General features: G+C 37.8%; 1 pseudogene; it reads left to right on the top strand.

Moving 5' to 3' along the window:
• Window positions 1-39,270: 39,270 nt before the first annotated feature.
• On the top strand, window positions 39,271-67,029 carry LOC149265876 (magnesium-chelatase subunit ChlH, chloroplastic-like; annotated as a pseudogene).
• The last annotated feature ends 5,060 nt before the right edge of the window (window positions 67,030-72,089 follow it).

Raw genomic sequence — 72,089 nt, 5'->3', positions numbered from 1 at the left:
TTGAGGAAGTCGTGTAGAGCCCTATGATGTAGGTGGGGGATGCAACGGAAATTCCAAAATCACCCCAGATGTTGAGGCCCAAAAAGGATCCACAGGCAACAGGACTTGTCCACATGTCTCCACGAAATCACAGTTTCGTAAACTTTCTATGGAAGACAAGGGCAAGACTATTAATCTTGAGACAGATGATGAGGAGGAGGACCTCCAGGATTTCGTAGAAGAGATCGAGGCAGTTGAAGAAATGGAGGAAGACACTCAGATGGTGCACACTGCAACAAAACTGCCCAAGTATGTCCCTTCGCGGAAAGGGAAAGAAAAAGTACCCAAGGATTTGGATGTCATTAAGAGCTCACTCCAAACCCCGCTCCTCCCACAGATGGAATTTTGTTTGAAGATTCGGTTCTCGGCCGCATACCCACGATGAAATTTGAAGATTGGGACCTCATGGACAGTGAAAAATTCCCACAATTGGAGACTAGAAAACTCATGAAATAGAGCAATGAGGGGTCTGTTACAATGCTAGAACCGCAGAAATGGCTACGCGGTGTGGAGAAGGTCGGGCTACACCGCCTACTATGGATTCCACATTTTCACCGCTCACTGCTTACGATCTTTGTCATCAGGCAACTGTTGTGCCTGGTTCATGATGCACATCTATGGCTAGAGGAGCCTATTCCCATCACAACAGAGCTTATTTACAGGATTTCTCAGCTTCCCTGTGAGGGGAGGGACCCCACAGAAATAGCTAGAAAAGCAGAGATTTGGCGCTCGCAGAGGCCATGAAAAACAAATACAAGTTGGAAAATAAGTAGAGAGGCTATGTAATCAGTAGCATTCCAGACAAAGGGGTTCCTATAGCTACCCAGCTGCTAGCCAGGAAGGTGATGAGAAAATATCAAGGCGATGAGATACCAGCAACGGTCGTCGCGCTGGCTGAACAATGCGTGGAGGGGGTCCAATTCAACTGGGTTCAATTCCTATTTGACGAATTTCTAACCAACTGCAAGGAAGTTCAGGAGTAGGACAAGACCTTCCACTATGCGTGGTTGCTCTTGTCCGTCTTATTGGTGACCCGAGAACTACCTAAGGATAGTCAGTTCCCTCCTCTTGAATAGGACCTGCCAGAGGCAGCAAAGTACGCGTCGCTCTGGGCTACGAAGGATGCCATGAGGATCCACAAGACTAAGATCTTCTGGGTGCTCATGGAAGTGAGCATCCAGATGTGGATTAATAGAAGGCCGCATCTATCCCCCATAGTGTACGACAGTCTACAAAGCTTTGTAGACTTCAAAGTGGATATGCACAATGTGTATATTAAGGCGCGTAAGGATCTGGCACAGAACTAGACCAAACTGCCATTCATCGCAATTGATGATGCCATTTTCGTTGTGCTCAACTCATGGCCATGCGAGTGGCACACCCTGGATCTAGCAGCGCACGATAAGATAGTAGTACAAAAATAGAAGGAGGTCACCAAGCTGCTAGCTCAGCAGAAGCGCAATGAGCAGTTGGCCGAGGAGGTAAGGGCTTTCCGTGAGGCAACGAAGGCCACCGCAGCACAGACCAAGGATGCCAAACAAGCCGTAAAAGCACAGGCAATAGGGGCCACCACTTGACAACGTGGGAAGGAGGCCTTGACTTGACCACAGAACAGGGATCAGAGGACATAGCAGAAGGCGCGGACCCAAGCACGACATCTACATAACTGAAACAGCCACGCGGTACGGAACGAACAGGCCCATGGAAGAAGACCAAGGCTTCCAAATTGGATGGTGAACCCATTACACTGACAAAGGGTGACCTATACGACATCAACGACATAGTTCACCAGGTCACCAGGGAAGCACTCTAGGAAGCAATGACGAATCAGCAGAATGTGTTGGGGGCCCTCACGGTGCAGCTGCATGAACTTCAGGTGTGGCCCCCATAAGAAGGAATGGTAGCCACATATGGTGCCGCACATACATCAGCAACAGACCAGTTGCTACGGGCAAAAATGGATAACACTGTCATGCTGCTAAAAGAAGCACTAACAGTGGACAACACGGAGGAAAGAGCTATGGTGGGCGGGATCAAGGGACTTGGCCTAAACTTGGCTGCCCTTCCGAAGGATACATTATACCAGTTACAGGACGACACCATGGCAGAACTCCGCACTAGGGAAGGACACGTGGTGCAAATGCTCAGCAAACAATGAATCAACATGAAGTGGCTTAGTCTACAATGCGATGAAGCGCTGGCGTAGAATCAGTAACTAGAGCAGATAGTAGAGGAAGCATGTCATGCACTCTGGAGCTAGAAATTGCGACAGGCCTACTAGTAGGAGTGCGAATTCACAGATTGGCTAGTGGATTCTGTAAGGCAAAGGAAGAAGCAACAAGGATACAACTGGACCTCAACCTTCAGATTTCCAAACTGTAATTAAAAGCGCAATCATCCACACCCCTGGAAGTTATGGAACAGCACACTCGCTGATCCAGATTTAAACAGGAACGCAACAAATTACAGAGTTAACCATATACACAAAGATGCAGCAGAAATAATACTTCATTTCATTAATGGAAAATACTGAAATATGCTTACAACCAGAAATGGAAATAAACCAGCTAGGGCAATGGTAGCTTATCTCTGAGAAGAGATGTGATGGCTACATGCCTCTGAACTGTCTTACAATGAGGCTCGAAGGCCTATTTATGTTTGAGAAACAGTGGAAAAACCATTAACATTCCAAAACCTAACCCTAGAAGATGAAACGCCAAACTATGGGCCCCGTTTGGGGTAAGTTGGTACATCAACTTCCCGGGGTCGTAACTTTGGCATACGATCTCCGTTTGACGCATACAATAGCTCATTAGAAAGATCTATCCGAACTATCATTGTTAGACCCATGTTGCCCCCGGATTCCCCAAAAAACGTCGTTTAGGGCCTCAAAATGGCTCCGGAAGTTCAGGACCCGAAAAACTGCTAAAAATAGTAAGTTGTGCTATAATTAAGGAAACTGAAAATGCTGAGAAGAACAATGGTGGGGGTCCAGGTGGACTTGGCAGGTGGCCACCAATATTCACCTGGATCATTCCTCCCCCCTTAGGAAGCAATGGTCGCCATTGCGTTGAGCTCCTCCATGAGATGAGGAAACTTTTGCTGAACTTGTTCCCTGGTGAGCCACTTGCCTTGCTGAAGGAGTTGGCCTGCTTTGACAACTCGATACAGTTGGATATTCTGTTGGCGAGTGTTCTTGATCTGTGTGTCCATGATCCGATCAGTTGCAGCTTGCTCCATGCAATCTGGATTTAATTCTGTGGGTTTGAGCTGTTCTGCAATGTCGGATGTGTCTAGCAATGGTGGAAAGTATGGCCGAAGGCGGTCCACATTGAACACTGGGTGTAGGCCAAGGAATGGGGGAATTCTGAGTTCAAATGCATTGTCTCCCATAGCCTTAGTAATGGTGTAAGGACCATATCGGAGTGGTCTCAATTTCCGATAGGCTTCAGTAAGGCGTTCCTTTTGCAAATGCAACCAGACTTTGTCGCCCACCTGAAACTTGTGTGGCACCCGATGTTGATCATGTCGCTGCTTGTACTTGGCATTTGATTTCTCAAGAATGTCATGGACCTGCTGGTGAATGTGTTGGATGCGCTCAATGAAGCTGGTGGCCTTATCTGTTTCGGACTGGACATGAGCTGAATTTATGTGAGTAGCTGCAAGTGGCATGCCCACATCAATGGGGCATAGTGGCTGGAATCCCAAACCCACTTGAAAAGGGCTATGGCCAGTGGAGCTGTGAAGAGCTCGGTTGTAGCTATGCTGAACATAGGGGAGGCTCTCGTCCCATGTGCGTGGATGCTTTGAGTTATAAATGCGCAGAATGTGCACAATCATCCTATTGACAACCTCTGTCTGGCCATCAGTTTGAGGATGGAAGGCTGTGGACTTCGTGAGTTTGGTGTCCAGCATTGACCAGAGACTGGACCAAAATGTGCTGAGAAACCGACTGTCCCGATCTGAGATGATAGACTGTGGGATCCCAAAGTGCACCCACACTCGTTCAAAGAAGAGTTTAGCAGTGGCTTCTGCTGTGATATTCTTCTTGCAGGCCACCATAATGGCCATCTTCGAGAACCTGTCGACGACCACAAAAACATAGTCATTTCCATGCTTAGTGGAAGGAAGGCCTGACATGTAATCCATGGAGATGGATTCCCAAGGTCGACTAGGGGTAGGCAACGGGGTATAGAGGCCGTACTTCTTAATGGTCGGTTTGGCAATGGCACAGGCAGTACATGATCTGATGTACTTCCCAACATCCTGTCGAAGATTCGGCCAATAGAAATAATTTTGCAGAACTGCCACTGTTTTCTCGACCCCGAAATGCCCCACAGCCCGACTGTAGTGGGATTCCCAAATCATCTTGGCACGCTCGCTTGAAGGAACACAAAGGTGACCGAGGTGGCATAATAGGGCATCCTAGAGGTGAAAATCTGGAACATGCTGACCCTCCAAGAGTGTCTGGTATGTGTGGCCGAATTCTGGGTCGCTTTTGTAGAGAAGTGGCCAATCAGAAGTCTCGTGCCCACAAGAGTTGAGCACGGTGGTTAACGCCATGATCGGTGGTCGACTGAGGCAATCTGCAACATTATTGGTGCTGCCCTTCTTATACTTGATATTCAAGTGGAACTGTTGCAGGTATGTAGACCACTTCTGATGGCGATCATTCTACAATTTCCCTTGGGTCTGTATGAACTGCAGGGGTTGGTGGTCTGTGTGGATGACCGTTTCCTTCCCCAAAATGTAATGCTTCCATTGTCGGCAGGCCTGTACAATGGAATACATCTCTTTATCATAAGTGGGGTACTTCCGGACTGTGTCTGAAAGTGTTTCACTGTGATATGCCACTGGATGTCCATGCTGAGTAAGGACTGCCCCAATAGCATAGTCAGAGGCATCTGTCTCGACCTCAAATGGTTGTTGTAAATCTGGTAACACGAGCACTGGTGCCGTGCAGAGGCGATCCTTCAACTCCATGAATGCCTTCTGTTGAGATTCAGACCAAAAGAATTTTTCTTTCGCCCCACCCTTGGTGACTTGACTCAAGGGCCAAGAAATATGAGAAAACCCCAACACAAATCTGCGGTAGAAGTTGGCAAGGCCTAGAAAGCTGCGGAGCTCTGTTAGAGTGGTTGGAGAGGGCCAATCCCAAATGACTTGGATCTTGGCTGGATCGACATGCACCCCCTGTTCATCAATGATGTATCCCAGATACTGAACCTGGGTCATGCCAAAAGTGCATTTCTCCAAATTGGCACATAGCTTGTGTTGCCGCAGTGTTTGGAGAACCTGTCGGATGTGGTGGAGGTGCTCTTCCCAACTCTGGCTGAAGATCAGAATGTCATCCAAGTATACTACTACAAAGGAGTTGGTGAATGGCCACAAGATGTCATCCATTAGCCTCATGAAGGTTGCAGGAGCATTCGTCAATCCGAAAGGCATAACCAACCATTCGAAGAGGCCCTCCCTGGATTTGAAGGCAGTCTTCCACACATCAGAGGGTTCGATTGGTACCTGGTGATATCCTAACTTCAGATCGATCTTGTTGAAATATTTCGCCCCCTTTAGTTGGTCTAGGAGGTCATCAATCCGCGGGATCGGGTACCTATTACGGACAGTGATCTTGTTCAGCGCCCGATAGTCAATACAGAGTCTCCACGTCCCATCATTCTTCTGTACCAACACGATCGGGCTCCCACAGGGTGATGAACTCGGACGGATGTGACCTTTCTGCAGGAGCTCTTGAATCTACCTCTTGATTTCATCGTTCTCCAGAACGGAGCACCGATAAATTGGTCCATTGGGTAGCGGCGCACCTGGGGTCAGATAGATGGAGTGCTTGACTTGAAAGTGCAGAGGAACCCCTGCCGGGGAGGTGAAGATGTCCTCGTACTCCTCCACAACCTTGTCCATCTGTAGTTGTCGTACAGAGGGACCCCGTCTGGAGGCCGCGGCCACTGTCTTCTTCTTTCCTTGAGGGCGTATCAGTATGCTGCGCCGAGCGAGGAGATGTTTAGGAATTGTATTTCTTCCTGGATGTACTTGTGCAGGCAGCCACGGTATTTGAGTATCAAATGTTGCTCCGAATCCTTGATACCCAACTTTGTGCGAAGGGTATGGAAACGATTGGTGAACTCCGGCACGTCTTGGTCCCTTCCCTGCCGCAGCGTGGTCCACTTTATGTATTCATCCTCATAGCTTCCAACAGGGTAGTATTGCTCCTTGATGGCATCCCGGAACGAATCCCAGGTGGGTGCGGCTGAAAATAGTGAGCCAGTACTTTCATCCTTCTGCTCGCAGTAGGTTTCCCACCAGTCCTTGACGTGGGGGGCTGCTTTGAGAAGAGAAAAAACAATCTTTTCCCGACTCGAAAATTCATGAACAGAAAAATAACCCTCTAGCAGATTTAACCATTTATCTACGGCATCTGCGTCTATCTGACCCTCGAATATGGGGATTTCAAAATTAACTTGTACCTTAAAGGGTGTGGTGTTTCCAGAGTAGCTGCTGGAAGCCGATGCGTTGCTTCTGGGTAGCCGCTGAAGGATCTGGGCAAGCTATCCATCATCGCGTTCCGTTGTCGCTCGAGGGCTTCTTCGAGCAGGATTTTGATGGGAACTCCTGCCCCCTCGTCTTTCTTCTCATCCGCCATGGGAGGCCGTTGGGATTTGCGAGGCTAGTCTTGCAAAGGTTCCACCAGTTCAAGCCCTAACTCCTTATATCCCGACCTTGTTGGGGACATGCAAAGAAAAACAGAGAAAGAGCAGACCGCTCTGATACCACTGATCCAGATTTAAACAGGAACACAAAAAATTACAGAGATAACCATATACACAAAGATGCAGCGGAAATAATACTTCATTTCATTAATGGAAAATACTGAAATATGCTTACAACCAGAAATGGAAATAAACCAGCTAGGGCGATGGTAACTTATCTCTGAGAAGAGATGTGATGGCTACATGCCTCTGAACTGTCTTACAATGAGGCTCGAAGGCCTATTTATGTTTGAGAAACAGTGGAAAAACCATTAACATTCCAAAACCTAACCCTAGAAGATGAAACGCCAAACTATGGGCCCCGTTTGGGGTAAGTTGGTACATCAACTTCCCGGGGTCGTAACTTTGGCATACAATCTCCGTTTGATGCATACAATAGCTCGTTAGAAAGATCTATCTGAGCACTATCATTGTTGGAACGGGCAACATCGGTCCATGGATGTTTCCCCCAGATTCCCCTAAAAACATCGTTTAGGGCCTCAAAACGGCTCCGGAAGTTCAGGACCCGAAAAATTGCTAAAAATAGTAAGTTGTGCTATAATTAAGGAAACTGAAAATGCTGAGAAGAACAATGGTGGGGGTCCAGGTGGACTTGGCAGGTGGCCACCAATATCCACCTGGATCACTCGCACTATCCAAAAGGGGCTGGAGGAAATAGGACAGGCAGTGCAGGACTGTACTATGATGTTGGAAGAATCACTCACAGTCCTCACTTCCTTACAGGAGGACCCCACCATACAGCGCCTAGAAATAGAGGCGCGGGAGTTCCAAGTACAGTATGATAGTCTTCACGGAATGGTGCAGACAGTTGTCCTGACCCAGTGGTTGGCGAAGCTACAACAAGTGAATTCGTTGAAGGAACAGGTGGATGTTGCACGACAGAAAGAGGCAGTACTTAAAGCATGCATCGAGCCGTGGATTGATGAGGCCTTCCTCATCATTGCTGATATCGAGGGGAAGCTCACACAAATGAAGGTGATGCATGCCTTAAGACAGGGATTTCACCCTGATAGTGAACATTCAACGGAAAGAGTAGAGCAGATCTAGCAAATAGCAGAATAGTGTGTGGCAAACCTTCGCGTAGCACAGGCACAATTGTAGGGGCTCTGTGCCAAGATTGTCGCACTAGCAGAGTGGCTCGGGACAAGTCATGATGATTGCGTTAGGGGACTATTGGGCATGGGATCCCCTGCAATAGGTTTTGGGGCTTAAAGCCCAAGTTTTGGTCAAAGATGGTGTAGAACTCCATGATGTACAAGTGCGGAGCATGAATTGTATAATCAAGTCATAGGGTTGTTCTCCCTAGGAATTGTAAGTTAATGTAAAGATGTGTCGGCCTACCCATGGTCCGCGGACCATGGGATTGTATAAATAGAGTGAGGCTCTAAGTGTAAAGATATTTTTTTAGCAAAGAAGATAAGAGATAGAATAGCGAAGGCATGGTTAGAGCCTAGAGAGGAATCTGAAGTGTACTGGATCGTAGTGGTAGGAAGAGGCTCTACAGCTGAGTGCGCAGAGGCCTAGTAGAGTCTGCAACTGAGTGTGTGGACCCCTGCAGCTGAGTGCATAGGGCAGAGTCGGGTCTGTACTTGGGATTGAAAGATAATAAAGAGAAGTTTATTTTTTGCATCTGTTTTGGAATCTTTATGTTGATGTTATATATTAATTTTACTCTGTTTATTTACTGAACACACTTGATGAATACTCGTATGAATTCTTATATGTGAATTTAATCTAAGTAATCAGCTAACAGAGACTAATTAAGGAAGACTTGGGTAAATAACATGAGCCGTGCTGTGGCTAGAACTGCGCAAAGATAGTATCACAGGGTGCGGGGTACCCGCAGGTGTGGATAGCACAGTAAGTGCGAAAGTTGGACCACGTACCAATCACCACATATCAGACATCCCCATGGTTCAAAAACCTGGTTCTAGCACCCTCCCATACTACTTCGGGTGAGACCTTAGTCTGTGCTCTGTGGACTATTGCAGAAAGGGCCAGTAATACCAGGATTTGCTTGGCTAAATCACTTTCGAACCTGGGTCAGGCCCCACTAAGCCAACAACTGATGTATGATGAGACTTTTCCTTGATGACTTCTACCTCTGATCTTCCAATGAGGTCACCAAGAGCTATACCTTTCAAATTTGACTAGGATAGATTTTGTTCTAGCAGTTCTTCATGTTTTCCTATGGTGGTGTCACAAGTTCTTAATTCTTCTACTTCCTTTTTCTTCATTCTTTCTTCTTCCTCCATTTCTTCAGTGAAATGGACTTCTTCTCTCTTTTTCTTGTTGTTTTCCTTCTTAAAATAAGAATAATGTTCAAATTACATAATCTTTTATTTCCATAGCATTGAATCTTAGCTATGCTCTTCTTCCCTTTTCTGAGTACCATAATTTTCCAAACCTCATTTCCTTCCAGCAAACATTTGAGTCCTCAACACTTTTTCCCTCAGCTTGTTTTCCTCTATATTATATAGAAATCAAAATTTGAATGAGGTAACTTTCTTATCCCATGGATATATGTTACCTTGATTATCAATTAGTGCATTATGATTATCTTCTTTCCTAGATATTGTATATGAGATCTTATGAAGATACCATTCATCCTTTGATATCTATACTTTTGAGTAGATTAGATCTAATTCATGTGACGTTATTTATTGTACCTTCAAAGAATGAGTTTATCATATGCATCCCTTTCATGTCTTCAATATTTCTATATGAGTGGATCTTTTATGAGTATCCCTTTCCATGAATCAGAGGATAACTTTTGATATGTTCAATGACTTGAACTTCTTAGAGGATTATGTCTATCCTCCTTTATTTAAGGAATTCTCATGTCCCATCTAATTTATAGATCTTGCAAACATGAAGTCATTTTACTAAATAAATTAAAGAATGAAATATACTTACTTGGAAAGTGAAGATGAACTCTTCTAGTTGATCACTTTGATGATGGTTAAAGAAGATGTATTAGAGCTTCCTCTTGGATGATCTTATTTCAAATGAAAAGGTGTTTCTTCAATAAAAAATGTTGCTCCTTTTGATGAGGCTTATTTGTTGCTTCCTCAGATTATCTTCTTTTAGGGAAAGGATATGATCCTTGCTTGTTTTTATAACCTTGAAGATGATGACAATGCCTTCTCACCTTCAACATGATTCACCTTCTTTTGTAGTGTATATCAGAACTACTTCTAGGGTTTCAAATTTTTCCAAGATGATGTGATCTTTGTTTTTAAGGTCCTTCGAGCTACCTTTCTTTGTAGACAACTTGATGAGAGCCTTGGTCACCTTTTAATGATGACTACAGAAACACAATCTCTTTTCGATGTATATTGCTTCTTTGATCTAGGGTTTGATTCTTCAATGCAGATCTTGATCATTTTATTTGATAACATTTAGCTTGCTTTGATGCCCTTCTTGAAACTTGATTCTTTAATGTCTCTTTGCTGCCCTTCCTTTGACTTCAACACCTTAGCTTTGATACCATGTTGAAGAATTTATGGAAATTAGGTTGATAAGATTCTTCTGACGATGATAACTATTTGTGAGGTACTTTTAACCTTCTCTTATTAGCACAATCTTCTCTTCTTATTATTAGTGTGATTTTTCTTACTTCATGAAATAGTTACAAAAAAGAAAGAGATAAGAACACAAGATGTTGGTTCTCTGCGAGAGCCAAAACATCTCACACTTTGAGAGGAAACCCAAACAAATTTTTCTTATAGAGATTCGAATTGTTGAAGACCAGGACCAAGACCCTTGACCTAATAGCCACTCCAAGACTAAGACACACGTCATCCTTGATGGTCAATCTTATTCTTCTTTAATCCTCTTCCTCCTTGACCTTCTAATCAACGAGACATTGTCATCATCAAAATATTTATCATTGTCTTCACATCGTGATATCCTTTTGTGAGACCTCCTCATTGTCATGAGACCTTACTTCTGTGATGGCACTGAGTTCTTCATTAGATAGGACCGAAACTCAATCTTCAAATTATCAGTCAATAGTTTCCTCAAACTGTAATATGTTTATACTTTTCCAAACTATGTAGCACAAAGATTCAAATTTCCTTGATGCCTTTGAACTGTAGTATCTCCATTGGATTGTAATTCCTTGTTAGGATATTGAAACCTTTCTTCATGTTTCTGTGATTAGACCTAATTATTTCCTCACGGTTCCTTATGCATTTTGACATGACTCCTTTACTGTGAATCTGTCCTAAATTTAGAGAGACCATACTCATACTTTTGTGGAGATCCAAACTTAATGATTGCAATTATTCATCCACAAATTTAGAGAGATCTACAGACTGTTGACTAGGATTTCCTATTCATATCTCAGAGTAAGATCAAAATTCTTCACTGATATGTGAAAATCTCAGAGACTGTACCCACCCAAAATTAAAAAGGATCTGAATTCCTGGATTGTGGAAAAACATCTGAAACTACTTCACTGTGACATCTAAAATCCTTTCTGTGTCTACCCTTTGAAACTTCAGAAGGATCTGAGTTCTTCACTTCGTTTTCCATTTGAAACACTGAACTTCTCACAGTAGTTGTAATGCGAAAATCTCAGAGATAGATACGATTTTATGTTTCTCTATACAAAGAGTCCAACTGGGTATTTATAGTATTTCGACCATCTATTAACCCGACCTTAACATTTGAATAGATTTTCCATTTGAAGTGAGCCGACGTGAGTTTATTTAATTCATTTTGCAGGTCGACATCAAGAGGACCGTGCTTGTCTTTTTGGAGGGATTTTCTAAACACTAGGTTGACTCATATACTTTTTATATACGCTCAATAAGAGCTCTTCATACATGACATTGACTCTTTGACTCAATAATAAATCATAAGTGATGCAGGAGCATCAAGGGCATTTTTTTTTATTTTGTAAATATGTTAAAAGGGGGTGTGATAATTTGTAATATTTTATTAATTAATAGGAGAAGGTGAGGATTTTTGTAAATATCTTTTTATTTAATAAAAGGATATGAGGGAATTTAATTAGTTGAAGGATTTTAGGGATAAAGACCTATCCTTTAGGGATGTTGAGAGATTTAGGGGTTTGTTGAGGAATTGAAGGGATTGAGCATTTAATTAAATGATTTTTTTTAAATTGTATAAATAGGAGGGGTTTTGGAGAGAAAAAGATATTGAGATTGGGAGAGGGTGTGAGATTGAGAGTAGGTTTGAACAGCAAGGCATTGTAAAGGGCCACATAATTGAAATATCTGGCCAGCAGAAGTTTGTAAGTCATTGTTTTTGTTTCAGTTTATATACATTGGTTGAGTGAGAAATTGTTTATTTGTTTCCTGAAATTCATGGCATTGTTGAATTAATGAAGAAATGATTGATGGACTTGAAATCACATTTATTTGTGTGAAAACTGTTATGCAAACCATTAAGGGTAAAATGACATTGAAATCTCTGTTTGCAAATTAATAGGGCGTCGTTCTAAGTGAAAATTTTAGTTGGAAGTCGATTTTAATGGGTGTTTAAGGGCGCAGACTTGAAATGAAACAGTGGCAGCAATTGCAACATTTATGAAATTCGATTTCACATCTTTTGTACTGCTATAATGAGTAATAGTAGATATGTTTTGAAGAATGCACAATGCCAGATCTAAATCAGGAGTAGACTTTCATATCTGTTGTGAATTGTGTAAGCGCTACAAGCAGGATCGATTTCACTTATTAATGATGTAAATCAGGTTGACAACTGAATGGTATGAACAGCGTAATGATTTAACATGCTATGTGGGGTTAATTGCCAGCAATGGAGGAAAAGTGAGCGCCCAGCTGCTTCATCATGAAGTAGAAGTTCTATTTAGTTTTAATGACAAATGTCCAAAATTTGTGATTGTATTCGGTCATAATTGTATGAATAGACTCAACTGTAATTGTGTTAAACATAAGGGAAAGAAATCGATTTAAGTCAAACTGTATAATCGATGTTTTTAAACTGATGGAACGCTGGTCAATGGAACGCTGTGAAGACTGATCATTACCTAAGCTGAGCTTGAATTAAAATCCAGTTAATTTATGAAGTCACAGGACGCGCAGATTGATTGAATGACAGTTAAATAATGATGTTATTTAAGTGATTGGAAGGTGTGCAGGTGCGCTGAACAGAAGTTGAGGAAACGTTGAGTTTGGAAGAATCGACTTCAGATTTTGTATTGAGCCGAATGTGAATGCAATTCATGTTGAAAAGAGTAATGAAGACACATTCCATAATCTGGTCAGAACCATGTTGCGATGGTCGATTGGGAAGGTATATTAATTATTTGAGCAGATTGTTGAAATTTCATCATGGTTGGACGCTAATTGTGAGCGTAGCATTTGCTGTAAGCCTGGCATTTGAATTGGAAACGTTGATAAACCAGTAATCAACCAGTATTGTGTGTTGAGCAAAGGATGGATGGCATTGTAATTTTGATTGATTAAATAATGCCGATCTTGTTTAAAAAGATAAAGGCGCACACGAACAATGAACCCCAAGTTGATTCTTGGCATTTGGGTGATTGGTGATGTTTGAAATTATTAGTTAGACGGGAGGTAATGAATTCTGGAACGTTGATATTTTGACATAAATTTCAAACAAATCTCATTGATATGTGATTCATAAAATCGATATGTGTGCACGTTGAGTAATAGCACATTCTTTTAATTCAGTCACATATAAACGAGAAGTTACAAGTTTTGTTTATGGAAGCATGCAAATGTTTGGTTGGATTGGAAGTATTTGCCAATGATGTAGAGTAGAAAACTTCCCACATACAATAGTTGATTTGGGTTCATAATCATAAAATCACAAGATTGAGTTATAGACAAGTGTTGGGATTTTAAACCTAGTTTTAAAATTTATGGTGGATAGTCAAAAGTCCTTCGTAAAAGTTCTAATGCAGTTTGGGTTTAAATGCATGAAAGAAGAATGGTTGAGTCATGGGAATAAACTTATGTTGAAGGCTTCCGCATTATAATGGTATTGTATGAGTTTGCCAACTATTGAAGTTTTTGATTTGAGGAAAAAGCTGAGATGAACGTTGATATACACAGATGTTAATGATCCTGGGTATTGCAGGCCTAGCCCTGCGTCATTTTGGTATCAGAGCTTGGCTCTGTTGAAATGAAGAATGTTTGCTTTTCTGAATGAGGACAAGAAGGTTTGTTGAACTGAAATGTATTTTTGAATGTATGATGAATGATGAAGATCAGATTTTAAATGCAGCATATACAATTGCAAGTGAACAGAATGCAGGCAAAGGAGATCAGATTCTAATCTGACAGTCAAGCAACCAGAATGCAGCTGAATGAAGGAAGAATCGTGCAGGTATTGGTTTGTTTAATTTTGAATTGGGTTTTACTGACAAGAAACAGATTGAGGATTGATGGTTGCAGCAAAGAAGAAACTCAGCAAAGAAGGAATTATTGCTGACAGCTGAAGTTTGCCGGATAAAGCCAGAAGATTGGAAGAGAGGATCAGATTTTAAAATCTGATTGACAGTGGTTGAATATCGAGAATTTGTGCAGAGGAAGCATAAAGATTTGCTGAACAGATTTGCAGGAGTGATGAGATTCTGAAGGTAAATGAAGTGCAGGTAAATGGAAGGACAAGATCAGACGAGATCTTGGAGGTAAGATGATATGGTTTTATTTGGATTTGAAGAATAGAATATTGTAGTCTTTGCATTGAAATATTATTGCAACTCCCAAAAGGAAATTGCTAACAGATAAAGGAAGCTGGTGAAAGTTTCTAGGTAAAAACATAGAGGTGGCAGAACCTTGAGGAAATCCAATAGAGACTGGATAAGGAAGACAGTTGTGAACAAGCATATGAGTTGAAGCCAGAAAGAGCAAAGAGAAGTGCTCAAAGGAGGTTCCAGAGATAGAACCAATTGCTTGCCAAAAGACTGAGTGAGGAGAGCTTGGTGAGGTAAGTGGCGGCAGGACAGGACTTGCTGCTGAAGAGGCTTTAGTGCAACTCATAGAAAAGTGAGTAAGGAACTCATAGAGATGGAAAGGATGATGACTAGTGACAGTCGTAACAAAGGTTCTGAAATAAATCACAGCAGAGGACAAAAGGAGAAGGGTGCCAAGGCAGTTGGCATACAGAGACAGTTAAGCAAAGAGGAATATGAAAGGGAGAAGGCTGAGATAGCAGTTCAGCTTGAGGTGTTAATGGAGATGTTGCAAAGAAATGAGGAAGACCAGAAGCATGGTTATGTCATGAGAAAGAAGCTGAAATGGCAGAGGCTACAAGAGAAGTGGAATCATCAGGTAAATATGCAGTTGATAAAGGAACTAAGGGAACTTGAACAGGTTATTGATGCCAGACAGAGAATAGAGAAGCTCGAAACAGTTGAACTACAGCAAAAGGAAGATGCTGAAGAAGATGTTGAAGTTTCGATATGTTACCCAGAGAGTGGACCATTACTTTTTGAAAGTGATGAAGAGCTAGAGGAGTTGAATAATATGAATGATTCAAAGCAGCCCGAAGACTTGATGACTGAAGGATCAAATAAGACTGTAAGGTCTTGTGATTTTAAAACTAATGATTTGTGTGTGATTACAGGTTTGGAAGAAGAGGAAGAACATCTACTGAAGGATGTTAAGGAAGATTTAGGAGAAGAAAGGGCATGTGAGGAAATGGAAGATCGTGTAAAATTTCCAAAGTCCACTCCAAGTAAAATCATTGAGTTATATAGAGAATTGGACTTTCAAAGGAGGAAATTGGAAGAACAGAGGATGAATGTCCAGGATAGATTGCTGAAGAAGGATGACAAAGCAGTTGTCATAAAAGAAATTGCAGATGATGAGCAAAGGAATGTTGCAGAGGGACAGGAAGTTAGGGAGGCCACAACATTCATAGTGACAGCTAGAGCAACATGTGATGCAACATTTATAGTAGCAGCAACAGAAAAGGTGATCAAAACAAGTGAAGAGCAATCAAGGGATGGAAACAATCAACAAATAGAGGATATACTGGACAAAGAAATTGAGTTGATAAGGAGGTTAATGATAAAAACATCCCAGAGAAAGACAGCCGAAAGAAAGAAAAGGAACGACAACAAGAGAATGACAGTGAAATATTGCAAGAGCAGAGCAAGTGGAGCATTACAACACAAAATATGGAAACCTGGAAGACAACAGCAGATAACAACAGCAGTGAAGCAATTGACAAGCAAGGAAAGATTACAAAACAAAATTTGGGATCCAGGAGGAAATATCCAGACTTATGACCAGGTGGTCATGAATTTTCTTACATGGGGAGTCTGATGCAGGAGCATCAAGGGCGTTTTTTTTATTTTGTAAATATGTTAAAAGGGGGTGTGATAATTTGTAATATTTTATTAATTAATAGGAGAAGGTGAGGATTTTTGTAAATATCTTTTTATTTAATAAAAGGATATGAGGGAATTTAATTAGTTGAAGGATTTTAGGGATAAAGACCTATCCTTTAGGGATGTTGAGAGATTTAGGGGTTTGTTGAGGAATTGAAGGGATTGAGCATTTAATTAAATGATTTTTTTAAATTGTATAAATAGGAGGGGTTTTGGAGAGAAAAAGATATTGAGATTGGGAGAGGGTGTGAGATTGAGAGTAGGTTTGAACAGCAAGGCATTGTAAAGGGCCACATAATTGAAATATCTAGCCAGCAGAAGTTTGTAAGTCATTGTTTTTGTTTCAGTTTATATACATTGGTTGAGTGAGAAATTGTTTATTTGTTTCCTGAAATTCATGGCATTGTTGAATTAATGAAGAAATGATTGATGGACTTGAAATCACATTTATTTGTGTGAAAACTGTTATGCAAACCATTAAGGGTAAAATGACATTGAAATCTCTGTTTGCAAATTAATAGGGCACCGTTCTAAGTGAAAATTTTAGTTGGAAGTCAATTTTAATGGGTGTTTAAGGGCACAGACTTGAAATGAAACAGTGGCAGCAATTGCAACATTTATGAAATTCGATTTCACATCTTTTGTACTGCTATAATGAGTAATAGTAGATATGTTTTGAAGAATGCACAATGCCAGATCTAAATCAGGAGTAGACTTTCATATCTGTTGTGAATTGTGTAAGCGCTACAAGCAGGATCGATTTCACTTATTAATGATGTAAATCAAGTTGACAACTGAATGGTATGAACAGCGTAATGATTTAACATGCTATGTGGGGTTAATTACCAGTAATGGAGGAAAAGTGAGCGCCCAGCTGCTTCATCATGAAGTAGAAGTTCTATTTAGTTTTAATGACAAATGTCCAAAATTTGTGATTGTATTCGGTCATATTTGTATGAATAGACTCAACTGTAATTGTGTTAAACATAAGGGAAAGAAATCGATTTAAGTCAAACTGTATAATCGATGTTTTTAAACTGATGGAACGCTGGTCAATGGAATGCTGTGAAGACTGATCATTACCTAAGCTGAGCTTGAATTAAAATCCAGTTAATTTATGAAGTCACAGGACGCACAGATTGATTGAATGACAGTTAAATAATGATGTTATTTAAGTGATTGGAAGGTGTGCAGGTGCGCTGAACAGAAGTTGAGGAAACGTTGAGTTTGGAAGAATCGACTTCAGATTTTGTATTGAGCCGAATGTGAATGCAATTCGTGTTGAAAAGAGTAATGAAGACACATTCCATAATCTGGTCAGAACCATGTTGCGATGGTCGATTGGGAAGGTATATTAATTATTTGAGCAGATTGTTGGAATTTCATCATGGTTGGACGCTAATTGTGAGCGTAGCATTTGCTGTAAGCCTGGCATTTGAATTGGAAACGTTGATAAACCAGTAATCAACCAGTATTGTGTGTTGAGCAAAGGATGGATGGCATTGTAATTTTGATTGATTAAATAATGCCCATCTTGTTTAAAAAGATAAAGGCGCACAGGAACAATGAACCCCAAGTCGATTCTTGGCATTTGGGCGATTGGTGATGTTTGAAATTATTAGTTAGACGGGAGGTAATGAATTCTGGAACGCTGATATTCTGACATTAATTTCAAACAAATCTCATTGATATGTGATTCATAAAATCGATATGTGTGCACGTTGAGTAATAGCACATTCTTTTAATTCAGTCACATATAAACGAGAAGTTACAGGTTTTGTTTATGGAAGCATGCAAATGTTTGGTTGGATTGGAAGTATTTTCCAATGATGTAGAGTAGAAAACTTCCCACATACAATAGTTGATTTGGGTTCATAATCATAAAATCACAAGATTGAGTTATAGACAAGTGTTGGGATTTTAAACCTAGTTTTAAAATTTATGGTGGATAGTCAAAAGTCCTTCGTAAAAGTTCTAATGCAGTTTGGGTTTAAATGCATGAAAGAAGAATGGTTGAGTCATGGGAATAAACTTAGGTTGAAGGCTTCCGCATTATAATGGTATTGTATGAGTTTGCCAACTATTGAATTTTTTGATTTGAGGAAAAAGCTGAGATGAACGTTGATATACACAGATGTTAATGATCCTGGGTATTGCAGGCCTAGCCCTGCATCAATAAGGTTCTCAATGGGAGCCGCTAACAAATAAAATAACTTGCTCATGAAACCCATGAAGCAAGGTTTACAATAATAATTTTATTTCCTTCATTACATAATTTTCAATAGTCACAATTACATGTCATTATGAAGAGTGAACCTAGTTACATTTTACAACATTCCCTTCTGAAACAACTCTTAAAAACTTCACATTGGGAGGGAGGATTTATTGACGGCCCGACTTCTATTGTCTCGACTGTATTGGTAGGAGAGGGGAGCTTGTTTGATCCTCTTGGAAAGGAGGCCATAAAAGGTGAACAAGGGGGAGTAATTTCAGTTTCCATGTTGTCAACGGCCTCTATCTCTACCGCTTCAGTTCCTTCCCCATCTCCAAAATCGTCTAGTTGATCTTGCATTTCTTCATCCCCTTACTCCTCCTCTTCCTCTGACATATGTTCCATTTCCTCTTCCTCAAGAAATTCGTCCTCTAGCCTTGTGGACATCATAGCTACAAATTCTTCCTCCCATAATTATGTGAGTTGTTTCCAAGTTACATGTGTCTATAGCAAGGCATGTATTACCAACAATGTAACTAGTCCATGATTTTTAAGGATGGAAAGCGCCTAGCATGACTAGCATGCAGATTGGGCCATCAGTTGTAAATTTCTCAAAAGGAAGAAGGGAATGTTTACAACATGCAAATGATGGAATCGAAGACTAGCTATGAGCTTAAAATGATACTTAAGAATAACATAAAACTAATCCTCAAAATTGATATACCATATTAAGAAATATGCGACATCTGACCAGGGTCATGGTAACAATTTTCTATCATACCCCTTTCCTTTCTGCATCACGTTTTATCCCACTTCTAAGAACAGCTCAGGAAACTCTGGCAAGGTTGTTCTTCTAATAAACCACTTTTTTCCCTCTTGTGATAACCCACCAACCATTGCAATGACTTCTTCAATCACTAGAATTTCCAACCCGTGAATCAGTTGGCTCTGTATCCACTCTGTATTCTCAGGTTCATGTCTGATAGCCTGAACACCCATTATACTTATCAGTTACCCTGTAGTAGCATTTGGATTAACAACGAGTTGTTGAGGGAAAAATTAGCTGAGAATCTATGTGGTAGTGGAAATGGTGATAAGGGATGTAATTATGGGATAAGGTGATAATAAAGAAGCAGTAATCATGGTAATATCCATGGTAATAATTACAATACATTTGGAATAACCACAATTTAATGTTAACATGTGTGTATGTACATGCTTTATTCTCCAATGAATGTTGGTATGTGTGAAGGATACAGATGGAGATATGATGCAAGTGTATAATAATGTGGTGTTAATGGTATTATTGAATGGTAAGGATGCAATATTAATGGTATGATTAAATGGTTAGATGGTATTAATGATGTATAATAGTGACAATAGTACCAATATTAATTAAATGTGATACAATCGCCACCTCACCCCCCCGCCCCCACCCCAACTAAGCTATCGCTGCCCTCGACCCGCATTAGTCATGTCATCTTTGAAAATTTCAATTAAATCTACTGATTCATTTAGGGACATAGCTGACGACTTACCTTAGTGGAGTATCAGTGTCGCCATAGTATCAACACTAGTGGAGTATCATCATAAGCAGAGCATCAATACTAGTGGAGTATCAACATCGAGAGAGTATCAACACCTGTGGAGTATCAACATTGGAAGAATATCAGCACTAGTGGAGTATCAACATTGTTAGAGTATTAGCACCAGTGGAGTATCAGCATTGATAGAGTATCAGCACCAATGGAGTATCAACATTGACAGAGTAAGAGCACCAATGGAGTATCGGCCATGATACAATGAGGACAAACTGAGATGTTGCAATAGGGGTAAGAGTAGGGAAAGGAAAAAGGGTGTTGTAATTGGAGTGGAAATAGGGAATCGGGAAAATGAGCATTGCAACTGGAGTAATAGCAGGGAAAGGGAAAAATGGTGTTGCAACTAGAGTAGTAGCAGGGAAAGGAGAAAGAGCGTTGCAACTGAAGTAGCAACAAGACTTAAATTTATTTTATTTTATTTTATTTTATTATATATATATATTTATGAAAAGGTGTAGAGGAATATTTTCTTGCATGACCGATTCAAAACTAGAATTATCATAAAATTGTCTAATGAAGGAGACCCTAGAGATTGGATGATGATACAGCCTGAGGCGATGTCCATCTACAAGTAAAGGAGTACATGCATCCTCTATTATTATGAGTTTAATAGTTCCATTGTCAAACACTGTGTCGACCTCATATGGACCCATCCATCTTGAGCAAAGCTTTCCTTTAAAATCCTTGAATCGGGAATCATAGAGTAACACCCAATCACCTTTTTGGAACACCTTCTTCTTAATAAATTTATCATGTGACTTAGTTCGTTGTTGTTGGATGGTAGTAGTGTTCTGTATGGTTGCTAAACGAATTTCATCTAATTCATTAAGCTGATTTAGTCGGTGTTTTTAAGCTATAGTAAGATCGAGGCCTAATTCAATAGTTTTCCTATGCGTTTTAATTTCAAATTCAACTAGGAACATAGGGGACTTCCCATACACAAGTTCATATGATGAAAACCCCATTGTATTATGCCATGTAGTTCTATATTCCCAAAGTGCTTTAGGAATCCTTTTAGCACAATTTCTGCAATGGTTAGCCATAGTCTTTGTATGAATATTTTCCAATACTTTATTTATACTCTCTACCTAACCATTTTCCTGAGGGTGATATGGGGATGTCAACCATTATTTGATTCCAAATTTCTTCATGAGCGCTGTTGTTGATATGATGTAAACTATGTCCCTCCATCTCAAACTATTTCCCTTGGAATCCCATATTGAGCAAAGATTTCTTCAAACAAGAAGTTTGAGATAGTTTGTTCAGTGGCTTTTGGAATGGCCTTGGCTTCAACCCATTTCGTCACATAGTTTGTATAAAAAATGATGTGAACTTTTTGATGAGACGAAGGATTAAATGGTCTGACAAAGTCAATGGCCCATTTTTGAAAGGGTTCAAGGATTGGTTAGGTCTCTAGTGTAATTTCATCTAATCGAACAAGCTAACCCATTTGTTGGCAATTGTCACACCCCTGAACGTATTTTCTAGCATCCTAAAATATAGAGGGCCAATAATATCCCATATGTGACACCTTATGGCCAGTTCATTTATCGCCAAAGTTTCACCTAAATGGTTCATCATGAGAAGCCTTTAGGACATCATACATCTCATCCTCACCTACGCAATTTCGAATTTTCTAATTTGGTCTAGTGTCTAGAAGAGGTACCCTTCTACCCATGTATAACTGGCACTCTATTGAATAATTATTTGTTGTTCTCTGTGTGACAAATGATGAGGTACCTTACCTGTAGTAAGATAGTTAGAAACATCTACATACCAAGGATTGTGAGTAGAAATTGAAAAAAGATGTTAATTAGGAAAATTATCTTCTACAGGTGTATTTTCATTATTAGTACTCAACCTATATAAGAAATCTGCTACAACATTATCCTTTCCCAATTTGTCCACAATAGTGATATCAAATTCTCGTAATAATAACAACCATATTGTGATTCATCTAGGAGTTATAGGTTTATTCATTAGATACCTAATGGTTCAATGATCTGTATGAACAAAGGTGGGGTAACCTGTAATATAATGATGAAATTTGTTAGGAGCATAAATGAGAGCCAAAAATTCCTTCTCAGTTACCGTATAATTATGCTCAATGGGTGTTAAATTCTTGTTGACATAGTAGATTGCATACAATTTCTTGTCTTCATGTTCTCCACAATATTCCCCAACTATAGTTTTGGAAGTGTCCATAGAGATAAGGAATGGAAGTCTCCAATCAGGGCCATGCAATACTAGAGCGTCACAGACTAATTTCTTGATCCCTGAAAAAGTCGATTCACAAGCATCAGACCACACAAATTCCTCATCTTTAGACAGTAATTGGAAAGTGTAAATGATATTTTAGAAAATATTCTATAAAGTGTCGATAATACCTAGCATAATCAATAAAGATTTGTAGCATTGTCTATGTCTTCTGTGTGGGAAAGTTTAGGATCACCTCGACCTTAGCAGGATCAACCCGTATTCCTACAGTTAAAAGTAAATGTCCCAGGACAATCCCTTCTTCCATAATCATATGAAATTTCACTGTGCTAAGAGAAATGTGAGTCTATTTACATCATTTAAGTACATTTTATAAATTTTCCAAACCCTCTTCAAAAGAATCACCATAAGGGGTAGAATCATCCATGTAAATTTCAACGCTATCATTGATCAAGTCAGAGTAGATTTCCAATATTGCCAGCTGAAAAGTGGAAGGTGCATTACAAATCCCAAATGGTAGGACCTGATATGAAAAAGTTCCTAGGGGAAAGTAAAAGGGGTATTGTCCTGATCTTCAGGAGCTATCTAGATCTGGTTGTACCAACTGAATCCATCCAGGAAAGAAAAGAACTTATTTTCAACTAGTGTATCGAGAACCTGGTTGATGAAGGGTAAGGGAAAGTGGTCTTTTTGGTTAGATTTATTTGATTCCATGTAATCAACACAGATCATCCACCTTCCACTTTTGTTTGCAACTATGACTAATGGGGATACTCATTGGCTATGAGGGATTGGATAAATAAACTGAACATCCAATAGCTTATGCAATTATTCCTTCACAATGTCTTTCAGAGAAGGGTTCATTCTTTTTTTGGGGTTGGAAAATAGGAAGACATTCTTCTCTTATATATATACGGTGAGTACATAAATCAGGATGGATTCCCTTCACATTTGTGTATTCCAAAGAAAAGGCCTCCTTTTCCCTCCGAATAATCTTTAACAGTTGTTCAGTTTGGGAGGGTAACATGTTGGGGCTAATGTTTAAGGTCTTCCATGGATTAATCTCTACTGGAATACTGCTATGAGCTATTATGACATGAATGTTTTAAGTTTCAATTTCTGGTTCAATAGGTTCTTGTGTAGTACAACTCATAACATACTCTAATAGTCATTGGGTCGGGCAAGAAACGAAGGGATTACTGGTAAATGTGCTAATATTATTGTCTTTGTTTCTTCCTTGAAACAAAGAGATTTCCCAATGGCAATATTTTTTCTAACATCTTCATGTTCTAGTTCAGATTCATCCCAAAAGGGTGACTCTTGTTCCAAGATAAACCCAAGTTTAACTGATGAGCTTGGTTCTGCAGGAGGATAAAGAACAAGATTCTTCGTAATTTCCCCATTTGATATTACCATGTTCCCAGATCGACACCCAATGTAGGCATTGTTGTAGTGATCCATGGTCTTCCTAAAATCAAGGGATGTCCTACTACTCTTGATTGAGTGTTTAGTACTAAAATATCAATAGGATATTCCCAATAATCCAAGGAAATGATTACATCTTCCAATTTTCCTACAGGTCTCACAGTGGATTGACCTGCAAGTTCTAGAACTGTTGGGGTTGGTTGAATGTCCAATAAACCAAGAGTAAGCACAGTTTCTCAGGTTATAATGTTAATTGTTGCCCCAAGGTCAATAATAACATTTGGAATGTCAACATTAATGATCTGAACTATGAGGATCAGATTTCCTGGGTCATCATATTTAATAGGCATAATTTTCCCCAACGTCACCATGACAAGAATAGTGGGTGGATCTTTAGGCTTTGTCTTGGGTTCCTTTAAGCACAACTCCTTGATTTTTTTGGCATAAATTGACACGTCTCTCATGGCTTAGAGAAATGGGATTTCAACAAATAAATTATGTAGTTCCCCTAAAAGATCGAATTTCGATTGAGGGATATGTTTATTCAAGGACAACCTCTCAAGATAAGATGGGCTTGTGTGACCCCCTCGGGCGACAATTTTTTTAGTGGGGGTTTGTTGTTCCTCAATAGTTTCTATTGGTTTACCCCCAAATTCCCAGAGGGGTGTAGAAATTCTAGTTATGATGATGAAACTTCGCATTCAGATTGCTCAATAATTATTGGTGAAGTCCTTGTACTCACCACTCGTCTAGATCGAAGATTCAACCCATTACATTTTGAAGTGGGAATAACGTGTGGAGGAAGGTTGAGTTTCTCAACCTTTTGGACTCCCCTATTATTTAGATTCAGGTTAGTTTGAACAAAAAAGTAAGGGCAAAGAGGAGGGGTACTATTAGAAGTGTTTGGTGGAAGTTGTAATTGTTATTGTGTCAAAGGCTAAGGGTTGATTTGTAGGAATAGGGGATTCATGCCATTTCTTAGACCAAGAAGGTACTAGAACAGGTTGAGGTGACCATGTTTTCCATGACATAGGGAACTGCTAGTACTATGGCCATAATGGAGAGGGAAATGGTGTATGCTGAGACCCATAGTTCTAATTATTAAAATATTGTTAAAGTTATTGATTCATACCTTGATTCATATTCTGAGGTCACGGTTGCCATGACTTCTTTGGTCCCATAAAATAGACCTGCTCTATTTCTTCATTTGTCCCCTTGAAAACTACCTTCAACCGAGGAATCGATGGACACATACCTGTAGAGTGATTTTGTTCACATATTGCACATGTTTTTATTGCATTAAGTGGGCACTCCTTTAGAGAGTGTTTCTTCTGACACCATGGGAACAAGATAGCCATTTCTTTCTCTGCTTCAATCTATTTATGTTTTTCTTGAAGAACATCTAGCTGTGAAGACAATGTACTTAAGATGCCAATCCTCAAATCGCCAAGTAAGTTCCCAATTTCTGTTTTTGTAACCCTACTACTTGAGGCTTTGAGAGTTCCGCTATAAGCTTCCTATGTTCCTTTCTTATGCCTTACAAATCCTAGTGAACATTTGAAACAAAGATCATAGATGGTATCAAATTCTTCCTTTGAGATGTCCCCATTTCCTACCACATTCAAAAGTTCCAGAGATTCTTCTCTTAATGCACAGAGCAGGATTATCCTTAAAATACCTTTATCTAGGTCACTATGACCCAATATTTTCAAGCTATATTTAAAATGTCATACAAATTCCTCCATATTCTCATACTCCTTCTGCATTATCTTGAAGATCTCTTCTTTAATGTCCCAAAACTTACAGTAGTCATGATATTTGTCAAGGAATGTTTGCTTCATATTTTCCCACGTTATGACAGAATTTCATACTAAGCCCATAAACCATTGTAACATTGTCCCCTTCAAATTAGCAGGGAATATATTTATATTTTGAGCATCTGAAACACAATCATACCCGTGGTAGACAACATCAAATTCGAAGAGGAATGTATCCAGATCTTCGCAAGAGAGGCCATGAAAATTAGGTAGTGTTGTTAGAGGAATAGGCTTCATGGGTGCATCACCTTTAATTTCCCCAATTGGGAACTCAATTGTAGAAGTTGTATTGGCCATGAATATCCTCCAATATTCACTTGGAATTTCAGCGAGTTCTGGATGCTCCACGATGTGTAGTTGAGTTTTCTTAACAATGCTTCCTCGATCGGGAGGAGGGTTTACTTCCACCATTTCTTATTCTTCAGAACCTTCAATACTTAATTCTTCAAATCCTCTACTCCCTCTTCTTCTTCTCAAAGCTCTGTTTCTTTTGTTGAGGAAGGCTCTAGTTGCGAGGTTGACTAGGTTGCAGATTTCGTGTGAGATCTTACCCTGGGAGTACCCTATGATGGAATTCCTAATTCAACTCTCAAAATTATTTCTTGAATATAGGTGATTTTGCATATATCCTTCCTTCCTCGACCTCTACTACTTGTGAGTTTTGGGGGTCTCCTTCTGCCCCTTGGTTTTATTTCCATTTTCATACAATCTGAGAGATAGAAAATTAAATCAAAACAATCAACACAATCGTAATGCTCAGGTCCTAGTAAAAGAGTTGGTGCAAGCCTCTCATGACTAGGAAAAGAGAGCGGGTTCTATAGTCAATACTGGTTGTACTTTTGTGCCTTTGATAGCCTCCCGGGAAATGACGCCAAAATGTTCAGGCCCTAATATTGATTTATAAATACAGTCCTTTTATACATTTATTGTGAACCCGGGGTTCGTCTGGTTATTTCAAGGTTATTGTGCAAGGTATAAGCAAGCTACATGTTCCCTACCCCAGCGTTGATCAATTATGAAATACAAAGTCATTGTCCCAAAGGAATTCTAAATGAATCCAACATGAATAATCAAATCAAGTAACAACAATATTTAAATAACATCAACCTTGAGTAACATCAATCTGCAATAACAACTAGGAAATGAACAACAATCATAAAATATAAATGATATCAATAAAATACATACCTATACCTCACAAACTATATTCTAATAACACTTGATCGAAAGAGTAGGCCCAACTCTCTGATCAATGTGGTGGGTGAAGAATTAAAAATCACACCAAGTTAATGATATGCTGTTACTCTTATTAATTTATAAAAAGATTACAAGTTGAGTTTTTTTGTCACAAGGAAAAATGGATATAGCCCCCATTCTTCTTAGTTGTGTCATAATTATACACAACCGACATTACATGAAATAACATAACTTTAAAAACTTGGAGATTGTGGGGCTCCAACTGTCCCAAAAATATACAACAGTTATTCTAATCAAAGCAAAATCAAAAGATAGTAACAAATTTGGTTCTACCAGCTATTCAGGTAGTTGGTCAGTTGATGGCTTGGCCCTCAAATAGTGCTACCAACTCACGATCAATAGCATTGCGATGGGTTATGTTTCGCCAAATGATGTCCAGTACGAATTGTTGAGTAATATGCAAGGAATCTTGCCAGCAAGTCGTTTAAGTATTGTTCCCCTATGACTACCACTTCATTAATAAAAAATTAAAGAAGACATGCCAATGTGTTATATGTTTCATTAATTGGGATACAAATTTACCTTATAAGAGTTATAAAGTGGAAAGAAAGGATTAGGTGGAAGTAGGTAAAAAAGGGTAATTTCATCGGCCAACAGAAATCTGAAGACATCATAATGCCAACAATGCACTTCTAGAGATATAGAAAATTCTTCCCCTAAACGTGTGCCAAATATTCACTACAAGGCCTAATTACATCCAACTCATTAATTAGGAATGTCAAAAAAACTGCAACAACCCATAACCATCACAAGCCAATACCACTTCTAAGTAGCACCTGAATATCAATAGGCTGTAACCAACCAATACGAAAACTAGTGGGCCAAAGAACAACTGACTGAAATATATCAGAACCTCTCCTTGATACTATCCCACTATTTCTTCATCATAGAGAAAAATATGCTACTATCTAGAACCAAACTCGCGTATATACATGACTATCCTTCATGAGATCCACATACAGAAATTAAATTGTAGTAATTTACAGTCTCAACACCCTCTAAACATGAAATATTTGTTCGAATAATTAAGAAAGTGATGAGGTATAGACCACTCCTAGTTTCTATCTGGGACATTCAAAGGAATCACGTGGAAGTGGATTTGTAAATATATCTGTAATTTGTTCCTTTGATGGGATATACTCCAGTTTTACCTTTTGTTCAAGCAGCTACTCTCTTAAAAAGTGATATTTGATTGGAATATGCTTGGTTTTTTAGTGCATGACAAGATTTTTCAAAATACTTATGGAACTAGTATTATCACACATCATAGGTATAGGTTGAGGACAATAGATTTGAATTTATTGAAAAATTTTCATCATCCAAAGAAGTTGAGTACAACATGATGCAACAACAACATGTTCTATATTAGCAGTGGATAAAGTAATGGAGATTTTTTTTTCTAAACCATGATACCAAGCAAGGCCCCAAACAAAATTATCCTCCACTAATAATCTTTCGATCATCAATATTACCCACCCAATATACCTTTGTGTAAGCATGAAGTGAAAAATCTGCATCTTTGGGATACCATAGACCAAATTCTTGATTTGGAATATCCTCTTGACTGCATAGGGATACGTTTCTATAGGATTTTCTTGAAATCGTCCAACAATCCCAACTACAAACATAATATCTAGTTTTTTGTCTATAAGGTAGAGCAAGCTTCTCATCATAGATCTATATTCTATTTGATTTACTGAAGGATAATCATCATGTGAACTAAATTGCATCTTGTTACCATTGATGTGCATACAGGCACACAGTCTTCCATTCCATATTTCTTCCATATTTGCTTGAGGTACTTGGTTTGTGAGAGAAAGATATTATTCTTTGTTTTTCGAACTTGAAGACCAAGAAAGTATGTTAATTCACTAAGTAGAGACATCTCAAATTCTTGTTGCATAAAAGAAGCAAATTCTTCACTCATAGTTTCCACATTACTTCCAAATATGATGGAATCTACATAAACAACAATTATTAAAAGCTTAATTGTATCAAATTTTATATATAGATTTATGTCTGTGAACCCCTTTTTGAAACCTTATCGTTGAAGATACTTGTCAAGACGAGAATACCATGCACGAGGAGCTTGTTTTAATCTGTACAAAACCTTATTAAGATTTCAAACAATTTTTTTATCATTACATAGAATAAATCCTTGAAGTTGTTCAATATAAACTTCTTCTAGATCCCCATTTAAAAATGAAGATTTAACATGCATTTCAAACACTTTGAAGTTATGAAGGCTTGAAAGTGAAAGAAACATTCTTATGGCTTCAAGTCTAGCTACAAGTGAAAATGTTTCATCAAAGTCTATCCCTTCCTGTTGAGCATAGACTTTGCAAACAAGTTTTGCTTTGTTTATAATCACTTCTCCATTTTCATTTAGTTTGTCTTTAACACCAATTTTGTCCCAATAATATTTTTATCCTGAGGTCTTGGTACTAACTCCCATGTATGGTTCTTTTCTATATCATCAAGTTCTTCATCCATTTCCTTAACCCAAAATTCATCTTTTATTGCTTGATTTTAATTTTTAGGTTCAATAGTGGATAGTAAGGCTAGGTAACTGGAAGTTAAAAGAAGATTTCTTCTAGTTTGTACTCCTGCTTCCTTTTCACCTAGAATTTGAGATTCTAGATGATTTTTCTGAACATACCTTGAAGGAATCTTTTCTAATGCTTCTATGTTTCCAATATCTTATGGTGCTTCATTAGTTCCCTCTCCCACAACCTCTTGGATTTTTTTAGAAACAATTTCATCATTTGTTGGTGCTTCTCTTTTGGTACATGTGGATGCTTCATCAATTACAACATCAATGCATTCAACAATATTTTGAAGCCTTTTACTGTAGAATTGATACGCTTTTCTTCTAGAGGAGTATCCAAGGAGAATTTCTTCATCAACTCTAGATTCAAACTTTCCAAGCTTATCATCATTGTTATTTATACAACATTTTCTTACAAAAAATCTAAAATGTCTGAGAGTTGGAGGCTTACCAAACCATATTTAATAAGGTGTTTTAATAATTATTTACCTGAATATGAGCTTTGCTGGGGATATTCTTAGTTGTATGTGTTGCTTCCCCCCAGAAGGTATGAGTCACTCTGGACTCATCAAGCATGTCACGTGTCATTTGTTCGATTGTTTTTTTCATTCTTTTTGCCACTCCATTTTGTTCAAGAGTTTTAGCTATAAAAAATTACCTCTTAATGTGATGTTGTTCGCAAAAGTTGAAACCTCATCTGATATAAACTATCCTCCTCTATCAGATCTAAGACATTTGGTTTTCCAATATAACTCTTTTTCTATTAAGGCTTTGTAGAATTTAAATTTATCAAATGCTTCATCTTTATGTTTCAATAAGCCAATCCAACAAATTCTAGTAAAATCATCAATGAATAATATGAAGTATTGTTCACCTCAAGGCGACTTCTTTCTCATAGGACCACACAAATCAGTATGAATAAGCTCATGTGGCTTATTTGAAGTAATTTATTTAGAATTAAACTAAACTTTGGTTTGCTTCCTAAATTGACATGATTTTCTTATGTTCTTTTCTAGAAGAGAGATGTTAGGAAAGTCACGTACTTCTCCCATTATGCTTGACTTGTGTAATTGGGTGAAGCTTAGATGTCCCAATCTTCTATGCCAAAGCCAACTTTCTTCTGATTTGCTTAAGTAACAATGCTCTTGGATGCCTTCCAAGACATAGAAATTACTTAAATTTCTTCTTCCTTTTATTGTCATCTTACCTGTATCGAGATTTTGTAGCACAAAATTATTTGATCTGAAAATGAATTCATGCCCTTGGTCACACATTTGACTAACACTCAACAAGCTATGTCTTAATCTATCAAAAAACAAAACATTTCCATCCTTAACCTTATCCTTTAACAAAATAGTTCCTTTCCCTTTAATAGTATCAAGTGAGTTATTTCCAAAGGTTACATTCTTTTCTTTCTTTATTTCACTAAAGGACATAAACTCATCTTTATCAGTTGGATTATGATTTGAGAATCCATTGTCAATGTACGATCGATTTTCTTGACCTCATGCATACAATGCTAATCCACAATTTTTAGATTCTATGGTTTTATTTTTCCATACCTTGGATGTTGTTTCCTTTTGTTCATTCTGAAGAGTTGGTCTCATTCTTCTTCTCCATTCATTCTCTTTATGCCCAAAGTTATTGAAAAATGAACATTATGTCTCATCTTGGAGATGTGAGAAATTATTATAAGAGAATTTCTTTAATCCAATCTCATTCTTTTGTTTTCTTGCTTCTCTATTCATGATAGTTTTATAAGCGACACATTGAGAAGCCTTATGACCAAAATTATGACAAGTGAAACATTGACCATTGCAGTAGAGATTCCCGGGAGTATAGTACATTTTTGTATATCTTCCCTTTTGAGTGTGGTAAGGATGGTTTACCTAAGAGACATTTGATCCCTCATTCCTTTGTTGAGAGTTGGAATTTTGTTGACTACTTCCCTTTACTACATTGAGATAACTTCCTGTACATGTTTAAGGAATATTTTATAGTTTACAAAAGATTTTTCGGTGAAGATCACATCTTGTATCCAAGACCTACTTTTATTAGAGGAGAGCACTGTATTTCGATGATTTATTCTAGGGTCTCAAATCCTTTAGGAAATCTAAGTTTTATAGCTTTTGTTTTCTCAAGTTCCTTTCTTAGAATTACTATTTCTAGTTCTAACTTTTCATTATGCTTCTCCCTTTCTAGAATTTGTTTCTTCAATGCCTCTTCCGCTAATTTAGCTTCTTCTAGACGAATTTTAACCTGATTTCTTTATTCAATGAGATTATCCTTTTCTTTTAGCTAATCCATAAAAACATCATGAGACTCATCAATACATTTATCTTCAAATGCCATAACTAATTGATATTCTTGATTAGACTCACCTTCTTCACCATTCGAAATACCATCACTATCTTTGTGTGTGTGGAAATTTTTCTTCTTTTCAAACCTTCCTATATAATTTACTTTTGCAAAATTATTCCCTTTTTCATGGTTTTCTTTATAAGGGAATTTAGCAGCATAATTACCAACCCTTCCACAAGCAAAGAATTTGAAAGGAAGCTTACCTCTAATGTACCAGCTCCTATTTGGAGTTTCTTTGTGAAGTTTTCCTCTTCCTCATATGATACATAAATTGATTCCTTAAGCTCCTCCTTTTTTTTCCTTTATAAGTAGCTTTGAATAATTCTTCTTTGATATCTGAGGTATTGTTGGGTAGCGGAGGTCCTGCATAATAGTTTTGGGTTTGATATCCTAGAAAGTAGGATAAAAATATTGTAAACCTCTGAAGTATGCGGAGCGTGAAATTTAAAAAATCGAGTCAAAGGGTTGTCCTCCTAAGAAATAATATAAAATAATAGGAAGTAAGACGGTCCGCGGACCATAGCAAGGTGTAAATAGAGCGCGGCTCTATGAGGGAAAGGCAATTCATTTTGGGCATGATCTTGGATCTGGAATGTAATGGGTTTTTGAGGAGAAAAATCTATAAGTGTCTATAAGTCCGAGTCGAGGGTTTGGATAGTGGATAGAGGCTCTGCAGCTGTGTGTGTAGAGGCCTAGAAGAGTCTGCAGCTGTGTGCGTGGACCCCTGCGGCTGAGTGCGCAGGACAGATCTGGATGTATTGGTGAAGAAAGTAAATAAATATAAGTTGCTTTGGTAATTCTGTGTTAAATCTGAAGTATCATGGATCTAGCTTTTTGTATGGTTAATATCACTGTTTGATCTATGCGCATATGCTTAGATTTTGAATACATGTGAATCTAAGTTTAATCTAAGTGTGTGAACTGGATAAATCTAATAAATGTTTGCTTAAATACCCTTCTAAGAAATACTTCGTCAAATAGATTAGATCTGTAAACAACACGCTAATAACTAGTGAATATTATTCTGGGTTCGGATCTGCACAAAACAAGGTAGCGCGACGTGGTGGAATGGTGCGTGAAACCTCCAGGCCATATCTAGACATCCCAAGGGTGTGGAAACCTTGTTCTAGCTAGCACCCTCCCCTACTACCTCGGGTGAGACCTCAATTCGCACTCTGCGAACTGTTGCCAAAAGGGCCAGTAGCTGTGGGATTTTCTTGGCTAAATAATTCTTTCGAACCTGGGTCAGGCCCATATAAGCCAACAAATGGTTCCGTTGCTGAGACTAGGATCTGCCTAGGGGATGTCTAGTGTGAAATGCAGGGACTCTAGAGAGAAGAAAATTAAAGGATCGAAGGGACCAGGAATAGTAGTAGTTCAAGGGCAATAATGATGAGTGCGATCCAGTTACTGGTATTCAAAGGAGTAAGAGGCGAAGAACCGGAACAATTCTGGTTCATGTTAACATCAGTATGGAACACACAATGAATTGTGGATGATAATATCAGAAATGTTACCTTAGTCAGTGCACTGCAGGACCGAGAACTAACATGGTACATAAAGTACTCAAGTGATAACCCAATGGCGGGGATAGCAGAAATCCAGACTGAATTGAAGAAGGAGTTTAGCTGGACAAATTCAAAAACATAGTCAATTATAGGGTTCAAAGAGATCACAATGATGCCTGGTGAAACCCTGTGGGATTTGGACCAAAGACTGAAAAGTACTATTTGAGAGGCTAACATGACATTGACAGATGCACAACACTACGCTTGGTTTATGGCATCGTTAACCCCACATCGGAGGACAACTTTATCACAATAGAGATCTCAACCCAGGCTAAAGCACTAGAGATAGAGACAAGGTTACATGAAACTCTGTTACAAGACCCAGGGTTGTGAGTTCAGCAAATCCAAGTGCAGATTCAAAATTTATGTTTGGAAATGAAGAAGTTAAAACAAGAATAGCTACCGTGACTAGAAGTCCAAGAGGAAGTATGGGGTATAAAGTGAAGAAGCCAGGGACACGATAAAGATCACTACCCGGTCTCAATGAATTTTGTGGCAATGGGGGGACCAAAACTATTGTGACCAGAGGCATAGGTAGGAACAAGCACCACAACTCCGCTCTAGTGCATAATCTATCAGGTGGGAGGAAAGCACAATACTGATAATTGTCATCTATTACCAAAATACAACCAGACCCCCTAGCAGCTATTTTGCAACTTTTGCAGGTCAGTGGGCCATGAGGAAAGAGACTATCATAGCTACCAATTGTTAATGGACCAGTCACCTGCTTATAGAATGCAGACTAAGGTGCGAGGACAAGATCCAGCCGTGACGATCGAGCACAGTGGGTTCCAGGGCCGAGGTGCAATGGGGCTAGGTAGGGGTCACAGGCAACTAATCTACTACAACTGCGAGGGTCCAGGACATTATGTGTGGGATTATACCAACCCCACCAGAATTTCATGCAGTTATTGTGAGAAATTCGATCATGAGTTGATATATTGTCCTACGCTGATAGCACAGATCCGTGAAAAAAAGGCAGCGCAACCAACAACAACCCAGAACATGCAAATGATGAGGTCTAAACCCTACGAGGAAGATCCCAAAGTCAACATGGTACTAAGAAGTGGGACGGCCATAGGAGCGGACAGAAGGAGCTTAAGTAAGGAAGATGTAGGGGTGGGTAAGGAGACATATTTGGAAACTTGGAAGAGCTTCTTGGAAGTCTCTACTCCAGGTAGTAGGGATCAACCTGAGCCAGTCAGGGATCCCTCGATGATAACTACCTTTTTAGAGACATGTATAACATTGCTTCATGACAACAGGGCAGTTAAAAGCTTACAGGAACTGATAAATAGATGCGCAAGATGGAGTGAACCTCACGTAGTTCGGAAGTTGGGAAGACATGCATCGCGGACTGGGAGAGAAATGTGACTAACAACGCAGATCGACGAGTATGAAATGGATTAGGTCATTCTGGATCTAGGCTTAGATGACAACTTACTGCCTAAACAAACTTGGGAGCACATGGGTAAGCCTATGCTACAAAGGCCCCCTATCCAAATGTGGATGGAAAATCAGCAGAAGGTGTTGCCCATGGGAAGGCTACAAGGAGTTACGATAGGCCTTAGCGACGCAAGTACTCAGACGAACTTTGAATTTATTGAGCTCATGGATGAAAGTACGCCCTATCCTGCATTGTTAGGAATAGAATAGGCCACCGACATCAACGGGGTTATTAATTTAAGGAAGCAAACAATGGTATTTGAAACAAAGTCACTCCGTGTAGTCACTTTGCTAGATTCGGCTGAAGGACCACACTAAATTGAACCTGTGCATGGTAGAGAAAGCAACAACGACGTAGATTGTAGCTACCGAAAGTCTGCACAAGGGCAAGAATGGGTCAAGACAATGGAGGATAGAAGAATATCACAAAGCTATGGAGAATCCTACACTTCCGAGTCAGATGAGGAAGATGAGCGGTGGCACAACAGGTTGAACGGAGTGACCACGCTACATTACAACATGGTGACTAAATCTTTGTACTGCGTGAGGGCCCAAGATCTCGAAATGCCAACGTATGATGGGCTGAAAATAATAGATGAATTCTTGACCAAATTTGAAGTCACAAGACCAGACCACCAAGGGTTTGATGCGATGAGGTGGGCATTGCGCGCGACGTCTGCGCGATGGTGGGGAACACATGAAGGGAATTTTGAATATTGGTGCGCCTGCATACGTATGATGAAGATCAGATTTGGGAAGCCATAATTATGCCTAACGGAGAAATACGATGGATGTGATGACCCGCGCATGCACCTTACCAAATGGATCAAAGCCTACAGAGAAGAACCTTAGCCAGAATGGGTGCACTTAATTTATCACACCTTGGACGTCATTCCCAAAAATTGGTACAGTAAAACAGAGCTCTGGCATGACACAAGCGAGTGGGATATCTTGTGTGAAGGGTTTTTGTTGACATTCTTCTTCGAAGATCAATGGATGGATCCCATGGACGACATGTTACAGCTGGTAAAGGCCGCCATTTTCAAGACGCCACTGGAACCAAAAGAAACTGTGCAGCCCGACTAGTCCCGATAGCCAAGCTAGGCTCTCAAATGCTATAATGTCTAGGTAGAAGATGATGAGGATGATTCGTGAAATGTCAATATTCCAGAATTAGAGGGGAGCCATGAGGCATGCGGACCTGAAATCAAAGATCCAGATATAACGGTGTCATTGAAAACGAGACAAGTCAATATCAGAACAAAAGACGAGCGAAAGTATGCAATGCTTGGGAACTATTGGGACAACGCCACAATGGAGAAGGTCATTGAATTGCTTCACGAATAGCTAAAAGGGATCCTAGGAGACCTGGGAATGATTCAGATAACTTTGAAGTCAGAGACGAAACCAGTTAAGCAGCGACCCTACTGATAGAACCCAAAATATAAAGCAAAGGTCTGCAAAGAACTAGACAAGATGTTGGTAGCAGGAATCATTGAACCAGCCGAGGAGTCTGACTGGGTAACTCCGATGGTTGTGTAAGAGAAGAAATAGAAGGGTGAGATTCGTATTTGCATGGATCTCAAGAAGCTCAATGATGCCTGCGTTAATGATCCATTTCCAACTCCATTTATAGATGAGGTACTGGAAAATGTGGGGGGGCAGGAAGCCTACTCCTTCACGGATGGGTTCTCAAGATACCACCAGATCAAGATCGTGCCAGAAAATAGGAGTAAAACAGTGTTCGCCACTGAATGGGATTGCTTTCAGTACATGGTGATGCCCTTTGGACTGAAGAATGTGCCAGCGATATTTTCATGAATAGTAGTAACGACATTCAAAGAATTTATACACAAGTTCTTAGAGGTCTATCTTAATGTTTGGACCATGTTTGGACTAGTCAAAAAGCACATAGCGAGCTTACGGTTGATGTTGGATACTTGCCACTGACACCAAATTGTGGTAAACTTAAAGAGGTGTACTTTCCTTGTCCCATTCAGGAACCTTCTGGGCCATGTGGTCTGTGAGCAAGGCTTGATCATGGATCCAACAAATATCACCATCATACTCAATCTACAAGCGCCGCGAAGTGTCAAACAACTATCCACCACACTAGGACACACGGGCTACTATCATAAGTTCATCAAAAGCTACGCCTAGATCACAACTCTGATGGAACAATTATTGAAGAAGGATGCTACTTATTACTAGAATGAGGAATGCAACTAAAGTTTGGAGACACTCAAGGAAAAGATGGCATCAGCCTCTATATTGGTCTTTCTGAAATGGGACATCGAGTTTCATGTGCATGTCGACACGTCATGTATCGCACTGGGGGCGGTACTTACTCAACCAAGAGCGGAGGGAATTTAGCACCCGATTGCGTTCGTAAGTCACCAGCTGTCAAAAGCTAAGAAGAATTACTCCACTACTGAGTGCAAGGGATTAGCGATGGTATACGTGCTTCAAAAATTCTTCCACTATCTGCTTGGAGGCCACTTTATGATGTATACCGATCGCTCGGTGTTAAAATACCTAGTGAATAAGCCTGTGTTGGGGGGGGCGCATTTGTAGATGGTTATTGTTATTCCAGGAGTATGATTTTGAGGTCGTCGTAAAGTTGGGATGTCTAAACACAGGCCCTGGTCACCTATCTCGGATTGAGACTGGCGAAGAACACACAAATCTAGGTGATGGACTCCCGGACACACAGCTATATGCACTGCGCATAGTGGATGGTCAATTTGAGGATATAATCCATTTATTAACTATAGGAACCGCATCACATGGATATTCTATTTAGCAAAAGAAGCAATTGGTGATATGGGGAGAAGACTTCACCATGATTGTAGGACACCTCTACAAAATGGGCAATGATGAAATATTGCGTAGGTATGTCCTGGAGTTTGAGCGAGGACAAATCCTAGTTGAAGCACATGGGGGGGTTGTTGGCAGACATTATGTAGGTCGTGCCACGGCCCAGAAGATTCTTCGCGCAGGATTATGGTGGATCACTTTGCATCAGGATTTGAAAGCATACTGTTGATCCTGCGACATATGCCAACGGATAGGGAAACCATCGCAGAGAGATGAAATGCCACTCCAGCCACAGATGACGCTACAGCCATTCGAGAAGTGGGAAATTGACTTTGTAGGACCCATCAAGTTGTGGGGGAAGACGGGCGCACGCTATATCATCACTGCGATAGATTATTTGAAACAATGGGCAGAATCATAGCTGGTTAAGGTTTGCACGGCTGCAACAGCTGCAAAGTTTTTGTTCAAGAATGTACTAACAAGGTTTGGCTATCCCAAAATTCTCATGAGTGATTGGGGAATGCATTTCCTGAATGAAACGATCAATGCACTCACTAAGAAATTCCAAATATATCATCAACAGAGTATGCCATACCACCCACAAGCAAATGGGGCCATTGAGGCATTCAACAAAATCTTGGAAACAGTGTTGACCAAAGTCTGTAATGCTCAATGAAATGACTGGGACTTGTGCATCCCTACTGTGCTATGGGCATACCGAACCATGTGTAAGAAGTTGACGGGCTAGACACCTTTTCGATTAGTCTATGGCAAGGAGGCTGTTATGCCTATGGAATCTATTGTGCCTAGTCTGCGGATTGTAGCAATCAGAGGTATGGTAGACCGCGGGGCTTTGGAGGAAAGGCTCGCGCAGCTAGAGGAACTGGAGGAGGAATGGTTTTTGGCTAGATTCCATCATCAAGTACAGAAACAACATGAGAAAGTGTGGCATGATTGCCATATCAAGGTGCGCACCTTCAAGGAGAATGATCTAGTATTTCTATACGACAGTAAGTTCAAGAAATTCCCTCAAAAACTCTAAAGGCATTGATTAGGACCCTATATTGTCAAAGAAGTCACCGATGGGGGCATGGTTTAGCTTGCCAAACTCAATGGAGACCCCTTCATGGGCCGAGTGAATGGCAGTTGCCTGAAGCTCTATACTGGCGGGCTGGCAGCCTAACTAACCATTCATAGGATAGTCTCACTGCTCCAGCCAGTTGAAAGAGAGCACGGGATGGTAAATTAGTTTGGGTGAATGTGGCGTGAGTGCCAGGATACACGTCAATCTGGCCCATCACCAAGATCGCGGTCATGCAGTTTGAAGTACGCTGTTGCATTGCTATGAGAAAAGGTGACCATTCATGTCACTATTCATGACAAGATGTCTGCATTATGGCGACAAGGAGCGGGCAGCAGGCAATTAAGAGAAGGAGTACGAGCTAGATATGGAACAAGCTGCCACAGATTTTACACGGGGACACTAGAATAGGTAGGAATCAGTGAAATTGAAATTTGAATCGCTCATGTTTCACCGAGGGGCATCCATCGGGTGAGCTACACTTCTGGAAAACATATGCTGGGTATCAATATGGAGCTGTTCATTATCTCTGCACAAGGAATAAGCCCGAGGGTGTTGCTATGGTCATTGAAGTAGCAGGACTCTCTAAGGAGCATGGTGTTGACAGCTACAGGCATCCCGTAGACTATAGCAACAATAGTAAGGGAGGTACCAGAACAGGGGAGACACAAAGTAGAATTGGTCTAGATGTTGTCGCCTCGCCCAAGGGCAGGCCAAAAAACCACAACAATACAGAGAATGGATGGAAAGACGGAGACCACTGGTAGAAATGAAGTTAATAAGTTATCTCTGATGGACCTTAAGGACTGGGATCTCGCGGACAGCAGCACAGGTCTTGAAAAATTGCAACACAAGCTGCCACAGATAGTGCGAAGAGTAGATACGAAGGTCGGAAATGACTGTGGTGGTACAAGAAGGTCCTATATGCGGCTTCCCTACTAGAGCTAAAATCCTAGGAAGGGTTGTTCTATGTTAACCGAGCAGAGCAGAATGAGCATTATCGGTCGCAAGGATGGGTAGAAACAACGAAGCAGGAGCCAGACGAAGCATTGTAGGAAACAACGAAGAAGTAGTAGGACAACGAGCGTCACTCAGAGGCAGGTGAACCGTGAAGCCACGACAGCACATCTCACCACACCAATGAGTGACTCAGGACGAGTCATGATGATTGTGTTGGGGGACTGTTGGGTAGCGGAGGTCCCACGTAATAGTTTTGGGTCTGATAGCCTAGAAAGTAGGATAAAAATATTGTAATCCTTTGAAGTATACAGAGCATGAAATGTAAACTGTCAAGTCAAAGGGTTGTCCACCCAAAAAATAATATAAAATAATAGGAAGTAAGTCAGTCCGTGGACCATAGGAAGGTATTAATAGAGTGCGGCCCTATGAGGGAAAGGCAGTTCATTTTGCGTATGATCTTGGATCTAGAATGTAATGGGCTTTTAAGGAGAACAATCTGTAAGCATCTGTAAGTCCAAGTCGAGGGTTTTGGTAGTGGATAGAGGCTCTACAGCTATGTGTGCAGAGGCCTAGAAGAGTCCACAGCTGTGTGCATGGACCCCTGTATTTGAGTGCACAGGATAGATCTCAATGTATTGGTGAAGAAAGTAAATAAAGATAAGTTGCTTTGGTAATTCTGTGTTTAATCTGAAGTATCACAGATCTAGCTTTTTGTATGGTTAATATCACTGTTTGATCTATGCACATATTCTTACATTTTGAATACATGTGAATCTTCATTTAATGTAAGTGGGCGAACTGGATAAATCTTATTAATGTTTGCTTAAATTCCCTTCTAAGAAATACTTCATCAAATAGATTAGATTTGTAAACAGTGTGCTAATAACTAGTAAAGATTATTCTGGGTTCGGATCTACGCGGAACAAGTAGTGCAACGTGGCAGAATGGTGCGTGAAATAGGGCAGTGCAACGTGGAAGAATGGTGTGTGAAACAGGGCAGTGCGACGTGGCAGAATGGTGCGTGAAACCTTCAGAACACATCTAGACATCCCAAGGTTGCAGAAACCTAGTTCTTGCACCCTCCCCTGCTACCTCAAGTGAGACCTCAGTCCACGCTCCATGGACTATTGTCGAAAGGGCCGACAGCTTCGAGATTTTCTTGGCTAAATAATTCTTCCAAACCTAGGTCAGGCCCATATAAGCCAACAACGACCCCCCTTTCTCATTTCATAAGATGTTAAATCCCATGAAGCTGTTCAACAGTAAGGTTCTTCAAATCCTGCATTTCTTCAATGGAATATACTTTCAAATCAAATTTTTGGGTTAGAGATCTTAGGATTTTTTCAAAAAGCATCAAATATTTTACTTCATCACCAATATTTCTGATTGAATTAACGATATCATCTACCCTAAGAAAGAAACATGCAATATTTTCATCACTATGCATTCTGAGAGTTTCATATTGAATTTTAAAAGTTTGAAGTTTGAAACTCTTTACCTTAGTTTTACATTCATAAATTTGGATGATCTTGTCCCATATATCCTTTGTTGTAGTCAGTTGCATAACATTCACAAATTCTAATTCTTCCAAGCTTTCCAACCGATCATTGAAATCCTTTGCATTGGTCTCATATTTTTTATTATATGCTTCATCTGTAGGAATGGAGAATGTATATTGATAGCCTCCTTCAATGATTTCCCAAACATCAGCTCCAAGTGAATGTAGATAAGCTCTTGTTCTGAATTTCCATAAAGCCAAGTTGGTTCCATTAAACAATTGTGGCCTAATAAATGGTACTCTCTCTTAATTTCTCATCTTGACGAATACTCCTTCAAGGGACCAAAATACTTTTGAAGGGCCTTCTTTTATATGAATTGTTAGGAAAATTACTAATCGGGGGAGGTGTGAATCAGTATTTTACACACTTTCAATTTCAATTTGTTATTCTGATTATTATACACAACTGTTGTAAAGGAAACTAGCATATGTACGAGACTGTTATTACATAAAACTTGCGTATATATAGATAACTTATTTGATCATTTGTACAACATTAATCAATGCATTATTATTATATTATTATTCAATTCAACAATAAGTATGAGAAGTTAAGAAGCATATAGAACAAAAGCGCACAAAACCATATGAACACTAGGATTTTTAGGTGGAAACCTAATCTGGAAGAAAACCACCGTTGTTGTTGTCTCTCTCTTTTTATTTTATTAAAAACAATCTTCTTACAATCTTGTACTGGAACAAAATTTCACCAGTACATAGGCTCATACTTGCAAAAGACAACAACCTTCTTTCATTTTCCAGCTCCTACTGGAAGGGAGCTAAAACCCCTTTGTAAATATTGTTATCCTTAGCTCTTTGTGGATCACTTTTTAGAATGTTTCGAACTAGATCCACTCTCAACAATTTTGAAATCAACTACTCAAAATGTTGGATCATCAATTATTCTAATGTAACCAATGAAAATTGACCAATTCAGAATAAATCATACCAATGCATACCATTCATCAATATACCAAGTCAAACATTGTTACCCATCACAGAAACTAGTCACTTCCACTACAAACCTTGATCAAACATGCGTCAGATTGTATACTCTATTGTCATTGATCACACCTGTGTATGTATGCACTTCTCCTAAAGAATACTCACATAGATATCTCAAAATGTTGATAACTGAATCTAAATCATTGTGCTACTAGATCAATCACCCAAACAAATGTTGAAGCCAAAATAAGTCACTAAACAAAATACATATTACCACACAACAGTATCATCACTTAGTCAATTTCTAATTCATAATCAATTTAGCCCAAACAACACAAATTATTATAACAATTACTTCATCGAATGACAACAATAAACATAACATAACAGATTAACCATTATCATCATCTCAACCTGAAAAACCCTAGTAGATGTACAAGGCTCTTATAATTCATATCCACGTATGTACATTCTTATCATTCACTACACCTGCGTATAGATATGTTCATACTACATGATATATATGGGACTATATAGTAGCAAATCAGTGTATGTACGCGACTTCTCAGTGTTAAACTTGCATACAAATATGTAGCCACTGAGACATACCTTCACTAGAACATAGCATATACTTCACGCCTGTTACTGTCTCATATTCATGTCATAGTATCATTAACACCACATATCTACCACAGTTAGATATTCTTAATAAGAAAATCAAGCAAATACATATGATACCATACTTCAGATTTTTTAGATTTGTGTCTTTTCCCTACTCCTTGGTGCACATCTTTTTCAGATCAAATCATTCATATAAACAAAAAATCTTGCACAACTAACGCTTTGATCTCCATATCATTATATATCTTATGCATTAGCCAATACCTTAGGCGAATCCCTTAGTAACGATGATGGTATTATTTGACAGGATCAAATATCCATTGTTGTACTCATTACTATGGGCCAATTCCATGGTAAAGACTCCTCTTATTGACAATACCATGGTGCAGAAATTGTACGTGACTTTTCTTTATCATACCCATGCATGTACGTGGCCTTTATTCACGGGACCCGCTTATACTTTCCAAATTTCACTTTTATAATTCCTCTATCTCTACACAAGTATGCCTTTTTCTATCTCACCTATAGCATCTGCATAAACATCATGTTGATAGATTTATCAAGTAGGTTGCCATCAAGGACAACACATTAGTCATAATGGAAACAAAATATGCAAGTTCAAGTGGGTGTTACTTAGCTTAAACTTACTTTTACTACAAGGATTGCAATTGGAAAAATTAATCTCATGATCAATGGCTTCTCCTACTTCATTATCATTCATTTATTCTTCCTTGTAATGTTCCTATGTATAAAAACATTCCTTTTGGTTCATATTTTTGGGCCACTCTCTGTTTTACTATATCCTCATCAACCCAAGATAAGGGAAAATAACAAGAACAAAGTGGAGGATTTTTTTCATTTACTTTGTAGGTTAAATATTCTATGAGAGAAACCTTTTTCTCGACATTAAAACTTCATGTATGGTTGATCACTTTCTCAATATTCCCTAACTCCTATTATTTTAATATATCATCCTCCACATTTTATTTCTTTCTTGTTTTTAATTAGCCATTATATTTCTAATTCAACCTCCTCTCACACTTATGAATAAGACAACTTGGTGCTTTGTAACATGGGAAGGCATCAATAGATTTTGACCTAAGTGATGTGAGAAGAGTGGTACCCTCTATGGGGATTGAAAAAGTGTCTAAGGGAGAGATATATCCCTCTATATGAAAGAATACACCATGAATTAGTGATGAAGTTTGATGAGAAAAATGTCCCATAATAAATATGGTCAAATTTTGGTTGTCCACATGATGTAATATTGTCCACAACTGACTAAACTTCTACCCTCTATAGATAGTTGTTTTGTAACCCAAAGATACTTTCTTCCTATTTTGTATGGGGTTCAAGCTAGGGAATATCATCAATTCCTCAGTCTAATCATGGTCTCTACTAACCCTCTTTTTTTAGCATTCCACTCCACTTCGCAATCACCTACCATACTCGATTATTCTTCATTTTTCCATGTGGTATCCATAGTTCACGTTGTTCCCTATCATAAACATTTCCAATATAATGAAGATTTATTGAATGAACATGGCGAATGAGATTCTGTGATAGTATATTAGCATACATATACACCTAATCAATGAAACTGCCCCCATTTACTTATCATCCTAGGTCAGTGGTCTTTAATTAGGTGGTAAGTTTCCATTAAATCTTTCCATACAATTTCTCTTCTTGCCAAATGCCACCCTTTTTGTTGGTGTTTTAATCCATTTCTCTATATTGTCTAGATCTATGTATTTTATTGTTATTATTTATTCATGGTCTTATTATCGATTATAGATTTCGCTAGCCATGGAAAAATTATGCTTTAAGTTTGCTTTTGTACTTCACCATCTCCTTGTTTTATTTAGCTAGAGACTTGGTATTTTTTCTATTACTTTTTCCAGCCTTTGATAGAGTAGTTGTTTATATAGTTAATTGTTCTCATCCTATATAGCTATATACTTAGCATTTTTTCTATTACTCTTTTCAACTTTTGATAGAGTATTTTGAACTTAAATTGTCTCTTGTCCTATTTAGATAGATACTTAGTTTTTCTCTTTATTTTAGTTTTTGATAGAGTAGAAATAGGAGAGATGTTTTCACAATTCCCAGTCTCCTGTACTTACATTGAATGTATTATTGAGTCTTATTGACTTATTGTTGTGGTAATTTGTTGAAAATTAATAAAATTAGCTTATCTAGCCTCTTATAGACTAGGGTTATGCTTCCAGGAACTAGAAGGGAGAGCATAATGGGAAATGGGAGGATCTAAGGTTTCAAGTATCATAAACGTTTTAATATTTTACAATTTCACACCTAGGGTATATGGTTTCAAGTTACCAAAGGACCCACGATATTAAACATATAAAAAATATAAATATCACCTTCATTCTACATGCTTTCTATAATCACATCCCTTGAAAGTCAATTAGATATTGGTTTAACAGATGATTAATTTTCTTCACTCGTTGAAAAATCTAAACACACAATTTTTCCCTGTCAAAATTGGAACCAAGCATTGACGAATTGGCAGTGATGCGAAATTCATGGAATGAATTACAAACTTTATAGTATAAGCAATTTAGGTTTAGAAAACACATGCATATCATCATGGATAACCTTGAATATATATAGTATATAAAAGCAAAATTTATGAGGTTTGCCCAAATTTCTTGGCAACAAAGATAACTGACAAAGTACTGCCCATATTCAACAACTTTCTTCTTTCTTTCTAGTTACAAATCGTACCCAAAACTATCGCAATGGAAATAAAATGTTGTAAACCATTAAAAGCCCATCTTCTATTACATTTATTTATGCACCAACATCTAATAAACTGAATAGTTGATCCCAATCAAGACATGCTTATACTCTCTCTATTGTTGGGTCTTGGAAACTAGAAATGGGACAACGTTGTCATGTTGCTTGTAGTTATGGATCAGAGTATACTTCCACAATTGTTTTCTTTATAAAGAAAAAAATTATGGATTTCTCATACTATTTCTTAAATTTATCTTGCCATAACTGGTTGAAAATTCAATATTAAAATTCCATCTATAGCTAGGATAACAACGAACAAAAGAACATTGATTTCGCACTCTAGTCTAGGTTTTTGACATGATTCTTATATTCTGAATTGTTGTTTTATTTAAGATTTCCTCTTTGTGGAAATCACATTCAAAATGTTGGTTGAGAAGACAACAATTATGTCACTAGATGTATTGGTTGTTGGAGGTGTTGCTTGTTGCAAGTGAAAAATGAATCATCATATTTGTCATCACTTACTCTATGGTTTTATTAATTTGTGCCATCGAATTATGAGTAGTGTTGGATTGCATGTTCTCAAATTAGATTTAAAAGTTTAATTCCAAGATGTACGCATAAATTTTTGAGTTTTCATGGAGATTTAGGGAGAATACATTCCATAAGAGAATGTGGAGTATCATCTTAACTTCCTTTTGCTTCTTCTCATCAGGTTGGTGTTGAATGCAGGGGAATTTGTTGTTACATTCCTAAGGGCATATCATTCAGGTTTCAGCCATGAAAATCTATTATTTTGGCCTTATATCATTTCTCATTTCTCGAATGAAGGGGGAATTGAAGATCTTAATTCAATACGAGAAGCATGTTTTGGTTGACATGTAAGTTGTGACAACAAAGCTAACCCAAGATTTCTTCTTGGTCCATGTAAACATCTACAATCACTAATGTAATATGATGATATCTAGATTGTTTATCAACTATAATATAGAATAAAGTTAGTCTGTGATTTCACTCAATCAATGAAGATACATATAGTTAGTAGTATAAATTGTTGGTTTTTAGATTGCTAAAAAATCCCATGTCCAAGGCTTTTTTATGGTTTATAAACACAACTTGTATTGAATGTGATAACTATGGAACTAACTGTGTTATGACTATTTTACCATTTTAAGTAATTTCTAAATCTTGTAAAGTTGGCTAGATAATATGAGTCAACCATAGTCATCAAGGTTTTCTTTTCTTATTACTTGATGGAGTTTTGTTGCTCCATCTAGAAACAAAATATTTGGAAGTTTATACCCAATGACCCATCTTTAACAATTTGTCACATTTATACTTATGTGGACATGTATTGTTAACATACTATACATAATTTATTGGGAAGTTATATTTGAATGGAAATTGATATCCATGTTCAACATCCCACTGTCACGAACCCACTCAATAGGAAGACTCATTTCTATTGTCACACAACTCGGTCATGAAATTTCCTAGTAAATTTTGGTTTTTGTGGGATAGAATAGAGAATTATAATTGCAAATTATTTTGTATTTCTTTTTGGTTGCTTCATGGTTGTAGAGGATAAAATGTGTTCCTGTTATGAAACCAGCTCAAGAAAAGATAGAAAAGATAGATCAATGCCTTAGAATTCAGCCTCTTCGAGGGGGAAACCTCCTTTACATTACATAAATGAACAATTCTTGGATGATTCAAATGACAAAACCTCCTTTCTATATATAGGAGTCTAAGGAGTCACAATATAATCCAGCTGACCTAACAATAATAATATAAAGCCACAAAAATAACAATAGAGGGATTCTATGGGGCACAGAAATAAAAATATGGGGGTAATAGGGGCACAACAATATAAATAAGGGGTATAACTACAATAGTAATGGGGTAATCACTAGTATTATAGGGACCCAACATGCCCCTCTCCTTCAAAAAAGTGTTGTCCTCAACGCTTGAGTAGTTCTGGATACTTTTGCATAAAATTCTCATCCTCCCATGTGGAATCTTCAGCGGATAAGTTCTTCCACTTGATAAGATACTCTGAAATTGATCGATTTCGTAGCTGTCGAGTTCTTGTTTCTGTGACTGCTTCCGGTTCCAATATAATTTTTCCTTCCTCGTCAAGTTCTGGCAATATTGTTTGAATTGGGAGCTTGTCACCTATAACCTTCTTTAAACATGAAACATGGAAAACTGGGTGCAATCGAGAAGCTGCAGGAAGCTCCAATTTGTATGCCATAGTACCAATCTTTTGCAACACCTTGTACGGACCATAATACTTTGGTGATAATTTATTATCCTTCTTAGCTTGCTTTAGGGACATTTGCTTATATGGTTGTAGCCGTAGGAATACCCAATCACCTACATCAAAACTTCTTTCACTGCGATGTTGATCTGCCTGTTGTTTCATTCTATTTTGTGCCAACACGAGGTTATCCTTTAAGAGTTGGAGGACTTGTTGTTGATGTTCGATGTGATGTTCCACTGCCTGAACCTTAGAATTTTCTCTTAAATATGATGTGATGGATGGTGGTTGATACCCATAAAGTGCCATAAATGGGGTCATTTTTGTTGCTGTATGGAAGGAAGTGTTATACCACCATTCAGCCAGAGGCAACCATTTGACCCATTGTGTCTGTTTATCAGATACAAAGCAACGAAGATATCCTTCCAAACATTTGTTTACTATCTCAGTTTGCCAATCAGATTGAGGATGATAAGATGAGCTATGAGCTAACTGAGTACCAAGACCCTGTCAAAAAAATTTCCAGTGAAAATGGGATCTCTGTCACTTACAATAATCTTTGGGTTTCCATGTAGCTTTTGAATTGTTTCCATAAATGCAGTAGAAACTGTACTGGCTTTAAATGGATGTGATAATGCACAAAAGTGTGCATACTTGGTAAGTCTGTCAACTACCACCATGATGACACTCTTTCCCTCAGACTTGGGTAAACCTGTGATAAAATCCATTGAAACCTCCTCCCAACGTTGGCTTGGAATGGATAAAGGTTGTAATAGACCCGGTGTCTTAATTGTTTCAACTTTATTTTGTTGGCAAACCAAACATTCCGCCACAAACTTTTGAATATCTGATTTAAGGCCATCCCAAAAAATTCCTTCTTAACCCTGTGGTAAGTTTTTAAAAATCCTGAGTGCCCTCCTAAGGGAGAAGTGTGCAATTCCATAAGAATCTTTTGTTTTAGCTGGGAATTCTTACAGAGGTATAAGCGATCTTTGTACCATAACGAATCATTTTGCCAGCTAAATGTATCAGAAGTACTGGAATCTTGTTGTAGCTTTCGAATAAGTGCCCACACTTCTTCTTCATTCTTCCATTCCTCCCTTGCTTCGTTTATCCAATCTGGTTGGATAATAGAAATGGCACACAACAATGCTTCCACATCCTCATCCTTTCTTGAGAGTGCATCTGCCACCACATTTTGCTTCCCTTTTTTGTAGATGATTTCAAAGTCATAACCCAACATCTTTGTGACCCACTTTTGTTGCTCTTCAGAGGATAATCTTTGTTCTAAAAAGTATTTAAGGCTATCATGATCCGTTTTTACCTTGAAGTGTCTTCCCATTAGGTAGGGTCGCCATTTCTTAAGTGCATGGAGTATTGCCAACATTTCCTTCTCATAAATAGCTTTGCTTAAAAACTTTCCCTTGATTGGACGACTTTCAAAAGCAATGGGTCTTTCATCTTGCATTAGAACAGCACCAATTCCATTTCCTGAAGCATCACATTCCACAATAAAGGTTTTTGTGAAGTCCGGTGTAGCTAAGACCGGTGCTTGGCACATTGCCTCTTTAAGATGTTCAAAGGCCTTTGTTGCTTCCGGAGTCCATGAAAATGAATCTTTCTTCAATAATGTTGTTAGAGGTGCTGCTATTCTCCCATAATTCTTAACAAACTTGCGATAATACCCTGTCAACCCAAGAAATCCTCGCAGATGCTTTATGGATGTGGGGATTTTCCATTCCTTAATGGCTTTAATTTTGCTAGGGTCTACCTTAACTCCTTCATGAGATACAATATGACCCAAATATTCCACCTCCTGGACTCCAAAGAAACATTTGGATCTTTTTGCATATAATTGTTTCTCCTCCAATAGTTGTAGCACCCTGTCAACATGTTCAACATGATCCTTCCAAGACTTGCTGTAGATTAGTATATCATCAAAAAATACTAACACAAATTTTCTAAGGAATGGTTTGAAAATTGAATTCATCAAACCTTGAAATGTTGAAGGTGCATTGGTAAGGCCAAAAGGCATGACCAAAAATTCATAATGACCCTCATGAGTTCTAAATTCCGTTTTTGGAATGTCTTCAATCTTCATTCTGATTTGATGATATCTCGAACGAAGATCCAACTTGGTGAAGTAAATTGATCCATGCAATTCATCCAGTAATTCATCAATGACAGGAATGGGGAACTTATCTTTAATAGTGAGCTCCCTATAATCCGGACACATGCGCCATGATCCATCCTTCTTGTGCACCAATACTACTGGAGCTGAGAAAGAACTTTGACTCGGTTGAATTATACCAGCCTCTAGCATTTCTGCAACCATACGTTCAATTTCACTTTTTTGGACATAGGGATATCTGTACGGCCTGATGTTTGGAGGAACACTTCCTGGAATCAGATGAATAGCATGATCATGATCACGCATAGGTGGGAGACCTTTGGGAGTCTCAAATACCTTGGAATGATTGTCCAGGACTTTTTGGAGATCTGGAGAAATAGATGATTCCAATGTGGAAACATCTAGCGAACATAATTGTGCAATTACACCTCTTTGCTCCTTTTTTAGAAGCTTTGTCATGCCATTAGAGCTGATTATCTTTCCTGGTTTCCCTGCAATACCCCTTAATTCAACTTCCTTTCCTTCCGTAGAAATTTGATGAAAAGTTCTTGAAAATTAAAAGCTATTGTACCCAAGGATTGTAGCCATTGGACTCCTAGTACAACATCAGCACCTCCCATTGGAATGGAAAGCATTGGGCTAGTCAATACATATTCTCCCATGGATAGCTTGATATTATGGCACTTTCCAGAGCAATTTATTGTTCCTCCATTTGCAATCATAACTTCACGCTCTGGTGCTGGATATAGAAGCAATTCAATTCTTTTGCTACCCTACAATGAATAAAATTGTGGGTGCTTCCTGAATCAATCAACACTATTACCTTTTTCTTCTTGATTTGTCCTTCTATCTTGATGGTTTGAGGAGTGGTAATTCCCACCAATGCATTACAAGATATGGTCGGATTTATTTGTTCTTCATCTAGGCTTTGTTCCTGGAGTATATCCTCTTCTTTTGACCTTTCTTGCTCCTTTTCTTCTTCCTCTTCACAATCTATGTAGAATAATTTCTTCTCAGCACACTTATGACCTTTTGTGTATTTGCTATCACAACTGTAACAAAGCCCTTTTGCTCTTTTTCTTCCAATTGTTGTGGTGTCAACCTTGTAGGTTGTGGAAGACTAGGGCAACAACACTTCCGTCTTTATAGTTGTGAGTGGTATGCTTCCTAGTTGCCATAATTTTGCTTTCCATTTTTCTTGCTAACCTGAATGCCTTCTCTAATGAATCAGGTTCCCAAAGGCGAACATCATGTTGGATATTATCCTTTAAAGACCCTATGAACACATCAATCCTATGCTCCTCTGGAATATCTTTTACCCTTATGTTCAATTTTTGGAACTCCTCAATGTGCTCCATTATTGAACCCTTTTGTTTGAGACTTATCAATTGGCTAAAAAAAGTGTTGCTTTTTGTATCCTCATAATGTGCTATCAATTCTTTCGTAAAAATTGCCCAAGTGATAAATTGTTTACGAGAACAAAGCCATTGATACCATACAAACTGATTTGGTTCCAAATATACAGTTTCCATACGTACCTTTTGTGCGTTTTGCACATTATTGAGATCGAAGAATTGCTCCATCTGTAATATCCATGTGGCGGGATCCTTGCCATCAAACTTCCTCATATCGATTTTTGGAATATGGTGATTCTTCGATCCAACATTAGAGTCTATGGAATCATGATTAACATTTCTTTTGTTCTCATCATGAGTTTCCTTTACTACCTTTTCACCATTAGTAAGTATTTCTTGTAGAAAATTTGTCAAATCTGTCTTCAAATCTACCATGCCTGTCTTCAAATTTGTGTTCAAATATATCTTCAAATTGTCCATCTTAGCTTCCATGACATTCATCTTAGCTTCCACACCATTTATCTTAGCTTCTGTTAACTTTTGTGAGCGTGACATTTGTTGCACTTGTTCTTGTAATTTTGATATATCATGTAGCATTTCTTCCTCTTCTTCATGAGTCATGCTAGAGCTTTCAGGTTCCTTACTAGGTGTTTGCATTTTCTTTCCTCAGGGCATTAGTTACCGATAATAATGCTCTACTATGCCCTTTGAATTCCTTCAAAATAAATTTTCAAACCAAGCTTAAGCAAAAATTTAAAAAAATCTACACACCTTTTTTCACTTTGTAGGAGCTCGATATTGCCTCTAATGTATCTCTGTACTTTCCAATCATCTAGTTCTGAATTTGTGACCTATAGTAGCTCTCTATGTCCTCTTTCCAATGCCACCAGTCTGATCCAAATTGGATTCTCCAAGAATGAGTTATGCACAATCTCCCAAGATGACCTGATTATAGACATTTCCAGAAGAACGATCTTGTATGAAGTGCCACGTGTACAATTTTCGATCTTTGGTTTTGAAAACGATATATAAGAAACCACAGTCTGTCCTCTTTCTGTACCTTCTTACGAAATTTCAACTGGATTCCCAGAGAGAAAGTTATGACGATTTTCCCCAGGTCCCCTGTTTTGTATGTAATTCAGGAGTCTGCAAAAAGACCAACTTCCTCAGATCATATCTCCGCAAATATTGCGCGAAAAGCTATGAAACTTGGACCCGAGGTTCAGTGCAATTTCTTCTCAAATGGGTTTTGTTTGCGACTTCTGAAACATCACATAAAAAAATTTATAGTGAAAATGCCACGATGACCTGTTTGGAGCAGCGAAACCCTAGAATCCAAAGCTCTCATACCAAATGTTATGAAACCAGCTAAAGAAAAGATAGAAAAGATAGATCAACGCCTTAGAATTCAGCCTCTTCGAGGGGGCAACCTCCTTTACATTACATAAATGAACAATTATTGGATGATTCAAATGACAAAACCTCTTTTCTATATATAGGAGTCTAAGGAGTCACAATATAATCCAGCCGACCTAACAATAATAATATAAAGCCACAAAAATAACAATAGAGGGATTCTATGGGGCACAGAAATAACAATATGGGGGTAATAGGGGCACAACAATATAAATAAGGGGTATAACTACAATAGTACAATAGTAATGGGGTAATCACTAATGGGGTAATCACTAATATTATAGGGACCCAATAGTTCCATCCTCTATAACTTGAGTTATGAAAATTGTCTAGGGCCATTTTCATTGGGATAATCTAACTTCTAAACTATATTTTCATTGGGACTTTGAGTGCTCAAATTGGACAGACTGCATTTGTCCTTTATAAGCACTATAACTAGTAACTCTTTCATGTAGGTTTGTGGGTACAAATTTTCTACAAAGTATAATTCTTGTGGACTAATATGAGTTTATAGTTGCTTATAAATTAGAAAATAGATTGCAAATATTTTTTAGAGTAAATAGGAGGTATTAAACTTCCTGAGGGATTATATCAATCCTAGAAAAACTAATAATTCAAGACTTAAGTGAGAAATCATCTCTTAGGCTAAAAAGATCTCCAAATTGAATTCTCATATTTCCCATTTCATATCAATATTCACAATAGTTTTCATTTGGGTTGAAATTCGTATCAAGTGACCTCTACAATTGTTGGAAATGGTTTATACACACAAGGGACACCAGAGGTGAGACGAAATGGTCTACAAAGAAATAAGAGTCTACCTAATGTGAAAATAGTCTATGTGTTTCTTGAAGCTTAATACTGGGCTTCTCTAAGTGCAGTGGCATCAAATCTTAACCAAAAAAGAAAAGATGTTGTATTTGAGATAGTTGGGTAGCTTCTAGAGGAGGTAAGGGACCAAAATACTTGCAACATGTTTTGTAAATATCTCATTTTGCATACTAAATTTAGGACTTTAGGATCTAAGGGACTTTAGGGTTCTCAAATTCTACAGACTACATTTGTCCTTTATAAGAACTGTAAAAAGTAATTGTTTCATGCAGGTTTGTGGGTACAAATTTTCTGCAAAGTAGAATTATTGTGGACTAATATGAGTTTATAGTTGCGTATAAGTTAGAAAATAGATTGTAAAAATTGTTTACAATAAATAGGAGGTAGAAAACTTCCTGAGGGATTATATAAATCCTAGAAAAACTAATAATTCCAAACTTAAGTAACCAATCAACTCTTAGATTAACATAATCTCTAAAGTGAAATTTCATATTTTCCATTTCATATCATAATTCTCAAAAGTTGTCATTTGGGTTGAAATTCATATTAGGTGACCTCTGTAATTGTTGGAAATGGTTTATACACACAAGGGATGCCAGAGGTGAGATGAATTAGTCCAGAACGAAATCAGAGTATATCTACTGCGAAAATAGTCTATGTGGTTCTTGAAGCTCAATACTAGGCTTCTGTAAGTGAAGTAGTCTAGAATCTTAACCAAAAAGGAAAAGATGTTTTATTTGATCATCTAATGTCCTCAATTATTTTCCAAGCAACAAGGCTTAGGATGCTAAATCCTATATCATGAGTTTGCAGTTTTGGTTAGGTGGATCCCTAGAGAGTCTTGAAAAATTCGTTAAGATTATTATTCGATTTTATATGCCTGGTCTCAATAAAACACAATTGGAGTTTGCTAATCCAGTCATCTATTTGGACATAGGTATATGGCACCCTCTAGCTCCTTGCATGTGTGATGATGTTAAAGAGTATTTGAACCCATATGACACAATAAAGGATGCAAATGAGAGACTCAAAAACCAAAATGCACCAGTGATTGGTATTGCCTTGAAAATGAGCCACATTATTATTCGTGGGGATGGTTATTATGTAGCTCTTGTGATGGAATTGGAAACTAGAGGTGCAAAGGTTGTTCCAATATTTTCAGGTGGATTAGATTTTTTCACCCATGTGGAGGGTTTCTTGTATGACCCAATAACAAAGAAATCTCTTGCAGATGGTATGATTTCCTTGACTATATTTTCACTTGTGGGTGGACCTATTAGATAGGATCATCCTCGTACCTTACAAGATTTGTCTAAGATTGATGTTCCCTACATTGTGGCCTTGCCACTAGTGTTCCATACTGCAAAAGAATGGCTTATCAACACCTTGGGATTAAATATAATTCAAGTTGCATAGCAGGTTTCTCTTCCTAATCTCGATGGTGGTTTGGAGCTGATTTTTTTCTCGGGCCATGATTTAAGGATGGGTAGGTTTCATTGTTTTTTTTAACGTTGTTTCAACAAGTTCATCATTTAGATAATATGTCAACAACATAATCTATCTAAAATAGTTAAACTTGTTTTGAAACTCATATTATCATTACATTGATGTAAGAATACCAAAATAGGGGTCATGGTACGATACACATATGCATGATCAAAGTTCCTCTTGAACCATTACACGGTTCTTTTGAAGTGGCGGTAAAAATTTGTGTCTAACTTTTTCATATTGACATGTAGGCAAGTCCCATGCACTTCATAAGTGTTTTGAAAAACTTTGTACAAGGGCGCTCAAGTGGGCTCAGGTAAATTAAATAACAAAGGTGATCATGTCAAAATAACATTTTAATTTGTTTTGCATGTTACAACTTGATTGAGATAATTGAAGTTAGGTATAATGACAATATTCATTGATGCAATATATTATTACTTACATGTTTGTAGGAGGACAAGAAAATAACCATATATGTATTTATCTTCCCACCTGACCAATGCAATGTTGCACTGCAACCTAAATTAATGTATTCTCTTCCATTTTTAGAGTATTACAAGAACTAAAGAAATATGGATATAATATAGAAGGTTTGTCAAATACTTCTGAAGCACTAATGGAAGACACGATTCATGAAAAAGGATCTAATTTCAGCAGACAAAATCTTAATATTTATTACAAAATGAATGTGAGAGAGAGTATGAACATCTCACACCTTATGCTAAGGATTTAGAAGAAAATTAAGCCACGCCTCTAGGGAACCTTAATTCTAATGGGGGAGAACCTGCTTGTATATGGAAAATAGTTTGGAAATGTTTTCATTGGAATGAAACCAACTTTCAGATATGAAGGCAATCCAATGAGTCTTATTTTCAAAAAATTAGCAAGTCCACACCATGCCTTTTCTACCACAAATCCTTTCTCCTCCACTTGTTTTTATCTTTGCTATGCTACAGGGAATGATTTTCTTGTTTTGATTCACTGTATTGCATTTTTATTGGTGCTAATATATGATGATCTTTGTCTTTTTCGTAAGGAAATCTTCACCTTATCAACAAGTTCAAGTTCCAATGTTTCTATAGGAGCCTTTTAGTTCAAAGTGTTCATCAACCTTGAGCTCTAATTTCTTCTGACTATACATATTTTTTAATTTTTTATTATAAATCTCTACCCCAATCGTTGATCTATTTTTCTTCAGAATCAAATTGGTTGCTTCGAATACCTCAAACTTTACTACACGAGTCTTCTTGCTGTAATATCACTTTATGTAGCCAATATCACCTGACGCTACTTAAAGTTCACTTGATTCTTGACTATTACAATATTATTATTTTCTGGTATTAGTCATATCATAGGCCAAATATCCTCCTATTAACCATCCTCATATCCATTGTTTCCATTGCATTACTGATCTATTATCGAAACAATTGAGGTGTTATTAGAATGTGTGCTACAAGATTTAATAAAGCCCCTCTCTTTATGCAAATACCAATGTCAAGACTTTAGATCTATGTTATAAATCCATTAACCTTCCACATATTTTCTTTGTTTCTAAGTACCATTGATGGAATTTAGGTTGTGATTATGATTTTGTTTCAACAAGAATCATTCCATAATTTGTATAATTGTGCCTAAGTCTGCTTATAAATTTTTTATCATGGCTTATAACTTCTTCGGAATTTGGCTAGATCAATTTTAGCTTGGAGGAACCATCAATGTCAAAGATTATGTACATTTTTGTAGGAGTTCAATTAGCTTGAACTTATTGACAACTACCAACACAAAGGGTATTTACATACAGAGAAGAAGGATCCCACCTAGAATAAAACTCACACTTAACTTTATTATTTGAGCTTGAATCTATCTTAAACTTTGACCTCATGTAGACATGGATATGCCAAAATGAATGTTGATTTTGGACCTTGTTTTTCAATTGGAGAAGACTCATCTATCTAAAACAAATGTCAGGATGAGGGTTACGTTGAACCTGCAGACATATATTCTGTTATACCCAACACCCAAGAGATATATTTTTGATCTATCTATTGAGTAAATATTTGGTTTGATTCCAATGAGGAACATCCATACAACCACAACCATGATAGTGGTAGATCTATTCTTCTAAATGTTATTGTCAATGACCACAAAAAAGAATGGAGATTTAGTACACCTTTGTAACAACCTCTAGATCCGTAGGTTTTTAACACAATTGGACTCTTCCATCAAATACTACAAGTCGTAGTGTGATTTGTCTCCATGCATTGGACACTATAGGTCTATAATCATAATAAGAGTTTGTATTTATGTATCAGTTCATAACTTTCTAAGATTAGTAGAATCACCTCTTACCATACAAGATAATCATGCCTGCATGGATACCTCCTCTTTTATGTGTTAAAGATTTCAAACATGATTTGTTTCTTCAATAAATTGTGTTATGAAACCAGCTCACAAAAAGATAGAAAAGAGAGATCCACGCCTTAGAATTCAGCCTCTTCGAGGGGGCAACCTCCTTTACATTACATAAATGAACAATTCTTGGATGATTCAAATGACAAAACCTCCTTTCTATATATAGGAGTCTAAGGAGTCACAATATAATCCAGCCGACCTAACAATAATAATATAAAGCCACAAAAATAACAATAGAGGGATTCTATGGGGCACAGAAATAACAATATGGGGGTAATAGGGGCACAACAATATAAATAAGGGGTATAACTACAATAGTAATGGGGTAATCACTAGTATTATAGGGACCCAACATGCCCCTCTCCTTCAAAAAAGTGTTGTCCTCAACGCTTGAGTAGTTCTGGATACTTCTGCATAAAATTCTCATCCTCCCATGTGGAATCTTCAGCGGATAAGTTCTTCCACTTGATAAGATACTCTGAAATTGATCGATTTCGTAGCTGTCGAGTTCTTGTTTCTGTGACTGCTTCCGGTTCCAATATAATTTTTCCTTCCTCGTCAAGTTCTGGCAATATTGTTTGAATTGGGAGCTTGTCGCCTATAACCTTCTTTAAACATGAAACATGGAAAACTGGGTGCAATCGAGAAGCTGCAGGAAGCTCCAATTTGTATGCCATAGTACCAATCTTTTGCAACACCTTGTACGGACCATAATACTTTGGTGATAATTTATTATCCTTCTTAGCTTGCTTTAGGGACATTTGCTTATATGGTTGTAGCCGTAGGAATACCCAATCACCTACATCAAAACTTCTTTCACTGCGATGTTGATCTGCCTGTTGTTTCATTCTATTTTGTGCCAACACGAGGTTATCCTTTAAGAGTTGGAGGACTTGTTGTTGATGTTCGATGTGATGTTCCACTGCCTGAACCTTAGAATTTTCTCTTAAATATGATGTGATGGATGGTGGTTGATACCCATAAAGTGCCATAAATGGGGTCATTTTTGTTGCTGTATGGAAGGAAGTGTTATACCACCATTCAGCCAGAGGCAACCATTTGACCCATTGTGTCTGTTTATCAGATACAAAGCAACGAAGATATCCTTCCAAACATTTGTTTACTATCTCAGTTTGCCCATCAGATTGAGGATGATAAGATGAGCTATGAGCTAACTGAGTACCAAGACAAGAAAATAATTCTGTCCAAAAATTTCCAGTGAAAATGGGATCTCTGTCACTTACAATAATCTTTGGGTTTCCATGTAGCTTTTGAACTGTTTCCATAAATGCAGTAGAAACTGTACTGGCTTTAAATGGATGTGATAATGCACAAAAGTGTGCATACTTGGTAAGTCTGTCAACTACCACCATGATGACACTCTTTCCCTCAGACTTGGGTAAACCTGTGATAAAATCCATTGAAACCTCCTCCCAACGTTGGCTTGGAATGGATAAAGGTTGTAATAGACCCGGTGTCTTAATTGTTTCAACTTTATTTTTTGGCAAACCAAACATTCCGCCACAAACTTTTGAATATCTGATTTAAGGCCATCCCAAAAAAATTCCTTCTTAACCCTGTGGTAAGTTTTTAAAAATCCTGAGTGCCCTCCTAAGGGAGAAGTGTGCAATTCCATAAGAATCTTTTGTTTTAGCTGGGAATTCTTACAGAGGTATAAGCGATCTTTGTACCATAACGAATCATTTTGCCAGCTAAATGTATCAGAAGTACTGGAATCTTGTTGTAGCTTTCGAATAAGTGCCCACACTTCTTCGTCATTCTTCCATTCCTCCCTTGCTTCGTTTATCCAATCTGGTTGGATAATAGAAATGGCACACAACAATGCTTCCACATCCTCATCCTTTCTTGAGAGTGCATCTGCCACCACATTTTGCTTCCCTTTTTTGTAGATGATTTCAAAGTCATAACCCAACATCTTTGTGACCCACTTTTGTTGCTCTTCAGAGGATAATCTTTGTTCTAAAAAGTATTTAAGGCTATCATGATCCGTTTTTACCTTGAAGTGTCTTCCCATTAGTATTGCCAACATTTCCTTCTCATAAATAGCTTTGCTTAAAAACTTTCCCTTGATTGGACGACTTTCAAAAGCAATGGGTCTTTCATCTTGCATTAGAACAGCACCAATTCCATTTCCTGAAGCATCACATTCCACAATAAAGGTTTTTGTGAAGTTCGGTGTAGCTAAGACCGGTGCTTGGCACATTGCCTCTTTAAGATGTTCAAAGGCCTTTGTTGCTTCTGGAGTCCATGAAAATGAATCTTTCTTCAATAATGTTGTTAGAGGTGCTGCTATTCTCCCATAATTCTTAACAAACTTGCGATAATACCCTGTCAACCCAAGAAATCCTCGCAGATGCTTTATGGATGTGGGGATTTTCCATTCCTTAATGGCTTTAATTTTGCTAGGGTCTACCTTAACTCCTTCATGAGATACAATATGACCCAAATATTCCACCTCCTGGACTCCAAAGAAACATTTGGATCTTTTTGCATATAATTGTTTCTCCTCCAATAGTTGTAGCACCCTGTCAACATGTTCAACATGATCCTTCCAAGACTTGCTGTAGATTAGTATATCATCAAAAAATACTAACACAAATTTTCTAAGGAATGGTTTGAAAATTGAATTCATCAAACCTTGAAATGTTGAAGGTGCATTGGTAAGGCCAAAAGGCATGACCAAAAATTCATAATGACCCTCATGAGTTCTAAATGTCGTTTTCGGAATGTCTTCAATCTTCATTCTGATTTGATGATATCCCGAACGAAGATCCAACTTGGTGAAGTAAATTGATCCATGCAATTCATCCAGTAATTCATCAATGACAGGAATGGGGAACTTATCTTTAATAGTGAGCTTGTTGAGCTCCCTATAATCCGGACACATGCGCCATGATCCATCCTTCTTGTGCACCAATACTACTGGAGCTGAGAAAGAACTTTGACTCGGTTGAATTATACCAGCCTCTAGCATTTCTGCAACCATACGTTCAATTTCACTTTTTTGGACATAGGGATATCTGTACGGCCTGATGTTTGGAGGAACACTTCCTGGAATCAGATGAATAGCATGATCATGATCACGCATAGGTGGGAGACCTTTGGGAGTCTCAAATACCTTGGAATGATTGTCCAGGACTTTTTGGAGATCTGGAGAAATAGATGATTCCAATGTGGAAACATCTAGCGAACATAATTGTGCAATTACACCTCTTTGCTCCTTTTTTAGAAGCTTTGTCATGCCATTAGAGCTGATTATCTTTCCTGGTTTCCCTGCAATACCCCTTAATTCAACTTCCTTTCCTTCCACAGAAAATTTCATGAAAAGTTCTTGAAAATTAAAAGCTATTGTACCCAAGGATTGTAGCCATTGGACTCCTAGTACAACATCAGCACCTCCCATTGGAATGGAAAGCATTGGGCTAGTCAATACATATTCTCCCATGGATAGCTTGATATTATGGCACTTTCCAGAGCAATTTATTGTTCCTCCATTTGCAATCATCACTTGACACTCTGGTGCTGGATATAGGAAGCAATTCAATTCTTTTGCTACCCTACAATGAATAAAATTGTGGGTGCTTCCTGAATCAATCAACACTATTACCTTTTTCTTCTTGATTTGTCCTTCTATCTTGATGGTTTGAGGAGTGGTAATTCCCGCCAATGCATTACAAGATATGGTCGGATTTATTTGTTCTTCATCTAGGCTTTGTTCCTGGAATATATCCTCTTCTTTTGACCTTTCTTGCTCCTTTTCTTCTTCCTCTTCACAATCTATGTAGAATAATTTCTTCTCAGCACACTTATGACCTTTTGTGTATTTGCTATCACAATTGTAACAAAGCCCTTTTGCTCTTTTTTCTTCCAATTGTTGTGGTGTCAACCTTGTAGGTTGTGGAAGACTAGGGGCAACAACACTTCCGTCTTTATAGTTGTGAGTGGTATGCTTCCTAGTTGCCATAATTTTGCTTTCCATTTTTCTTGCTAACCTGAATGCCTTCTCTAATGAATCAGGTTCCCAAAGGCGAACATCATGTTGGATATTATCCTTTAAAGACCCTATGAACACATCAATCCTATGCTCCTCTGGAATATCTTTTACCCTTATGTTCAATTTTTGGAACTCCTCAATGTGCTCCATTATTGAACCCTTTTGTTTGAGACTTATCAATTGGCTAAAAAAAGTGTTGCTTTTTGTATCCTCATAATGTGCTATCAATTCTTCCGTAAAAATTGCCCAAGTGATAAATTTTTACGAGAACAAAGCCATTGATACCATACAAACTGATTTGGTTCCAAATATAAAGTTGCCATACGTACCTTTTGTGCGTTTTGCACATTATTGAGATCGAAGAATTGCTCCATCTGTAATATCCATGTGGCGGGATCCTTGCCATCAAACTTCCTCATATCGATTTTTGGAATATGGTGATTCTTCGATCCAACATTAGATCTATGGAATCATGATTAACATTTCTTTTGTTCTCATCATGAGTTTCCTTTACTACCTTTTCACCATTAGTAAGTATTTCTTGTAGAAAATTTGTCAAATCTGTCTTCAAATCTGCCATGCCTGTCTTCAAATTTGTGTTCAAATCTATCTTCAAATTGTCCATCTTAGCTTCCACGCCATTTATCTTAGCTTCCACGCCATTTATATTAGCATCTTTTAACTTTTGTGAGCGTGACATTTGTTGCACTTGTTCTTGTAATTTTGATATATCATGTAGCATTTCTTCCTCTTCTTCATGAGTCATGCTAGAGCTTTCAGGTTCCTTACTAGGTGTTTGCATTTTCTTTCCTCGGGGCATCAGTTACCGATAATAATGCTTTACTATGCCCTTTGAATTCCTTCAAAATAAATTTTCAAACCAAGCTTAAGCAAAAATTTAAAAAAAAATCTACACACCTTTTTTCACTTTGTAGGAGCTCGATATTGCCTCTGATGTATCTCTGTACTTTCCAATCATCTAGTTCTAAATTTGTGACCTGTAGTAGCCTCTGTGTCCTCTTTCCAATGCCACAAGTCTGATCCAAATTGGATTCTCCAAGAAAGAGTTATGCAAATCTCCCAGATGACTTGATTATAGACTTTCAGTAGAGCGAACTTGTACGAAGTGCCACGAGTCACTTTTCGACCTTTGGTTCTGAAAATGATATACAAGAAACTACAGTCCGTCCTCTTTCTGTACCTTCTTACGAAATTTCAATCCGATTCCCAGAGAGAAAGTTATGACGATTTCCCCAGGTCACCTGTTTTGAATGTAATTCAGGAGTCTGCAAAAAGACCAACTTCCTCAGATCATATCTCCGAAAATATCACGCAAAAATCTCTGAAATTCGGACCCAAGGTTCAGCGCGATTTCTTCTCAAATGGGTTTTTTTTTGCGACTTCTGAAACATCACAGAAAAAAAGTTATAGCGAAAATTCCACGATGACCTGTTTGGAGCAGCGAAACCCTAGAATCCAAAGCTCTGATACCAAATGTTATGAAACCAGCTCACAAAAAGATAGAAAAGAGAGATCAACGCCTTAGAATTCAGCCTCTTCGAGGGGGCAACCTCCTTTACATTACATAAATGAACAATTCTTGGATGATTCAAATGACAAAACCTCCTTTCTATATATAGGAGTCTAAGGAGTCACAATATAATCCAGCCGACCTAACAATAATAATATAAAGCCACAAAAATAACAATAGAGGGATTCTATGGGGCACAGAAATAACAATATGGGGGTAATAGGGGCACAACAATATAAATAAGGGGTATAACTACAATAGTAATGGGGTAATCACTAGTATTATAGGGACCCAACAAATTGACTCCCATATTGATGGTAATGAATAGATGTCCAAATAACGGAGATAGTTATTCCATATCACTATACTCCACTAAACTCAATTGGACAAAATATCGATTGCTTAAACCAACTCACTCATTATTTATGTCAATTAGACATGAATTGAATTGATCTCATGCATACACACACTTTCAAAAGAAAATATGACCTCATTTATATTGTCAAACAACTCAATCATGAAGTTTCTTAGTTCATTTTGGTTTTTGTGGGAGAGAATAGAGAATTATAATTGCAAATGATTTTGTATTTATTTTTGGTGGCTTTAGAGTTGTATAGGATAAAATGTGTTCCATCCTCTATAGCTTGAGTTATGCAAATTGTCTAGGGCCATTTTCCTTGGCCTAATCTAACTTCTGAGCTATATTGTCATTGGGACTTTAGAGTGCTCAAATTTTACAGGCTTCATTTGTCCTTTATAAACACTGTAAAAAGTAGTTATTTCATGTACGCTTGTGGGTACAAATTTTCTGCAAAGTAGAATTGTTGTGGACTAATATGAGTTCATAGTTTCTTATAAGTTATGAAATAGATTGCAAATATTTTTTAGAGTAAATATGAGGCATAAAAATTTATGAGGGAATATATAAATCCTAGAAAAATTAACAATTGAAGACTTAAGTGAGAAATAAACTCTTAGACTAACTGAATCTCCAAAATGAATTCTCATATTTCCCATTTCATATCAGAATTCTCAATAGTTTTAATTTGGGTTGAAATTCATATCAGGTGACCTCTGCAATTGTTGGAAATGTTTTATACACATAAGGGACACCAGAGGTGAGACGAATTAGTCCAAAAAGAAATCAGAGTCTACCCAATGTGAAAATATTCTATGTGGTTCTTGAAGCTTAAAACTAGGCTTCCGTAAGTGCAATAGTCTAGAATTGTAACCAAAAAAGAAAATTTTTTGTATTTGAGATAGTCGGGTACCTTCTAGAGGATCCAAGGGACCAAAATACCTACAACATGTTGTGTAAATATCTCATTCTACATACTACATTTTGAACTTTAGGGGCTAAGGGACTTTAGGGTGCTCAAATTCTATAGACTGCATTTGCCCTTTACAAGCACTATGAAAAGTAATTGTTTCATGCAGTTTTGTGGGTGCAATTTTTTTGCCAAGTAGAATTATTGTGGACTAATATGAGTTTATAGTTACTTATAAGTTAGAAAATAGACTGTGAAAATTGTTTACAGTAAATAAGAGGTATTAAAATGCCCGAGGGACTATATTAATCATAGAAAAACTAATAATTCAAGACTTAAGTAAGCAATCAACTCTTAGACTAACATCGTCTTCCAACTGAATTCTCATATTTCCCATTTCATATCAGAATTCTAAATATTTGTCATTTGGGTGGAAATTCATAGTGGGTGACCTTTGTAATTGTTGGAAATGGTTTATACACACAAGGGACTCCAAAGGTGAGACAAATTAGTCCAAAAAGAAGTCAGAGTCTGTCTAGTGTGGAAATAGTGTATGTGGTTCTTGAATCTCAATATCAGGCTTCTGTAAGTGTAGCAGTGTAGAATCTTAAGAAAAAAAGAAAAGATGTTGTATTTGATATAGTTGGATACCTTCTAGAGGGGATAAGGGACCAAAATTCCTAAAACATGCTATGCAAGAATCTCTTTGATGCTAATATATTCAGCGGATCTTTGATATTTGTCGAGGAACTTGCTCAAAAGGTAAAGGTTGTAGTGGACATAGAAAGAGAAAGATTGAATGATGTCTTGATATTCCCTTGAATGCCAGAGGTAATGAGACTAAATAAATTGGGTTCTTTTAGTATGTCTCAGTTCAGCCAATCCAAAAGCCCTCTCTTTCAAATGTTTGAAAGAAATAAGAAGTCATCAGACTTTGAGGAAAGCATGCTTAAGATTATTAGGACACTACCCAAAGTCCTTAATTATTTTCCAAGCAATAAGGCTCAGGATAGTAGAGCCTATATCATGGGTTTGTAGTTTTGGTTAGATGGATCCCTAGAGAAACTTAAAAACTTCTTTAACATGATTTTTGGGTTGTATATGCCCGTTCTTAATAAAACACAATTGAAGTTTGTTGATCCAATCATATATTTGGACACAAGAATATGGAACCCTCTGGATCTTTGCATGTATGATGATGTTAAAGAGTATTTGAATTGGTATGACACTAGACAGGATGAAAATGAGAAACTCAAAAACCAAAATGCACCAGTCATTGGTATAACCTTGCAAAGAAGCCACATTATTATTGGCAACGATGGTTATTATGTGGTTGTTGTGATGGAATTAGAAGCTAGAGGTGCAAACGTTATGCCAATATTTTCAGGTGGATTGGATTTTTCCACCCCTGTGGAGCATTTATTATATGATCCCATTACAAAGAAATCTATTATATATGTTGTGGTTCCTTGACTACATTTTCACTTGTGGGTGGACCTGCTAGACAGGATAATCCTTGTGCTTTACAAGCTTTGTCCAATCTTGATGTTCCATACATTGCGGCATTGCCACTAGTGTTCTAGAGTACAAAGGAATGGATTATCAAAACTTTGGTATTGCATCTAATTCAAGTTGCATGGCAGCTTGCTCTTCCTGAGCTTGATGGTGGTTTTGAGCCAATTGTTTTCTCGGGCCATGATCTAAGAATGGGTAGGTTTCATTGTTTTTTTAAACATTTTTTCAATAAGTTCATCAATTATAAAATATGGTAAAAATATAATCTATCTAAAACTGTTAACCTTTTTGTGAAACTCATGTTATCATCACAACAATGTCAGAAAACCAAAATGGAGGTCATGGTACCATACACATATGTAGGATCAAAGCTTCTCTTGAGCCATTGTAGGGTTCTCTGAAAGTGGTTGTAGAAATTTGTTACTAACTTCTTTATATTGATGTGTAGGAAATACCCATTCACTTCATAAGTGTTTTGAATAGCTTTGTACAAGGCCTATCAAGTGGGCTCAGGTAAAGTAAATAACAAAGGTGATCATGCCAAAATGTCATTTAATTTTTTTTTGCATGTTACAACCTGATTGAGATAATTGAAGTTAGGTATAATGACATTATTCATTGATGTAATATATTATTACTTGCTTGTTTGTAGGATGAGAAGAAAATAACCATATTTATATTCAGCTTCCCTCCTAAAAAAGGAAATGTTGGCACTGTAGCTTACCTTGATGTATTCTCTTCAATTTTTAGTGTATTATAGGAACTAAAGAAAGAAGGATATAATGTAGAAGATTTTCCAGATACTTCAAAAGAACTGATTGAAGACACAATTCATGACAATAAAGCTAGGTTCCTGAGCCTATATCTTAATATTTCTTACAAAATGAATGTGAGAGAGTACTAATAGCTCACACCTTATGCTAAGGATTTAGAAGAAAACTGGGGTACACCTCTAGGGAACCTTAATTTTGATGTGGAGAACCTGCTTGTATATGGAAAATAGTTTGGCAATGTTTTTATTGGATTGCAACCAACTTTCAGATATGAAGGTAATCCAATGAGTCTTATTTTCAATAAAATAGCAAGTCCACGCCATGCCTTTGCTGCCACAAATCCTTTCTCCTCCACTTGTTGTTATCTTTTCAATGCTATAGGGAATGCTTTTCTATGCTACAGGGAATGTTCTTCTATGCTACAGGGAATGCTTTTCTATGCTACAGTGAATGCTTTTCTTGTTTTGATGATGTCTTTAATTTTTGAAGTCATGGATCCCTAGAATTTATGTTCAGAAAACAATTGGGTATGAGTGATGTCTGTTACCCAAACTTTTTTGTTACCTATATGGATATGAAGGGAGTTATTTTCCATTTTTCTTGTGCACTATATTCAGAAGATGAAAGGACTTTGGTGGTGGCGTATTTACACTTGTAGCTATAGTCATGGGTGATCTTATTCATAAAGATCCAACTTGCTATTTTTTTCTAGATGTTGTTGGTCTACTTAATGCTTTTTTGGATTCCATCATGGTTGGCATCCTCCCTTCTGCAGATGCAATAGCTTGTATACCATAATGTTTGGATGATTTATTCCTCAATAACCTTGGTCTTCAAGCTATTAATAATCATGGTTCTCTAAGATGATTTGTCAATTTTTTACATAAAAAACCTACTTACTGGCTTTGGAAGTTGACACTCCTGGGTCTTATCATCTGCCTTGGATGAGACAATGTGATATTCTGCTTCTCTCAGGGATCCTAGGGTAGATGTATTGATTGAAATGTTAAATATTATTACAAAACTTGGATTTGGTGATGAAGTGTCTTCTCTACTACAAGAATATGCTAGCTCTTTTATGCTTGTTCCCATGAAGACTGATTTAAAACATAAAATAGTTAGTTGAATGGATGGAGATTAATCATCAAGGGAAACATATGTGTTGGGGGGTTGAACATTCCACTAAAACTTTGTCTTCAAACATAGAATCCCTTTTTCAGATTGTATAAGAAATGCTACACGTCTCTTAAAGAATATTCTACACAACACAGATACATATGGGGGGTTTTGTTGAGGAAAAGGGTATAGAGGTTGTGTTGTAGCTGTTTGGTTTACCCCTCTTACCATTATCATTTGTAAGTGGCCAGAATATTATTGTTGCATTTAAAAAAATTTCACTGCAACACTTATCTCCTCTCACAAGGGTTGTTTGTACTACTTTGAGAGAACACATGAGACATGAAATTGAATTCATGGATTGGTTGGCTGGAACAAAGTGGACAATTATTGAGGTAGCACAATGCATGAAAATTTTGAGATGCCTTTCAAGTCTAGATGGTGTTTTTCCTTTTCAACACATCTACCAAAAAGCAAAACAAAAATGATGTCTGAAATTGGTTCTAGGGATGTATATACTGAAGGATGTAAGGATTCAATTGTAGAGTTGAGGCTTCTGTGATCCATAACAAGTTTATGATAGATTTTTCGGCGAAAATCACATGAGAGACCATTTGTCGACGTGTTTCGAACCAACCAGTGTGGTTCATCGTCAGGACAAGTTGAAGAACAGATCCAGCATAGCCTGTTTAAATAGCTAGAGCAGAGACACCAACGGTTACCTGGGCAAAAAATTGACTAAGGAACAAGGTCAAATTTAGTTATATTAGGTATAAAATAAATATATAAATATATAAATAAAAATAAATTATAAATGGTACCATTAGTTAGGTAAAACTAAACAGAAGAAGTTACGAAACAGAACTTCTCTTTTAATATATAAATATGTAAACAAATTAAAGGGTTAATTAGTTAGAAAAAATAAATAAATAAATTAGAACCGTAGAATAAAAAATTAAATAATCCAATAAAAGAGGAAATAAGGATTAGAAAATAAAATAAAATAATTATAGTTAGTTATAGGTATTAAAAACTAAAAGGAAAGTGGTTATATAAAATAAATAAATAAATAAATAAAGATGTAAGGAATTCGTACAAAGAAATAGTTTGGCAGATATTTCTTGTCATTGATTCAAAAGTAGATGCAAAGAAAGAGGACATCATGAAATTTGGCACCAAATGTATTAGGTGCAGAAGTTGGTAGTGAAACAAACATAGTTTCAGTGGTTCGATAAATGAACCTAGTATCTGTGAGGAATAGACCTGCTTCTCATTGGTACATTGAACCTAAATATATTTTTGTTATTAAAACAAGACTTCATTGCCATATAAGAAGTAACCATGGTATCGAAGGGATTTCACAAATGTGTCTCGGTTAGTTTTGGTGACATGAAAATGCATCAGAGGTTGACATCTCAAGCCCAGGAAATTAAAAGGATTTCACATGATCTCCTAGACTTTGAGGCTATGAATAATTTTTCATCTGCAATGCAATCATTCTATGTGAATCTTGTGAAGGTTTGGTAGTGCCCAATCGACGTCATTATGATAGAGGATTTGTTAGTGCAGCAAACAAGAGTGTGGTGGTTTCTCTTGCCAAAATGTTTCATGACAGTCTTGATGTGGATGAGAACTATATATTGTCTAAGTTTGATTCATCACTTTATTCAAAGTGTCATTACTCGGGGAAAGTTGTGGATGACATGAAAGAAATTATATATGCAAACTGAAAGGAAATGTGAAATACAATAATGGTGAATTGTTTCTATGTTCATGGTACAATTAAATCTCTTTTGACTACTTTTGAAGCAATAGGTCATTTACCGTGGATAGTACCATTATGTCATATTGAGGAATGGAAACAAGAAATGACTAAGGTATTGAAAATGAAAAGCTATAGCTTGCACATTTTTTGTTAGAGACATTATGAAGCTATTTCAGGATTTTGGGGTACCTTGTGAATTATTCTTTGCTATTAATTATGCCCTCTGCATCATAGATGTTAGTCAAACTAGTTTTTGGAGTCTCTGTCACTGTTCTAAGGGATCCCGAGGTTTCTTTTTATACCCTAGAGGCTAAATTTCTTAATGTTTTTCTATCTATCTTCAGTAATCCAATGTTTTGTCACTACAATCCATATTTGATTACCTATGTTGTTTCCATTATCACCCATGAATACACTACCGTAGATGATGTTAAAGGAAGCATAAATGGTATTCCTAGAAGCACAGGTCAACATTTTGGAGGTCATCCATCTGATGAGGCTATCATTTCTATGATGGTTGACATGGGATTTCCAAGGTCTAGGGCAGAGGAAGCATTGAGGTGTGTTGAAACAAATATTGTTGAACTCATTATGGAGTGGATCTTCAGTCATCATGAGGAGCCAGTGCAAGAAGAAGATGAACTTTCCAAAGCCCTTGCCTTGTCATTAGGTAATTTTGAGGTTCCCAAAGAAAATTCCAATAAAAAAGGAAGAGAGGTTTCTTATGAATAGAAACCTCTATAAAATCCTCTCATTGTGGATATCTTAACCAAATGTATGAATTTGTTGCAAAGTACAGATGTGGATGATTTTTTCATGACTAATTTGATTGTGACTTTGTGCAACCAAAGCAAAGGAAAATATTGTCTGAGTTGTTTCCTTTCTTATTCAATAACTAAAGATTTGTAAGGTGGATGGATCTGAAACTTAATTGGAATGATTGTGCCTAAGATTTTACTAAAGGTTGAATAGTAAGTTCATAAGGTGTTATTCTATATGATGAAATTGTATTTGATTTGTTTATATAGGTCCTCTAGCGACATCATGGCCACTATTTCCTGACTGAAGAAAACTTGTTTGAGTTTCTTACTTTTCTGGGGGAAAATGACATTGTCATTGTCATTGTAAATGTTGAGGTATATGTAAAATAGGTCTTTTATAGTTTACTTTAGTTTATATTCTAGTGTTCTTCATATTTCATGTATTATACTCTACATTTTATCTTCTTTCATTTTTAGAAGAGGAACTCGGTATTGATGGTAAGAAGCAGGAATTAAACAAAGAGAGAACAATAACACTGGAGCAAAAAATGCAGAAAGAGAGAGAAAAGAACCTGTCTAATGATACCCTTAAATCCAATATATAGCATGAGACAGACACATACATATTGAAGGTCAAGTCTTTAGAGTTGGTGAATTCATTTGCTGTTATGAAACCAGCTCAAGAAAAGATAGATCAACCTCTTAGAATTCAGCCTCTTCGAGGGGGCAACCTCCTTTACGTTACATAAATGAACAATTCTTGGATGATTCAAATGACAAAACCTCCTTTCTATATATAGGAGTCTAAGGAGTCACAATATAATCCAGCCGACCTAACAATAATAATATAAAGCCACAAAAATAACAATAGAGGGATTCTATGGGGCACAGAAATAACAATATGGGGGTAATAGGGGCACAACAATATAAATAAGGGGTATAACTACAATAGTAATGGGGTAATCACTAGTATTATAGGGACCCAACATGCCCCTCTCCTTCAAAAAAGTGTTGTCCTCAACGCTTGAGTAGTTCTGGATACTTCTGCATAAAATTCTCATCCTCCCATGTGGAATCTTCAGCGGATAAGTTCTTCCACTTGATAAGATACTCTGAAATTGATCGATTTCGTAGCTGTCGAGTTCTTGTTTCTGTGACTGCTTCCAGTTCCAATATAATTTTTCCTTCCTCGTCAAGTTCTGGCAATATTGTTTGAATTGGGAGCTTGTCACCTATAACCTTCTTTAAACATGAAACATGGAAAACTGGGTGCAATCGAGAAGCTGCAGGAAGCTCCAATTTGTATGCCATAGTACCAATCTTTTGCAACACCTTGTACGGACCATAATACTTTGGTGATAATTTATTATCCTTCTTAGCTTGCTTTAGGGACATTTGCTTATATGGTTGTAGCTATAGGAATACCCAATCACCTACATCAAAACTTCTTTCACTGCGATGTTGATCTGCCTGTTGTTTCATTCTATTTTGTGCCAACACGAGGTTATCCTTTAAGAGTTGGAGGACTTGTTGTTGATGTTCGATGTGATGTTCCACTGCCTGAACCTTAGAATTTTCTCTTAAATATGATGTGATGGATGGTGGTTGATACCCATAAAGTGCCATAAATGGGGTCATTTTTGTTGCTGTATGGAAGGAAGTGTTATACCACCATTCAGCCAGAGGCAACCATTTGACCCATTGTGTCTGTTTATCAGATACAAAGCAACGAAGATATCCTTCCAAACATTTGTTTACTATCTCAGTTTGCCCATCAGATTGAGGATGATAAGATGAGCTATGAGCTAACTGAGTACCAAGACAAGAAAATAATTCTGTCCAAAAATTTCCAGTGAAAATGGGATCTCTGTCACTTACAATAATCTTTGGGTTTCCATGTAGCTTTTGAACTGTTTCCATAAATGCAGTAGAAACTGTACTGGCTTTAAATGGATGTGATAATGCACAAAAGTGTGCATACTTGGTAAGTCTGTCAACTACCACCATGATGACACTCTTTCCCTCAGACTTGGGTAAACCTGTGATAAAATCCATTGAAACCTCCTCCCAACGTTG

This window comes from Pinus tabuliformis, chromosome 6 (genome assembly GCF_031772625.1).
Source record: "Pinus tabuliformis cultivar Carrire ecotype Pingquan chromosome 6, CPIR1, whole genome shotgun sequence".
Lineage (NCBI taxonomy): Eukaryota > Viridiplantae > Streptophyta > Pinopsida > Pinales > Pinaceae > Pinus > Pinus tabuliformis.
The sequence above is the reverse complement of the archived record's forward strand: the minus strand, read 5'-3'. Positions and strand labels throughout refer to the sequence as shown.